The following is a 60,948-nucleotide window of genomic DNA, read 5'->3' as shown; positions in this document are numbered from 1 at the left end:
AAGAACTTAATATTATGTTACTGTACAATAAATAGGAATAATGACATATATCATTAAAATATGTTTAGTTCCAATAATGCTCCATGTGTCTGTTAGTGTAGTGTATATCTTGTGATATGTCCTGTTTTGTTTGTGTTTTTTCCTGGTGTTTGGCTGAGCAGTGGATATGTGCAATTTCCTCCGGGATTATTAAAGTAAGTATCTATCTATCTATCTATCTATCTATCTATCTATCTATCTATCTATCTATCTATCTATCTATCTATCTATCTATCTATCTATCTATCTATCTATCTATCTATCTATCTATCTATCTATCTATCTATCTATCTATCTATCTATCTATCTATCTATCTATCTATCTATCTATCTATCTATCTATCTATCTATCTATCTATCTAACCATCCATCCATCTACCATTAAACGTCATTAAACATGTACTACACAAGGCCTTCAAATTAACTAAAGTCAGCTGTGGTAGAGAATGCATTAGACACTTGACTCACTGGGAAAATAAACCAGATTTGCTGGGTTGGAGGATTTTCTGTGAACTCCTTAGGTAAACTTGGTCTTGACACTGAGGCTATTGTATGTAGTACAGTGTTACCATGGATTGTTGCCGTAGTAGTGGCTGATGTTGGCCACAGGGGGCGCCAACACGTTTTTAACGTTGTTGATAGTAAGCAACAGGACATTTGACAAAAAAATATTATAAAGTAGCATTTTTTTGTCATTTTTTTGAACGTGTCATTCAAATGGAGCATTGTGACAACTGATTTTTTTTTTTTTTTTAAATGATGCTGTTATGCCGTTTCTGTTGCTGGAATGTACGGCATATAATCGAAGGAAAGAGAATCACTGCCACCCCGTGCTGAAAACTGAGAAGTGTTGACGACCAGTGGAGGTGATGGGGAGGACGTCGGAATCCGAAACCAAATGAGGGAAGTCATAAGATTTTGTTGTGTTCATTTGTATTCCAACGGGGGAATGAAGTCTGGGGTAAAGAAGAGCTCCTCCTCATGTTCCTGCCGTTTCCAATACTTGTGATGGAATTCAAAATACCCAAGAAAAGGATTTCAAAACAGTATCTTAAAAAGCTTGATAGGTATATTAATGTTAACCACGATGTGGAAAGTCTCAGTTGTTTGGTAGTCTCAGTCTAATATAAACGAGATTCTTGTTCAAAGGCTGTCATGCTCCATGATATTGTTGACAGCGATTCGAGGATGCAAAAATAACGGTTTATTTAGGCGCAAATTCGTAATTATTATGAAAATATTATTATAATAAAAATACAGTACACGTTAAATCTGAATTGATCAGAATTGGGGACAAACCCAATTAAAAGGATCAAAAATGTGAATCATCACGTCGTCGGGTGTTTAATATTTAATGTTGGGGGGAAAGCAAGAATTAACAGCTTCATGCTGTAGTTTCTTGTTAAAATTCAATTTAATTTAAAAAAACAAACAACTTTATTAGTCCCAAAGGCGCAATTGAAGGCACATAAAGCAGGATTGGTGCACAAAAAAGAAAAGCTATTAAAACAGAAAGCCAACACTAACACTAAATTATACAGTACAGTACACCGAGCAGTGGATGACTTAGACCAACTCCACGTGTCGGTGACTGTGGACGTGCTCCCGGTGCTTTGACGGCGAGCGTCAGCAGACCGTCTCGCGGCGCCCGCTGGTCCCCTCTGACGGTGCCTGTGTGAGTAGCGCTCTACGCAGGAAGGCACCGGCTCATTTCTCGCGAGGAACGACGCCATTATCGGAATCTCTACAAACAACACGAGAATTCACCATTCACACGGTAATATAACCCAATCTTACACGGTACATGTGTCGTGTGGCAGCACTGGGAATGAAAAGCTGCATCGGAATCATGTTTAATTGTTATTTATTTCAACAATTTATGACTATTGCATTACATTTCAGAGGCCCTCGGGCCTGAGTAGCGTGCTAACGGACACGCTAGCTCAAACAACGATTCATTTGCAGTTGCTCGGCTTAAACGTTAGCAAAGCATGCTTGCAAAGCCGTTTTTGAATGTAGGCTAACATTAGCTCGCTTGTATTTTTCGGTATGCCAGTTAACTGACGTTAATGTAAATGTAAGATTTTTTTAAATACGGGTTTGATGACAGGTGAATTTTTTTTTTAAAAAACAGTCCATATACGTATGTGCTCGTTTGGCTGTTCTCTTTGTACTTCTCATTAGCAAGACGTTACCGTAGCTGTGCTGCAGAGATGCTGTTAACTAGCCATAGTAGGTAGCTCAGTTGGCAGTACTTTACCATTTTAAATTCAGTTTGTGTTTTCAATCGAAACGCAAATTTTTGCCATTTTTACCAACACAACCCGTTTCACAACACCACTTGACTTAATGTTGGAAAATTACTGGACGCTTTTATCGCTTTTTAGTCAGGTGTGTTCAAGATAGGTACTTTAATAATCCTGGAGGAAATTGCACATATCCACTGCTCAGGCATTACAAAGCGAATAAATGCCAGAAAAACACCAGGAAAAAAAGAAACACCGACATCACAGGACATACCACAACACAGACACTACACTAACAGACACATGCAGCATTAACAGGACTTGTATACTAAATATAAACAGTATAAAATTTAATTAAAATATAAACAGTATAAAATTAAATAAAATGTGTTCAACCATGTGCTGACCTCGCCGCCTCCCGTCAGCTCCTCCTGACTGAGTCATTGTACCCCCTGATGGCACAGGGCACGAAGGAGGACCTCAGCCTCTCTGTGGAGGCGCTGTGTGACAGCAGTCTGCCGCTGAAGGTGTTTCTCTGCTGGGAGAAGGTGGTGTGTAGGGGATGGCTGGTATTGTTCATGATAGCCTTAACTTTAGACATGGTGCTGCTCTCCAGAAGCGTCTCCAGGCGCAGCACGACCACTGAACCCGCTCTGCGGATGAGTCTGTTAACATGATCCATATCTCTTTTCCTGGCACCGCCACCCCAACACACAATGGCGTATGGCAGCACACTGGAAACTACGGACTGACAGAACATGAGAAGGAGCTTAGTACAAATGTTGAAGGAGGCCAGCCTCCTCAGGAAGTACATCCTGCTCTGCCCCTTCTTGTACACACAGTCCGAGTTGAGTGACCAGTGCAGTTTGCTGTCTAGCTCCAGTCCCAGGTACTTATAGTTTTCTACCACCTCCACCTCACTGCCCTCGATGATCACTGGCTGTGGAGACGGAGGTGCCAGCCGGAAATCCAGCCCCACCTCCTTCGTCTTGGAGACGTTGAGCTGGAATTGGTTCTGTTGGCACCACTCCACGAAGTCAGCCACCAATGCCCTGTACCCCCCCTCATCACCCTCCCGGATACATGCCACAATCACAGTGTCATCGGAGTGCTTCTGTATGTGGCATGTATCCGAGTTGTGCTTGAAGTCAGATGTGTAGAGGGTGAAGAGAATGGGGGAGAGAACGGTCCCTTGTGGCGCCCCCGTGCTGCTGGTAACCATAGAAGACAAAGTCCCCCATACGGACGTACTGGGGTCTGTCCGTTAGGTGGTCTGTGGTCCACTCACGAGTTAGGGGTCCACAGCCATGGAGATGAATTTATCCTGCAGGAGCCTTGGCTGGATGGTGTTGAAGGCGCTTGAAAAGTCAAAGTAGAGCACCCTGACGGCACAGCCCCCGGCGTCCAGGTGGGAGAGCACGTGGTGGAGGAGGTACAAGACAGCGTTGTCAACATAAACCTTGGCCTGATAGGCAAACTTGAGAGGGTCCATAGCACCCTGCACCTGTGGACGCATGAGCTCCAGGACCAGTCGCTCTAGGGTCTTCATTACGTGGGAGGTAAGAGCGACCGGTCGGTGGTCGTTGAGCTCAGTAGGGAGTCCTCTCTTGGGTACAGGGACGATGCAGGAGGTCTTCCACAGTGACAGGACCCTCCCCAGCCGCAGACTGAGGTTGAACAATCGCTGCAGGGGGTCCCCCAGTTTCGAAGCACAGGCTCGGAGGAGTCTTGGGGAGACCTTATCCGGTCCAGCCGCCTTATAGGGACGGAGCCTCCCCAGCGTTGTCGTCACCAGGTCTGCAGTGATAATGGTCTCGGTCGTGGTGGGAGCAGGAGGTCGCAGCGAAGTTGGAAGTCCAGTAGCTGAGGTGGGGCCGTTGAGCTTCGCAGTTCTTGGAGTGGGCTCGGGAGATTTCAGGATTTAATGTACAGTAATTTAATTTGTGCAGTGTTAATATAATGAAAGTAGTTTTTAGTCTCATTCGCTCCCCACAAAATACATGAAATGCAGAAAATTAAATTAGTAAGATAAAAAGTTGAAAGAGCAGTTGGTAATATTTTATACAAACGTGTACAGCCAATACTGTTGCAGGTAGTGACACGGTTTTCGGGATCACCTAGACTGGTCATATGCATGTTTAAAATTTTGACATTCACATAAAAGTGACTGGAATTACTGACCTAGGGGAAGACTGATTTAAGGCTACCATTCAGTGTTTGATTTTGTAAAAAAATAAATAAAAATCAAACCTGATTTCTAGTCTTGATCAGTCACAAACGATTGTGATCCTTATGTGACATCAGTGTGGACAGATCTGTACCAAAACCCAGCATTTGCAACAGGCATAATTACAATATGAAAGGTGACGCACCCATTTAAATCTAGCAGTTTTTTGCTGTAGTTGTAGCAGGGTAATGTCCCATCAACCTTTTAGGCTGAGGACAAGAGGGGCAGAACTAGATCTCCCCAATTATCTTTTAATTTCACAAATTTCCCCACTGTGGGACAATAAAGTTCTATTATTATTATTACTATTATTATTATTAAATTTGCAATCCTGTTTTCATTGCTGTCCCACATGTATGGCTTTGTCCAACATTCCTGAAAAAAATAGTGACAGATCAATTTAATTCAGTGGTGGAGTGCATGCTTCGCATGTGTACTGCTCTGGGTTCAGTCCCCTGCATCTGCAGCTTCTTTGATGTTAATTGTACGTCAGTCCCAAGCCCAGGTAATTACAGAAGGTTGAGGCAGGAAGGGAATCTGGTATAAAAAACAAAACAAAACTTTGCCAAGAAAATATTCACCTAAAGTGGAGAAAGGACGACATGCTGTGACGACCCCTAAAGGTACAAGCCAAAAGCAAGTTTCAGATCAGTGGAAGGAAAAAAAACAAGATTTCTGAAGGGACTCGTCACAGTTTTGACACATCAGTTAGGATTTTAGGAACATGTATTAGAATGGCTTATATTTGCTTGGCAAAGTTGTTGTTTTTTTTACTCCAGATCAACTGAATCTGTGCTGTGTGTGCTGTTCCCACTGTCTTGGAGAAAGAAAAGAAAAAAGAAAAAAAATGCCTACAGTGAATGTACGCATCATGTCTAAACACTTATGGTCGAATTTATTTACAATGTGATGCAAATATTATTTGCACATTTTTTTGTCAGTGTTAAATTCAAAACCATCCTTTCAGATTCAAACTGAAATTTGTAAAAAGTATAAAGAAATTGAACTGTATCTAATGGAATTTCACAGATAAATTACCGGTATCACTATAATGTTTGTTTTTCTTACTCTGTAGATATCCATACAAATTCAATATTTATTACTGTATTGTTTCAGTTGTAACAAAATCATCTTACAACATTAAGGCTCTTACTAAGCTCTTACTAATGTGGCCTTCTCACAAAAAAATATCCTTACAAAGTACGTAAAAAGCAAGATTCAGCAGGGGCAGAAAAGCAACAAAAAAGTTTGATACAATGAAAACAGCCATACAAAATTTAAAACATTGCTTAAAAAGATTTTGCATATTGTATCTCAAATATACTTTATATTGGTTTAAAGTATATTTGAGATAAACTTGACATTTTAAGTGCATTATCTTGAGTAATGCAGGTACAGTAATCCCTCGTTACTTGCGGTTAATGTATTCCAGAACCAACTGTAATGTATCGACAAACAATTATTTACTGTAAATTAAACGTTTATTGACCCTCCCCATACTGATATTAAACAACCTTCTATCTATTACCTTTTCTCACACTCTTATAGATTGTTTAATGTGTCTACCTACTAAAGATTTGCGATGTAGTGTATCCAGGCACCTTGAAGCACAAATACGCTAGGGATTACTGTACTGTACTGGGGATGGAAGCAAGAGTGTCAAACATATCAGTAAAGATTCTTCAATAATCTCACTTTTTCCTATTATGTAATTTCAGTGAAAAATGTCTGAAAAAGATCTGGATGAAATTGTGCAAATAACAGTGGAGGACTTTAATGAGGAAGAGCATCCAGGTATGATTTGTGTCAAAATAAGGAAAAACTCTTACGTTGCGTTTCCACACTGTGTGACACCTCTCTTATGTTGGATTCTGTACTGCCAGAGATGTTTGTTACTTCTCATTTCTGAAAGATGAGGTAGTGTTTTATACATTAGATTCAATACACAACAACCAAAAACGCAAACCTTTTACTATTTGAATGTAGATGTCATTTTTTCTGTTTCTACGAGATGGACCTTGGGTTCAGTTTTGTAGTTTTGTGCCCAGAGCACTAATATCATTTTCTAATCCACAAGGGAAATGTATTTTGAAATTTTTGCATTTAGTATTTTTTATGACTCACGTGATAGCTGTCATATGTAATTCTGATGATATCTATTTGCCAGACATGCTGGACAATCATGATGATGATGAAGAAAGGCCGCAGAAGAAAAGGAGAAAATTAAGCACCAGCCAGGAGAACAATAATAACCAAGACATATCTTTTATTAAGGTAACCACCCTATCATGGACACTGTCCTAATCCCATGTGTACTATATACCTCTAAAGAAATGCAACACTGTGTTGACTTGCTTGGTAGTTTCTGTTGAATGAAACTAGCTGTATATCGTTCCTCATTCATTGTTAATGAGAATCTTGTATTTATTTTTATTTTATTTTTATTTCATGCATCAACAAAAATATAAACTAAATTAAAAAACATCAAACATTTGGAGAATAAAAATCTCCCTTAGTGTGTCCACCTCTCAACATGGATTACTTCAGTAATCCTCTGCCTCATTGGCTGACATTATGTTTTAATGTCATCCTGTTGGGTGACCAGCCTCACAGTTTTTCAGTGGGATTGGCTTGTCAATGGCCGGCCAGTCCATAATTCCCAGACCCCAGTGGCACGCTAATTGCACGATCTCCACCATTTTGTGTCAGGCGAGGCTTTCTTAAAGATTTCATTTTCTTTCATGCTTTTTTATAAGGGTCAATTAGTTCAGCAAGGAAGTGTAAGAGGAGAGTAAAATGTGAATTGTCTGAGATCACATCTCAAAGATTTTTTAAACTACATGCAATCTGACTACATGGAGTATGTCACTCATATTGCAAAAGCACATTGTGTTGTAGTGTGCAACCTTTCAAAAGTTGTAATTAGTGAAAAAAAAAAATCCCAGAGAATACCGAGTTGACATTTCTTCGTCATTATATGTCCTTCATATAGTTTTAAAATGGAGAAAATGTTTTCTCAAAATGGACCAAAAATATGTGGTGCATTTTTAGTTTCCTTTGGTATGTCTTATACATTGTAATAAATTTTCCAATTTCACATAAACTATCTTGTAATTATGTGTCCAGAACCTGTTTGTCTCATTCACGGCATCAATCACCCAGAGACTTGAGGGAATTGAATCAAAACTGCATGCCCTGGACTCTACATGCAAAGCCCTTGGACACAAACTGGACAGTATGGTGCCCTGTGCGAAGAGCCCCATCCAAGTTCCTATGGTTGCAGGTTCCCCTCAGGGAGCCACCCAAGCCTGGAACAAAGTGCGATGGTAAGGCACCACTTTTTTCCCAATCACGTTACTTAAAGTCACTGTGCATACTTCCCCTGGAATTTTTTGTATTTTGAACTTCTCCTTCAGTTTTGTTCCACAAACAAATGTGATCGTGAGTAGTGAAAATCTAAAGGGTACAAGCCAAGAAGACACTCCTCTGGAGAACCTGCTTAGCAAGTGAGTAACTCGTACTATACACCTTGTGTGGATGTAAGAGAGGAACTTTCAAATTCTTTCCAACACAACACCTCAAAAACATGTTCTTTCCCTTTGTTTTTCAGCTCAAGTAACAATGAACTGTAAATAATTCTAATTTTCAATGTGTATATTGGACCCACTGTTTACAATTTTGCATTTACTTTAGCACGGCGGCTCGGAAGCGGCAGAACACAATCTTAGTAAAGATGCCAGGTCTTGAGGAGAGCCAGGAAGAACAAGAGAGTGGCTCGGAAGCCAGTGACTCTGTTTCTAATGGTGGCAATTCTACCAATGCGCAAAATGGCCAAAATGTCACACTCATCACACTCAATTCAGAAGGTATGTCTTCACACTATGTGCTGGTATCATTATTATCAGAATATCTTCAACAGTATTCTGCCAGTGTAGAATTGAACTATTTTTTCCTAAATCTTCACATACATAAACACACTCTTATATCTTTCAGTAATCTCTGACAACCCTGTGATAAATGTAAAATCTGCTTTCTCAGCTTTCACACAACCAGCTCAAAGTAATGCTTTTATTTTGCAATGATTAGACTTTCGGGCATCACAAAGGTGTGAAACACATGAATAGATAATCCCAATGATAAATTGAAGCAACCTTATTTTGAGGTGTTATGTCGTTGTTTTAGCTTAAGCAGTGTTGATACGTGTCTTTTTGACATTTTATTTTTTAGTAGCTTTGCTCATTGCTATTATTGAATTTCCCTCTTGATCAATAAAGTATCTATCTTTCTGTCTGTCATTGTTCACTCTAAGTTGGAGCGAATAAATCATTTGCAGTTGTAACCTAAATTAAAGCCATGGGTTTTTTTTGTTATAGTTGATCACTGTTTTGTTTTTTTCTCAGCTTGGGAAGTTTTTGTTATCTTCAAAGGGGTGCTATTATTGATTTATTTGTAGCTGTGGTTGCTATCATAGTCAGCATTAGTCAGCATTAGTTAGATGATGCCATGTGGTGTTTAGAACAGGGTGGCTCATTTTTTGTTTGTGTGTTTGTTTGCGTGGTGGACTTAAAAGCTAACATAAACACTATGAGTAATCACCACATATTCTGCTTTTTATACCTTTTTATTATATCACTGTTTAAATTACATTCTTCACCAAATTCCCCTTTACTGCCACAAGGGTATGCTATGGTGTTGCATGAAGTACATTGGCTGCAGATCATCAGCCTGTCCAGAGTTCTATCTTGTTTTTTTTTCTTCAGATGATTACCCAGGGGGCACCTGGTTGGGGGATGAGAACAACCCGGAGATGCGAGTTCGTTGTCCTGTGTCCCCAGCTGATATGCTCCATGTCACCACAAACTGCCGCACAGCAGAGAAAATGGCTTTAACACTGTTGGACTACTTGTTCCATCGAGAGATCCAGGCCATGTCCAACCTGTCTGGTCAGGGAAAACATGGCAAAAAGCAGCTGGACCCTCTCATGATCTATGGCATACGCTGTGAGTCCTCCTACGTTAACATGACATTAAGTGTACGAGTCTCATGTTTCATTGTGTGATAGGTTTTTAACAAGCCACTCCAGAAAATATATTTTTAGACATCAGCTGCTGGCACTAACAGACCCCAGCAAGGAACTGAAGTCTAGCAAAGGTTCTTTTCATGTTCTCTTGAGCTGTGTAATAACTTAATGGGCCGGGTTACCCACTTTTCTCAGTCAAAGCAGTATCTGGTTAGCACTGTTTATCTCATGGTTATTAAATGATTTCTGCAGTTTAATTTAAGCCAATAAATTTCACACAGCCTGGCTTTAAATGCAGCAATAAATGAACTCTCTGAGACCTTCCCACTTTTCATCTTTGTTCCATTACAAAGCGGCATCAAATTGAACACAGAAATAGACTGCAGTTTGTATTCCCAAGGCAGGTTACAACAACATGCATTCATCGTTGCACACACGCATAAATGTGCAACACATTTTATAACATACCAGACTCCAAATGACAAGCACATGTGTGGTGGAAGATTGTAGCGTCACCATCAACTCAGTCAATTCTTTGATTCCTAATGGAGCAAAGTCAGGGTTACGATGGTGGACAGACAGATATGTCAGAAAATCTTGTGGCTATATATATTTTTATATGGTAGCATATTGCACTAAAAGAGAGGGTTATGTCAGCTAATGCCTTTTCTTGTCAGTGCCCACTGTAGGAGTGTCTAGGGAAAAAATACTATATGTTGTTACCTGTATCACCGTTTGGTGTGGGTGTGTATGCTGTACCTTTGGAGTCATTCTATGAAAAGAGAAAATTGTAGAAAAGGATGAAACAGCATCTGGTCTCTCTTCTAACTCTAAACCAGTGGTTCTTAACCTGGGTTCAGTCGAACATTAGGGGATCGGTGAGTCGGTCTCAGGGGTTCGGCGGAGATGGATATCAAGACAGAACACCCGACACGATGCGTCGGATGTTTTTGCCGAACATACGCATATCATGTCATTTCGTGATGACACGCCCCCCTTAGCCATCACTGGCTGCAGGTGATCACGCTACATCGATTAGCCTACCTGTGCTACAGGGGATTTTGCGCACTCAGTAGACGATTTATGCTTGTCATGATGGTACGTTGTCTGATTGCTTAATATTTTAGTTCATAGTTATTATGTTGAGCAAAAATAGAAAGTGGTCGGTTGTGTGCAACGTGAATTTACATGTCAGGGCTCGAAATTAACTTTTTTTTCTTGGTAGCACTGGTGCTCCCAAATTTAGAAGTTAGTAGCACCAGCAAAGACTTTAGGAGCACCTACCCAAAAGCAAGGCAGTGACGGAGCGATAGAGACCGCTCCGTCCATCTCCGTTCCGCGCGCCTCTCTCCCTCGCCCAGGAGAGCAACCGCAGCTGCGCTCTCATTGTTTCCTGGCAGGACCGCAGGAGCGCTGTCTCACAAAAAAAAGGTGCACCAGAGTTTTTTCCCTAGTCGCACCGGTGCTCCCAAATTTACTTAATAGTCGCACTGATAAAAATTTGGGTCGCACTGATAAAATTTTTGGCGCATATGCGACCAAAATGGGCGCAATTTCAAGCCCTGCATGTACTGTATAACAGAACGTGATGGGAGTCAACGTTCTGCATGATTTGCAATGTCAAGTTGAGCAACTCTGGTCCCGCACTGGCAAAAATAAAGGAACACTTCCTTTGTTTTTGCCAGTGAAAAAACAAAATGGTTAACCCAGTGTCCTGGGTGAACCATTTTAACCCAGGATTCTGGGTTAAAATGGTTAAGGCTGCATGGACAACAACATAAACAGACTTTGCTATGAAAATGACATAAGAGTAGCACTTGCCAAGGTGAAGCCACGCATATCTGAACTGGTCTCTCAATAACAACAATAGAAGTCACACTGGTTTGCAGGTAGGTCATATCATGTGAGTCCATGCACTGTCTTGATTTTGTTCTTTGAAAAAGGAGACTTTAATGCACAATTCATTAAAAACACCAGTAAAACATATACTAATGTCTTAAATTTGAAAAAAAAGATTTTTATTTTTTTTTACTAAAGAAGGGTCGGTGAGTGAGCATATGAAACCGGCAGGGTTCGGTACCTCCAACAAGGTTAAGAACCACTGCTCTAAACCACCAGGTGTAGAAGTGTTGGGGCGCTACAGTCCCACCATACCACCACTTGGACCTCATTTTCTACCTTCAGGCTGTAGTTACATTGTTACTTTATGTAAAAATGATCTGTGAAGCACCTCACACCCTTTTAACAGTGCGTAACACTGAGGTCAAGAGCTACTAAATAACTGCATCCAGTCTAACCTTCACTCCCACTATGGGGAGGAATCAGTCACTGGTCTGTATTAACAGTGATTGCCAAAGGATGTTGAGCAATGGGAAGCAGAATCAAGACCGCTTCCTTTATGTTTTCATAAAGGTTCCATAAAAGATTATCATGAAACCTGTTGCTGACATTATATATACTGTACTTTATATATAAAGTACAGTATATATAAAATGTGTATTTTAAGTTGCATCTCTCAAATGTAATCATAAAACAATTTATCCCCTACAAAATGTGCAGCTGATTTTGCTAACGTATTGTTTTTGTGGATGTGAATCTTCCTGTCTAGTATTTCTTGCAGTACAGCTGTTGCTACTTTCAAGTTTAGGTGAGGGCAGACGTATGTGATAATATGAAAGAATGCGGTACTTTTTTCCACCACTAAAGCTCAAATGTTTGGGTCTACTTGTTTCCGTACAGAGAAGAGGAGGGATATTGAAGAAGGGAACATTTCTAGGGACAAACTTCATAACAAAAGATACCCGAGTAGTAGATTGGGAGATATTGTATTCCTTTCATATAATACTGTATGTGATTATTAATACATTATACATAATGCGATAACCTTTGATCTCTCTATATCCCAACAGGCCACTTGTTTCACAAATTCGACATCACCGAGTCTGACTGGTACCGCATAAAGCAAAGCATTGACTCCAAATGTCGCACTGCCTGGAGACGCAAGCAGCGTGGCCAAAGTCTGGCTGTTAAGAGCTTTTCCAAGCGCACACCTCGCGGCACTGCCACAGGTAAAGTACATATTATTCTGTTAATTTGGGGCTGTACTAACACCACATATACAGTACATTTGAGTGTGCACAGTCACAGCTCATTGCTGCTCTTTAGAGTGCAGCATGCATAGCATTAAAATTCGCAGGATGAAAGCACACATTAGAAATTAATAATGTTCTTGACACAACAAGAATAATAACATACATTTAACTCAATTTTTTGAAGATGAGAAAAAATCAGATATTGTGGCCTTACTTGTCGATATAACGCCACACCTCAATGGCCTTAATTTAAAATTACAAAGCAAAAAACAACTCTGTGTCTGGTAGCGGCAAAGCAGGTTTTTTCTTTGGTCTTTTTTTGAGAGGAAGTTAATTTTATCGGGGACTGTACATATTTTCCAGCAATAAAACAATTTAGGGGTGTGATAGATATTTCTTCTTATGTTGAGTTCATATAAAAGAATGATTGGAAACTTCTGTGATCATTTTGACAACCTCATCCTTCAAGAGCTGTTTTCTCTTTTCATTTTGAATCTCTATCTGATGAGAAATAACACCACCTTTTAACAAGTAACTAAACAAGATGGTAGTTTACCACCACCAAGTATGAATGAGGTGTGAATGAATAATGGATCCAATGTAAGCGACTTTGAGTGTCCAGGCAAGAAAGCACTATATAAATCTAATCCATTATTATTATTATTATTATTATTATTATTATCTTATTGATGTATACCAAATGTGGTATTGAGAGAGCAGTGTGTTTTCTCTTCGAAATTTGGAAAGCTCATAAATGAACATATGAATGTGGGTTGTCTTTTTATACGCCCACCAAATGACCATAAAAAATACCCTTGTCTGCCATATTACACACATTTGCAGGGGCATGCTCTCTCCAAATTACCTCAAATGCAGCTGGACAGACTCCAGTTACATTTCACACAGTCTTTGCAGGAGCCTTCAAGGTGTATGCTTCGCATTGGGTTTGGTCAAGTAGCTTATTTCCTTTTCTCTTTCAGTCATATTTGAGCTAGTGTTCATCTTTTGCCTTTTAGCTATTCTGATTCCGAGTGTGGTTTTTAGTTCCAGCTCTTTAAGGGATGAGGTCAAAACAGAGTCATGCTTGCTTCAAGGAACAGAAGTGTTTTTAAATACAGGTACTACTTTTTATATGCCATTCTGTCAAAGAATATACCATTTGCTGTGAATAAATCCTTTCATCACTGCCACTGGGTTAAGTTGGTATCACTTTTGAGAAAAAGACACATGTTGTGAAGTTTTCCTTTAAGTGATTGTGAGGAGGCTGTTGGCGAAGGGTCAGATGTGTTGCTGCTAATGACTTACATTGGTGAAGGTGTTTGTCTGAAAGCCTATTCGCTCAGTATGTACGAGATGCGCTTGAACGCCCCATCACGTGAACAGCGGATGAAATGCGCCGCTAATGTGTTCATGCTCAGAGATGATGAAAGCAGACACTGAGAACTCTTCTTGTTATGTTATTTGTGCATCCTCCTTTGTACAAAGTATGTTTGGCACTGGGAGTACACTGTGTCTACCTGTGCGAAAATGGAGTTCTGGAACCAGTTCCGGTTGGAACCAGTTCTCAGTGCCCAAGTCTAGTTTGAGCTGCAATAATGTTTGTGTTGGTTTTCTCACATTCACCAGTGGGTGGATGGATGGATGGATGGATGGATTGGTAGCTAAGTAGGCAGGTAGGTAGAGGGGTGGCAGGAACATCTGTGGCCTTAGACAAATTTTCATACCTACGATAAGGAATTTGTGCTTCCACCTTTAATTTGTTGTTCAGCACAAAAGAGTACAGTACTTATAACACTTTTGAGGGGTTTATGCTTATATACTGTAGATTGAAAGAAAGTATTCAATACACAGACATGTTCAAAAACACATACATTTTGTTAATGAGACGTTATGTCCACATTACATTGCTGCAAATCATGCTAAACTTTGCACAATAAAATGTAAACTGAAGCAATTTCGTCAGTCCAGCAAAGGGCACTAATCCATATTTGTTGGTACAGTATCAAACTATTGGACCTCTGAGGCTTGACCTTTTAAAATGCCTTTTCAAGTTCAGTAAGGTTTTTAAATGTAAAAATGTAAGAATAAATTTTCTAAATATATATAGAAATAAAAAACATAGCGGGAACCAAGACAACATAATTTAAGGAATGTGACAAAATCAAAGCATACAAAATAAGAAGTAAACTTGAGTGACATATTAATCCTACAAATATACAGTATCTGAACTCAAAACAATATATTACGATTGAAAATCACATCCATCTCTTCATTTAAGCTTCTTTAAAGAAACTCAACCTACCATTGAACCTTGTGGTGTCTTCCTGTGAAATACTTGGGGGAGTAAGCACATTACAAATGCCTACCTGGTACTGCTCTCATAAGTCTTTATTGGATGATAACGTTGCTCTTCTGCGGTTGTTTTCTACTCAGCAGTTTAGTGAGACACAAAGCTCATCTGGCCTTTCTTGTGATTACAAACTGTTAACACCCCCACTGCTCTCCAACTTGTACTGGTCTGGACAACAACTACACCACACACAGTGAACTCAGGCCGAACTTATTTCATGTCCTATATGAAAGCTATTTTAAGGCATGAACACAAATGCAGATACAGTGAGAATCAGTGCAGATGGCTGTAATCTGCACACAATGCCTCCTGTCCTTCCGTCCCTTTGAGATGTCGCCTCTCACCTCTGATCCGGGGATAGTAAGACTGCAGGGAAAATCCAAATATCCTGTGTGCACACACGAAGGGTGGGCCCTGTCTTGTCAGGCCATACACCCCAGAGTGTTCAACACAAATAAAGTTCAGATGGCCTATGTACAGAAATACAAATCTTCAATCAGATCACATGTTAAAATACAGGAACAAGGCAGTTCTGATTTAAAAATGTTATTTATCAGTGAACCAGGAGAAAGGGATCAGAACTGTAAAACGTCATACACCACCTGGCTCTTGTTTCCTCCTCTGACAAACAAAAGTATGGAGGATTATTTATATGATACATTACAAAGGAGTTCTAATGAAAGATGGGGATTGTCTTATTTTCAAAGCATCATGACACAAAACAGAACTTTTTATGTCTATGTGTGTATGTGATTTATGCTATTCCCTGATTTATTTGTGTTATTTGTTTTAGTTTCAGGGCATATATTCAAAGAGAAGATGCTATTTAGTTTATTTTGTGTACTAAAGTGTAGACTTGGTCAACATATGCTCCGTAGTCTTTGATTGCCAACATGATGCTTTTGGATTGGCTTGGGCCCACAGTGGGTGATGTGATAGGTTTGTGCAAGGGTTTCAGAATGCTGGTGTGATAGGGAGTGTTTAGACTTTGGCCTGAAGTTTGTGTTTGGCTTCTGGACCATGAGTGTGTTTGGATGGCTAGCAGAAGGATCTTCATTGTGTATTTAGAGTTGATAAAGTATAAACACACCATCATACAGCAGATGGCCTGGTTATTAGCCAGGGTTTTTACAAGAGGTTACAAAGGCCTCTTGGATCACCATATCTGCGTGTATGTCAGTTTGGGTTTGTGTCTTAGAGATGCAATTTTATTATTTTACATGTGTTGACATCACTCTGGACTGTATTCCTGACCTGCTTCCAGTGTACCCATTAACATGTCAATAACCGAACTGCTTGTCCTTAAAACCAGAGGGAGGCATGGCGGAAGAAGCTGCCCACATTGAGACCACCACCCCGCAGACCTTGCACTATACACTTGCTAATCAACAGGTCCAGTTTCACCGTATTGGCGAGGATGGACAAGTTCAAGTGGTGAGTGTCGGGCATGCTCTCCTTAAATGTTTTTGTAAATTCAAGCAGTACACTATTTTCTGACAGTAATCATTTTTCACATTAGTCAGCTCCACTTTCCTGATATGTGTTATTTTTTTCTCACTGCTGTCAAGTGCAGGTCCTGTAGAACAGGATTTCTAGTAAAGGGGGTCATGTCATGTCACCTAACACATTTTTTAACATTGAGCAGAAAGGTTGCCCATGTACAGGCACTGAATCACGAGTATAGCTGCTAAAGCCAAAGAGTCATGCCAACTACAGCGTCACGATAAAGACGACGTCACTGGATATGTCATATCCAGTTTTCCCTCTGCTCTGAACTGGGTCACCTGATTAAACTCTTGATTAAACTGTTAGGTATATTGAAGGTGTTAAAATGTGTGTGACAGGTTTAGTTCTATGGTTATTCCTGAGGTTACAGGAACTTGTTAACTGGGTGAGTTAACAAGTTACCAACTACAGTAACTACAATCACCGTCTCCCGAGAATCTTTGTGTGTGCCTTGTCATCATCACATGTCTATAACAACACCTCCACGTGGTAGCAATAATAAAGTTAACACCAATTAGATATCATGCAAGAAGGGAGTTTCGGATAATTTCCACTGCTATCACAGAACTACTACTTTTAATTTCTACTCTAAATTTCAAATTTCTTGTGTGTATTTATTTGTCTTGCGTCCAAAATCCTCCATATTGCTTGGTCAGGCTGCAGCCCGTGCACCTCCCTCTTTAGTTGACCCCTTAAGAACAGAATTTTTCCAGATGTTTTGACTGTGCAATTTGCAGAATGTTTTGAAAAGAAATGGCGGTAGGGACAGTTGATCCTTACTTCTGAACAATCTGTTCAGTTCACTTCTGAAATCGTGCTGAATCTAGCACAGTCTCAGTATATGTGGTTAAAGTACAATGTACAACGAAATGCTACACTTCGCAAACCATGTCATTTTGGTGAGAAAGGAATGGAAAATGACATTGACGTAGCTATAACGACTGGAGGCTCAAGCTTGTTCTATAAATGATGTCAGCAGAGCCATCGGATAGCTGTGGTACTTTAACTCAAGGGTTGTATTTGCATATTACTGCTTCAGCTGTTTACAATTTTTCACCTGTGCCACAGATCCCACAGGGTCAGCTGCACATTGCCCAGGTACCACAAGGAGAGGAGGTGCAGATCACACAGGACAGTGAGGTAAGTGTGCATGTGATCTTGTATTTTGGGAAGCTTTAGCAGTTGATATTCTTAATTCAACTGGCTATTCGAATAATCAGTTACGCTTCTATGATCATTGTGGTTCAGAAAATTCTGACATGAGGCGATTTCTACACAGCTAAAGATTTTAATTTCTGTCCAGGTTATTACTTCATCTAACAACAGTATGATTTGTTGAGGGTCTCTGTCATTTCGAAAGTGTTTGTTCGGGAGATTCAGGGTTGAACCTTTCGCAGCTGTGTGGAAGAAGAATTATTGTAATTTGAGCCACACCCACTTCTCAGTAATTGAGCAAATTTGTGATTGCACAACTCACGTTCTGGTGACTACAAACTTGTCTGCTTCTAAAAGAAAGAGAAGAGAGAGTCACAACTTTTCTCATGACAAGTAAGTCTGAAATGAAGGAAACACATCCCTTGAGACTCATACGTTATCGTTCCCTTGAAAAGTTGACGTGCCAGAGAAGCAGAATTCATCCAAGTTGTACAGACATTGTAATTTTGATATATCATTTTGTTTATGCACGTTTTTTCCTACATGATACACAGATGTCTTCTGTCCCACAAGACATGGACTCTTCGTGGACAAACATCACTGGCCTGTCAGTTTATATCAAAATTTAACTCCAAACCACACTGACACAGACAAAAAAAGTGATTTTTTTTTTTTTGTGTATGAGTATGTTGGAGAGAGATTGATTTCAGGTCTTCAGTTTTTATACACACATTCACACGTACGGTAATTACGTACCCTACGCGATACGTGTTGCAGATGCTTGACATTCGTGCAAAAGCGTTTGATACCTGTGTTTTTCTCATTTCCCATTCGTTCTTGCTAAAGGACAGAACACACGACTGAGTGAGACAGAGTGAATTGGAGTCAGAAAAGCTCTAAGGCTTTTCCTGCTCTTTGTGACTGAGCCCAGATTTTCTTTTACTCTCTCCTTCCTATTCCATGATATTGTTTGTTTTTTTGGAATTCAAAGCTTAGCAACAAAATCCCACTTCTCTCAACTGCCACTCATAGAATATGTTTTCATTAGGATTGGGCCGCTTTCATTAAAGACACCGGTTAACCGTGCTTTAATAGGAAATGAGCTGTTTGAGGGATTTCTGGCCATGTGGCTGCTGAGACTGTGCTATGCACCTTTTTTATATATAGAAATTAAATATAATTGATGCATATACAAAGACCGTATATCCACTTTCTTCTCTCATGTTATGCATGTTATATTTCATGCATGCTTGGAATCCTGTAATGAAAACATGCACTCACATATGTTATCGACAGTGTCATTTTGCATGTTGAAAGTTAACCATAAGAGTTCAGTTCAGCACTATTTATTATCATTGGCCTTATAACAATATAGAATCATGTAGTCTGTAATCCACACAGGTTATGGGTGAATGAGAGGTCAATGAAATGAGCAAGATTGTTCTTGTTCCTACAGCTTCATGTTTGGTTATAAAAAACTAAATGTGTGTTTTTTATATTAATTCATATGACATGATGTGCCACCTCTCTGTTTCAGGGGAATCTTCAGATCCACCAGGTACACGTTGGTCAGGATGGACAGGTAAAAACACAAACCAGGTTATCACAATGTGAATGGTCCTGCACTCAGTCTACATCTGAAATGCAACTATACCTTTGCATTAATCTCACCAACAACACACACACACACACACACACAGAAACACACACACACACACACACACACACACACACACACACACACACACACACACACACACACACACACACACAATATGAACCTTCGTTTATTTACCCCACGGAAAACAAAGTGGAGGCGGATGTAGGAATGAATTCCATCCATCTTTCACCATGTTGTTTCTAGGTTGTGATTTTCAGACTTCATGTACACATCTCTTGTCTCATGTACTGGAGAGGTGTCTATCTGAGCTTGAATCAATTCTAAATTGACAAGAATTTCTCCAGTAGCAGCTTATTGACTCTACATCACCAAGTCTTACAAAAGGAAAAAATCTTGTTTCATTTTATTATGACTAACTATAGTAGCTGAGAGAACTGTAATGAAGGGAGAAGGAATATCAGCCCGCACATTTTTGCTGGGGCATCAAAGACACGACAATGTATTTACCCTAAAATATTAAATTCTTGCATTTTTCTGGACCTTAAAATGCTAATTTTAAAACAGACTGTAATCTATTGAATGCTATTGTGCTATTTTTGTGGAAAGCAAAAACTTCAAATCTTCTAAAAAATGGTGACCTCACACCTGTTTCACAAACTATTATAGTTCAGCCTTGTTCCCACATGCTTCCAGAACAACAGAAAACAGTGTTGGACTGTCCAGTGTTATTCGTGTTGACGACACTGTTATTTAGCACTCATGAAATTGTGGATTTGTTGCAGCATCACTATTGTGGTTGTATTGATCACCAACCACTGCTCCGGCATGCTACTGATTCTTCAATGTTTTTTTTCTTCATGTGTAGGGGTATAGTGTAGAAAACTTTGAAGTAACCACAAAACTTTTTCAAAATGCAAATAATAATAATAATAATTTCAGCAAATATTACTGTCTAAAAAGGTTCTTTGTCTCAACACAACTGGAGTTTACTTTTCCTGAACTTACGAAACTTGAAAGATAGTTTGCGGCGAGCTCAGAGTTTACCGTAAGTGCAAAATGTGGGCCAGTGGGCTGGACATTAAAACATTCAGCACAGTACTTTCTGACTGTTTCAAGTCGAGTAACCTGGTGAAAGATGTACACAGAATGACTTTCAATTTGAGCTCATATTAGTAGCTTGGCTTGCAGCAAAAATTTCAAAACAGGTCATGACTGAGCACTGAATGCGAGAGACTTTTTGTGCTGCCAGCGTGCTAACCTTTACACCATTCCAGCAGGAGCTGCAGTATGATCATATCCCTCCGTTATCCAGCTTTGAACCGCAGTGTGTTTTTGAATTGAATGTTAATATCAATCAATTATTTGGCGTTGAAAACTAGAAAACCCTTATTGTTGTTTTAAGCATAGTTGTTAGCTCTCCACTGGCAAACCTGTGACACTTGGACCAGAGGCTGTGGTCCTGTGGCTGTTTTTTGGCATCTGAAAACTCATTGAATATTTACTCAAAGTTATTGAATGATATTTAATCATCTCAATAGTGGCTTGAGAATACGCCTTACTAATTCAACCCAGGTTTGTAGTATAATTGTTCAACATACAATCTTCTCAAAATTTTGGCATTGACAGAACTCCGGTTAAGACAAAGGACTTTTTTCTGTAATAACCATACCGAGATAGAGCCTTAGAGATGCCATGCCCATTTGTTTACTCAATGTCTATTACAGTGGTACCTCTTCTTACGAAATTAATTAGTTCCGGAAGAAATTAAGTAAGTAGAAAATTACGTAAGTAGAGACGCATTTTCCATGCAAATGCCCTAATCTGTTCAAAGCCCCCAAAAATTCAGACATAAATGTTTTATAAAGCATAAAAATGCATCAAAACATGTAACGAAATACATGTTACGATTAGATTATTACACAATAAATGAGAGTTGTGCATAATGTAAAAAACAAAGAATAGAGTAAAGAATAATAATGACGGTCATTTATCTTTTAACTGCTGTCCTCATTGTCCTTTGGTTCATGCGCTCCTATCTCATGATGCCCAACAACAGAGTGAATTCCAGCCCTCCTTTTGAACTTCTCCAACCACCCATGCAATGCCTTAAACTCCTTAAACTTCCTTTTGTTTTAATAACATGTCAATTGTAGATTTTTGGCCATATTCTTTGCCAAGATCAACCAAACACATCCCTTTCTCATGCTCGTCTATTATCTCTTGCTTTGTTTGTACGGACAAAAAAAACTCTTTTCTTCGTCTTTTCTTTTCCTCTTTTCTCTGTCCCTTTCTTGGGGTCCACAGCGAATACATACTCAAAAAGTTATTATATCTACGTAAAACTATCAGACCTCATGGGTCGAGTGCCGAATGCCGAGAAACTCCCTAAGCACCGTTCTAGCTCCACACAGAGGTGGAGTGGCATCCCTCTTAGCCAATGGGATGCCAGGAAGATACGTAATAGGTAATAGCCAATGGCAAATTAGCTATGAGAATGTTCCGTTCAGGAACCTGTGGGAGATTCAGTATCAGCCGATACTGTGTTTTTTATTTGAGTATCAGCCGATGCTGTGTTTTTACATTCCGTAAGTCGAAATTTCTTTCGTAAGTAGAGGTAATATTTTCCTGCTTAGAAATTTCGTAAGTAGAAAATTTTGTTAGTAGAGACATTCGTAAGTAGATGTATCATTGTACTTTGTTTCCCTGAAGGAAGGTGTAATGTGGTCACACTAACATTAATTTCTATATAATTATTGAACTACAAGTGGTGCACATCAAGACAAATCCAAACATCAGCTAACGTCACAGAGCAATTATGAGCCACCTACAATATGCCTTCTTGTACTTTTAAGATAGGCATCCAGTTCCTTGTCAGTATCTATAAAACAGATGTTTTAGATAACATCTGCTTTATATTGTGCTTTTTATTATTCTTATACATTTTTTAAAAAATTAATCAGCAAGTCAGATTTGTATTTGTTGACTTTGTTAGCGACCACACACCTAATCTCACACACACATCTAAAGATACTGTATATAGATACTTATGCACTTATGGAGCAAGTGAGAGAGGCTTATTCATTCATTCATTCATCTTCTAACACGCTTAATCCGCAAACGCAGGTCGCGGAGAGAGGCTATATTAAATATAATTTATAAATAGCAACTGATTAAATAACTGCACAAATTCTGCATTCCCTTAGCATTGTGTGAGACCCTAGTCCAATGAAAAGATTTTTTTCCCTTCTTTTTAGCTCATGCTTTGGTTGGATCTCTGAAATTTTGGGTGCATGGCCAAAACAAACACCGACTTATTCTTGAAACCTCATGTTGCAGGTCGAGCTTTTCACACACATGCATGGGTGCACTACAGTGGCAGAGTCTTCCCCCTTGATGTAGTCATATCCTCATGGAATGAAGGGAAGCGACTTACAGTATAGGTCAGCTCTTAAATATGATGAATCCCAGAAAGAACATTAGGACGCTCAAGGAAAACAGTGGCCCAGACAAGTGTGATATATGTGATGGCACTCACACAGGGAGATAATTCATGCTGACCCAATATGGTTGCGTATAAATGAATTTTTATGTCTCTATCGTGGCTGGTGTAATATAATGGCCCAGAAGAACCTCAGACAAAGATTACTCTGATTAGACTTACTCCTGCTGTGTGCTTTTTTTAAATTATTAATGACCAATTCTTGTGTTTACATTTACAGTTTTGCCGCATAAATCAAGCAGTTTATGATGTCACTGATATTGCAGGCTGGCTGAATAGCACTTAGACTACCTTGCCCATCATGCCCTAAACACTCTTGAACAGAAACTGCAATTTAAATTCCACCTGCTGCAACAAAACACAAGTTACATTTACAGTTTATTCTGAGGTCAATTTGTGGCCCCATAAATACACAATAACACCTTTATCTGTGTTCTGCTCTTAACAGGACCTCTTAATTTTCAGCATTTTTCCCAGAGTTTTCGCCATCTTGATTATTCTGATAGTTGTTCCATTCTATACAGCCAGTAATGCAAAAACATGTAAAGAAAATATGTGTAATTTTGCTTTAGGATCTTTGTTGATGACAGCTTTGTGTTCTTTTGTTTTATGAAGTGGTCCCCTGGAAGGGTTTCCAGTCTTACATAGCAGTGTGATCCCACTAAGCACAACTCAGATGGAATGGCATGTAACCAGGGAATGTGGTGCTGGTGATGCTGGCTAAGTGTGCCTTCAATTATGAATAAATCATCATCGGTATCACCAATAACACACTCACTCCTGCTCTACACTTCAGAGTGGATACCAATCTCTTCCCTTTGCACTTTGCTTTACGAAGACACGGCGCTTGGGACCAGAAATCGTAAATTTCCATGGATCCACTGTTCATTCCTTGTGTTTCTTGGATCAAGCAATTCTATTCTTTTATTGACCCTACTCAGAAGTTGTTTCTATGCAACAGTTGGACAGAGGAGGCCTGATTCAAACAGTCTCCCCTGAATAGTTCATTTCAAGGAGTGTCTTCTTTTTAACTCTTTGCAACATGCTTGTTGGCTCTAATTTGAGATTTTGATCACTGGCAATTCCTGACTCATAACTCCAGTGAACTTTTCCTGTGCAACAGTTACATCTTGGTCTTCATTAGAGGCAGTTTCTCATGTGTTTGATGATCTTTGCAACTACACCCAAAGATAAATGCAAAGGTCTTGCAGTTTTCCAAAACGATTACATTGCCTTTTTTCTAGTTCTGAGATTCTTGATATATGATGGATTCTGCAGTTGTTGATTAGTGTTAACTGTATACCAATATAACATCAAAAGACCTGATGCTCTCAAACTTACCAAGGAGGCTGACAAATTACGCCTGTTACACCCACAAAGCATTTCAGGTGATTTGAAGAAGACTTGAGCCATAGTTTGCTGAGAGCTACCAAAGCATCAGAGAGATCTAATTTTTCAAAGATATGTCAGGTAAAGGAAAAGTGGTCAGGGAGGCTGCCAAGGGGCCAACATTAACACTAAAGGAGCTGCAGGAATTCCTGGCAAGTACTGACTATGTAATACATGTGACAACAGTCTCCTGTCTTCCTCTTATGTCTGGGTGGCAAAACGGAAGTCTTATCTTACAAAGAAAAAAATCCAAGCCTGGGTTAATTTTGCAAAAAGATATCCGAAATCTCCCAAACAAGTGTGAAAATGTGTTATGGTCTGATGAAACCAAGATTGAACTAAAAGGTATATGTGGTGCAAAAAAACCCACTGCTCATCGCAAAAGAACACCATACCTACAGTGAAGCATGGTGGTGGCAGCATCCTGCTTTGGGGCTTCAGTTGAAACTGGGGCCTTATTCAGAGTAGAGGGAATAGGACTGACTGGTTTCAAATGCCACTCTGTACTTGAAGGGTAACTTCATCTTTCGGCATGACAGTGACCCAAAGCAAACATCTAAATCAACAAAAGATGAATAGAATGGCAGAATATAAATGTGTACAGTAGGAACTCTGCTAATAAGGTGGTCTATGTCTGTTTTCCATGTGTCTTTTCTAAAAATGAAGAAAAAAGAAGTAGTTGTTGACATGTGTTGTCATGCAGTTTCAACACAATTACTAATGAGACCAGACTGTATAAAGATTGCGAAAGTTCCAAACTAGATAACATCCTTATGTGATCAAGAAATCGATATATTTTGCACTAATTTAATGCAAAAATGATCTTCTTTGTTTTTCATTTGATCACCCATGCCAAACATGCTATGCATACTGCAAATAATGCTTCATAGAGAACTTAAGCAGGAGTTTTTAGCAGGAGATAAGTGAGAAGATATTGAGTGTTCTTGAAGGATGAGGGGTCAAACCTCTTCTGCAACATTACTTATGAAAAAAAATTTGACTTGTCTTTGTAGTTGAGACAGTCTGTGCGGATAAAAGGGATGCCTCTGTTTGCCTTCTGTCTACCCATCGTGCAGTATATCTTCAGTTGAGACAGACTTCATGTGATGACTAGTACAAAGTGCTACACACATCACACTTCACTTGTTTGTTTGTGTAATTTCATGCACACATCCGATCTGTGCAGTTTGTTTGCAGATGTTTGTGTCAGCTTCCATGTACGTCTGCGACAACTTGGATTGGCCCAATGCAATGGTGCCAGCTAAAAGTCCCAAAAACAGTCCCGAGATCTTTGCTGGCCCATAAAAATCCTCTCATGCAGACGGAAGAGAAAGCAAGTCTTCAAAACTATAAAATAACTTTTATTGCACTCCCTGTCTGTCACAGCCTCTTATCTAGTGCCCTCCTTTCTCTTTGCTGTGATCTTACCCTGTACTGATGCAGACCAAATGGAGGGTTGGAAGATGAAAGGAATGACTGATGAGGAGGAGGGGTGAAAATAAAAAGAAGGGGGAGAGGAAAGCAAGGAAAGGAGACCATCTGGAAAAGATGTTTTTCCCCATTCATGATTGAAAACTGAGGTTGCTGTGAAATGGAAACAAACACTCTGTCAAACAAATGCATGGTACTCGGTGCCATATTAGGAATTGGAAGGTACTGACCTCTTCCGCTAGCCCACATATGCCCGTCCTTGATGTCACTCGACTTTTGTCAATATTTAGAAGTAGATACACACATAATATAATGTCAAAATCTACAGGATAGCTGCAAATCCACTGTTGAGTGAATTTACATTTTTCACATTTGTCTGTCACACAGCTGAAAACCAATGATTAATCAGTATGAAAAACCCTGCACATCGAGAGACCTCCACAAAGCTTTAACAAATTTATTGATCTTCTGCATGTTGTTTACAGATTATAGAATGTCATCCATCGGATGACTGTGAAAAACACAGTCCCACCCACTCAAACCCACTGGTTGAACCCTTTCCTTCCCTTTCTTTAAGCACATGTTGGGTTGCATCTGTTGGACCCTCCCAAGCAGTCTTGGCCATGGCCAGTGTGGGAACTGGGTCACACATCTTGGTCCAGCTTGGCACTTGTTCCTCTGCTGGACCAATAGAGGAACAAGTGCCTGTCTGCTCTTGCTCTAAACCAGAGCAGACAGCACCTACTGTGTTATAATGCAGAGTTGGAGAGCCCAATGTGTGGAGGTATTGATTAAGGAGACTTGCAATATGGGACATGTGAGAGTGAAGCGAGGTAACAATAAATGAGAAATGAGAGTGGAACAGTGTAATTATTGTGTTTTGGCATAGTGCAAATGTTTGTACATTGTACAGTACAGCCCCTTCAATGCCTGTTGTCTGTTAGCTTCAGTGAGTGTCTCAACTTCTTGGACTGACTTGATTTGTCAGACCTGCACACAAAGCAGATGCTCGAGTATTCTGTAGCTAAAAACTTACTGAATCAGGGTGTGATTTGTGCAGGAATCAAACTACTGGCCTTTGGCCATACTTACTCATTTGTCCTTTTCCCCTCTCTGCTCAAGAATGCTGCATCTGGTGTGTAGGGAGTTGAGTTGAGATTCCTGTGATTAACAGTGTGATGGAAAGGTAAAAAAAAAATCAGATGAAAAGATACAAACAAGATGTTTTATCACCAATGTTTGATATAAGTGGGACGTACGTAAACTATCAAAGATGTAGATGTTTAGTGGTGTGTTCTGTTTCACAGGAATAATGGTTTAATTCGCCTCTTTGTGGCATGGTGACCTCGAAATACAGAACCACACACTGGGGTGAGTGTTTTTGAGTCAGCATTCTGTGCAATGCAGAGTAGGCCACCCCCAGTGTTGGTTGCATTTGTCTTTTTGGTGACAGTCAGTGTTGTCAACTCAAAGGGTGAGGGATCAGATGCTTTGGTTGTATTTTAGAGTTATACTTCTTTAGTATAGCCCTAGTACTACCCTGCCTCACCAGTCCCACAACTGCAACACTCATCTGTCATTTTTACGGTCATGAAAATACTCCTATCAATTTCAACAGGATGCTAGAGTGGACAACAAATCTTACAGCATTCACTAAAGTGTTTACAGAGGTTAACTGGAACCAGGCTATGCTAGTTTTTCATTCTTGTAACTAGATATAGCTTGCATAAAACTCAATTAGGGTATACAACACACTTTAAAACAATATACATTTCAGAGCTAGAAAATGAATAGTCTTGATTGCCTTTATTTGAGCTGCATAATGGATGCCATATAGCACATATGCCACTGACTAGTCAATTTTGTTGTGTAGCTCAGGAACAGATATCCAAATAAGTGATTCAGGATTTTGCACAGAAGATCCATCATCCAGGAGGGAAAGACAGACACACAAGACACACAAGATTTTTTAATAGAATACATTTAAAACTAGAACCAATACAGTCACAGACTGCAACATCCAACGACACCCCTGACCTGCTTGCATAGGTCAAAGATCAAAACTAGTGGTCTGACCTACTGTCACTGATCAAAGCAATAGCTTTGATTTATGGTCTTACTCACGCTGGCCTTCTCCCTCGTTTTTCTATCTTATCCGTTTCTTGAGTGTACAAAAGTTGAAATTTGACCTTGACTTATTTTTCTCATGGTCATCATCTCATTTTCATCCCCTTTCCCGCCCAAGTACTGTAATGTGCTTTTTGTTTCATCTATCTGCAGCGGTTGCAAAGATATTTGGTGGACTAACGAACGAACGGACGGACGAACTCATGAACACTGACAATTACAATACATCACCGCTTTGAAGCGGGATGTACAATTCTTAATAAATACATGCATAGGCACACCCCGCTTCGATTGTGTTTCTACTTGGACATCTGTCCTGGCTTGGCAGCTGCAGATGTTGTTGATGGCTGTGAACCTGAGAGGAAGTTCCAGCCACTCCAAAGTCCAAACGTTTCTTTTTTTCCCCCCATTTTCTTTTTTTGGTTAGGTTATTTATTTCAGATGTAAAAGAATGGGGTATTCAACTGGGAATGATGCGAACCATGTTTGTGTCTCTTTTTCTTAGTGAAAAGCGTGTTGTGTGTGTGTTTATTTTCATCTTCTGAAAGGAAGATCTTGTTTTATGACAGAAATCCTGTGAAGGTGAAGCAAGATTTTTCAAAAAACACACAGACATGGACACTCAGTAGGTGACTCACAACACAGTCCTGCTAGTCCTACTAGCCTGCACAAAGTGGATGTGTCATAGAAGCAGCATTTCTGCACAGATGTAAACTCAGAGGCATTGTTTTTTTTGTATGTGCAATCAGTTTGTTCTAAAATCACTACATCACATGAATTGAAATGAGCCTTTCTAAAACCATCTGACAAGCACAGATATGTCCTCTTGGTTGGTGCCCTTCAGTCTTGCAAACATGCATGTTTTTTGCACATGATGATGTTGATTTTTGTGTCTTCCCTCTGTCTTTGCTGCATTTTCTCAGTGTCTTGGATCCATTACTGAAAGTATTACAACATCAGAAAAAGATTCACTTTCTTTTCCCCTTTTTCTCAAGGTCCTGTCAGCTAGGGAAGCCTGCAGAGAATTTAAGATGCTCTTGATTGTTCTGTGCTTTTCTCTCCAGCACTGTGCAAGAACATCATAGCCTTGTCTGCTCTGCTCTTTCCACCACTAGAAGCCGAGGTGGTCAGCAAATGAGCACTGGGTCTAAATCTCTAAAAGTTTGAGGTCAACAGTAACCAACACTTGCCTGCTGTCAAGTCTAATGTACTGGGCTACATTTTAAGTAAGGCACAGCTCAGTTCTGTTACAGATAGACTATTAATATTAAAGATTTCCAAGCATTGATCTGCTTTATATAAGTCCTCCCCAAATTAATTTTTTTTATAGTTCTAGGAATTATTTACAACCATGGTTTGCTGGATGATGCTAATCTTGAAGTACAATGATATTCTACGTAATACAATTTCATAATTTTCTTTTGGTGTAAGCCAAACAGCTTGATGATAATTAAGATATCAAATTACTTTTATATGAGGTAATTATTGTCAACACTCACAGACTGACTGTATTAGTCTGGAAATTCAGTTTTCTGTGAACTTCAAATCTAGCAAAGATCATAAAAATTATTTCTGCTAACAGAATAAGAAACATCTTACCACAAGACTGGAATTTATCAACCTAGCACACTTTCTGGCCTTCACAGAGCTGAACTGCATCTCAGGAGCTGTGGATTGTTTTCAGCTGAGTTGTACATTAAAGCCAAGCATGACTGTGTTACTTAGAGAGTGGAAACAAGTTCCTCTGTCATGGGACAGGATGTGAATCCAACAAGTTCCTGTGTAATCGTGGCAGAGATGTACTGTTCCAAGCCTGTAAATGTTTTTTTGAGACTTCTGTGTGGGCTCCTCCCCTCAGCTGAGAATGCAATGGAGGCTGAGTATCGATTTGAATTAAACGGTGGTTTACGATCTCATGCCAATCATGCCATCTGTTCATTGCTAGTAATTATACTCTTAGATATAATGATTAGACAATAATACACATCATGCCCGACTTAACAACCACAGACTTGTGACTGCAGACAAATGAGAAGTTGGCAAAAGCTGCATGTGATTCCCAATAAGAGAACAGTTTGATGAAGTGTGGGGACATTGATAAATCTCTAGATGTCTGTCATGAACAAACACTCAGAAACAGCTGGCTGTGCATTTGGTTTCTCACTGTTCTCATGGAGCTGACTTACAACTGTTGGCATGGATCTTGTCTTAGTTGGATGATGCCTCATTCAAGTATGTATATTCATGTTCAAGCAACCGTAGAGAGAGAGAGTAATACATTGCTCGGGAAACATGCGGGTGATATGCTGCCTGGAGATGGTTATCTTATAACAGCCAAGCTTAGCTGTTTTCTGCCTGACCCCAGTCTTCATGCTGTTAAGCTGTGTCTGGCTTTGGTTCATGTATAGCACAGAGAGAGGACTAGTTGCAATCCTCTCTAAATTTCAGCAAGAAACTGAATCAGTGGAGCATATGGAACTGTTCCTGTGACTGTTTACACCAGCCCTTGAGACTGCTGTAATTGATCAGGAATTTTTATTGGGTCATCAAACACTATGATTCATTTGACCCAACCATAATGATGTTCTGCAAAGTAGGTTACTAGCCTGCTTAGATGCCACCCATGTCTATCTTAGTGTATCCTTTTCACAGAAAATGTTTTGTTTCATTAGGAAGGCAGACATTACTAACAGGTTTTTGTGTACTCTCAGTTAGAAGCTATGCCAGCCATACTGAATGTTCCATGCAGTGGCTGTTTCTGCCTTGAAACAGTTCAACCTCCAAACCAAACTACATTCATTATAAGGTTTTTTCATGAAATGTTTGAAATCAGATAAACGGGAGGTTTTTACTTTCACCCCTGTTTGATGACAGGAAAACAGGAAAACACCAAATTCAGTAAGTACATAAAGTCTATCAAATTTTTTAAGATCCATACAATAATTTATTATGTATTTATTTTTCACTGGCACACACGCACACAAAAACACGTACACACAGTCTACCTTTTCTTTAAATGGTTACAATCTATATAAGTATTACTCCAGTCTATATGACTACACAGCAATACTCCAACTACCTGTGCTGCTTTGTAATAGATGTGTTGAAAGTACAGATCTGTTGCTGTTGCTGACTGACTTCCAGGACTGTGAAGGATTGGAATCCTTCTGCAATGCCCCGCTCAGCTAGTGTGGCTGATTTCTTTGTCTAAATGTCAGTTTGAGAAATGAATTACAAATAAAAATTGTCCTAACCTACATATCATTTTATGCAGCCCAGGAAAACAAATATTGAATTGACTGTAGCATAAAGTTGCTGTGCAACTCCATATATAAACAGAAGAAGCAGTGAAAACAGCATGACTGAAATGTTTATTTACAACACTCAAATAGCACCACATGGCTCTTCCCTTGAAGCTTAGTTAGTGTGACACTGTTCATATAACTCTTATGGCTGTAATCAATAAAAGAACATAAACACATCAGATAGGACATAAATGAGGCTTTCTGCTATTTGTTTTTATTTGGTTCTTGTTTCCAGTGATGTTTTCTGCAAATCAACGCAGAGCAGGGGTTGCCAGATTGTTTCTGTTACAGTGAGTTGGATGAAGGTGAAATGTGCTTAATTCATACAACTGCTGTTAACGCTTTTCCTTTGAGTATTGACCAAAACATCAGTCCGGGTAGATCTCGAGATTTGAACATCAGACTTACAAACTTTTGTGGATATGAACAACCACATGCCATCATGTTTGACTGCTGTATTTCCTCTTTTTGCTGCAACCCTCGCTGAGCAGTGTAAAATTAACACTCCATAGATGGAGATTTCACACGTCATGTCTGAAAAACTCAAGCAAATATAAGACTAATTGAATAGAAGGGAATAGAAACTTTTGTACATACATTAGTAATGGCATATAAATGACTTCAAATTATGAACAATTCACTTAATGACAGCCTCTCGGAACCATTGTGTTAGTAGGCTGAGGACTACTTGTAATGGTTTACCATTCCTCTCTCCTGTCCATTTTCTTCTCTCTTAGGTGCTGCGTGGAGCCCAGCTAATAGCAGTGGCATCAGCTGATGGTGGTGCAACAGCAGTAGAGGGCTCCTCCCTTCCCCCAGACATCCAAGTGCAGTATGTCCAACTCGCCCCTGTTGCAGATCATGCAGCTGTACAGGTAAAACAACACACACACACACACACACACACACACACACACACACACACACACACACACACACACACACACACACACACACACACACACACACACACACACACACACACACACACACACACACACACACACACACACACACACACACACACACACACACACACAACTTGTAGCCACATAGAACAAGTGGTAGCGCTGTTGCCTCACTGCTAGAAGTTTCCTGGTTGCATGTTCTCCCCGTGTCTGCGTGGGTTCTCTCTGGGTTCTCCAGCTTCCTCCCACCTCCAAAAACATGCACTTCGGGTTAATTGATTGTTACAAATTGCACATAGGTGTGAGTGTGTGCGTAAGAGGTTGTTTGACTTTCGTGTGGTTCCGCAGAGCACCAGCATCGCACTCAGGGTGCCCTTCGCCTCTCACTGTAATTCAGCTGGGATAGACTCCAGCAACACACGTGACTCGCAAAAGCAGAAGAAGCAGAGAAGATGAGGTCATGAAAAATATAATAAAATATGTAGTGTAAAATAATGTGATATAATACACAAGCTGGCGTCTTATCCAGGCTCTACTCGGTCTTTCGCTCATAGCCGGCTCAAGAGGCCCCAGCAAACCTGTGACCCAAAATTAGGATAAGCGGCCATGAGTGAGACGATTATGATCGTCTCGTCAAAAAGAAAATGGATGGGTGCATGAATTTTGTACCTTCCTAAAAATAATGACCTACTGTAACTCTTTTTGACTTGTCCACTGTTTATTCATAAAACAGCAGAAGCACAGAAACCTATAAAAACAAGTTAATTTGCTCAGGCCGGACAATCTCCCAGTTGTATTGGGAACATCAACAGTCAACTGCAACTGCTGGAGTGAAGAAGAAGAAGAAGAAGAAGATACACTTTATTGATCCCCTAGGGGAAATTACATTTGTCACTCAGGTGTTTGTTACATTTTTTGTGTTAGTTTTTCACACTAGTGAGGCCACTGGCATAAGATATCTCACAGATATGTTCCATGACGAGAACTATTCAGTATTCATTCTGCGAAATGATCAGTGCAATGTTTGTATTTCATTCAAGCAAGGAAATATCTGTACGGCCGAATATGATGCACTTGTCATCCAGAAAAATTAAGCAAGGAAAGAAAAATCCTGTGTCAAGGGTTCTGTAAATAGTGAGAAGCCCTTTTTGGACAGTGGACTTGCAAGCTGTGCTGCTGTTTCCTAATACCCAAACTAGCAGTCTGTATTAGAAAAAGAAACTGCAGGTCCATAACTTTACCCTGCTTGATTAGAGATCAAAGGAATGGTGGTTCTAAATTTTGGATGAATCGGAGGCCAACTTGTGGTATTTGCGCACCTTTAATATCAACATTTTGAAGGCGTGATCAACTACCATCCAGAACTCAAAGAGATTATAGTGAGGAACAATGGTTTACAGTTATCGGAACTGCAGACTGCAAGCATCAGGCCATCAGCCTACCATGTGAAGGTGTTCAAGCATGATGACCTCCGAAAAGAAATGTTATCTAACTTTAGTAGCATCAGACCAGGCAAAAACACTGGCAACCCAACTGAGCATGACTTGCTTGCTTTTCAGTTTAGCAATGAAGGCAGAGTCCATTTCAAGCTGTCTTTCTCAGCGGGCTCCGCGTGGAAAGCACTGCGAGAAAAGATAGAGGTGCCAAAGTAGCCAATAGCATAGATAAGAATGTTTCCATGTGCTACCAATAAAGGAAAGTTCCAGGACCTCCAGTAAATGAAACATGTCCTGTCTGTTGAGTGTCATCACTTTTTTTTGACAATTTTCTACATTTTTTAAGTATTAGTCAGACATTATTATGAGTATGTTAATAGCCATCTATTGTTATAATCTTTCTAACGTAAATTAATAATAAATATATAGTCAATTTTTTTAATTTGTAAAGAAGAAATTGTTTTGAGAGTGTCAGTATAATGTAGTCTAATATTGTGCAATACAGTATAATGATTTTTGCCTATTGCCATCCCTTGGTTGCCATCTGTAAAGTATCCTTATTTAGAAAGAAAGTTCAAAGGGATTTTGTCTATATTTAGACTGTGTCATATATAACAGCAATAATCTCTAATGTTCCTGCTGAATATGACTTATAAGTACAGTATAGTATTTCAGTTTTCAACACATAATGAAAAAACTTAAACATGCTCTCTATTTTTTGGCTAAATTTAATATGAATTTTATTTACTGGAGAGGAGCCTTTCTGATTTGGGGAATTTTATTTCAAATATTTTTTATTAGTAATTTAAATATTGAAAATTTGACTTTTTAATTACAGTACTCATGCAATGAACGGAAATTGTAATTAAGTCTGCTTTTTCCCAGAGGCACAGAAAGCATTCTGGCCCTGTTTATAAAGACTAGAACATTGTAGTGGTCGGCACATTTTTGATGCCATTCATAGACATTTGCTGCAGCCCCCCCCCCTTCTTTCCAATATTTAGGGTCACCTCTTCAGCTGTCAAATAAAAATGACAAAAAAATAATTTTAACACACTGCAGACAGGGATGTTGTGTATTTCATTCATGCATTCCAGTGATGTGAATTACATCCTATTACAATTCATTCACAGTCACTGCCTGTTGAAATAGAACTGCATTATCAGCCACTTAGCTTTACTGCTAATAGTCTTCATGAATAGCCATCATTAGGCTTTTGGATCGAACAGCAATTGAGTGGAGGGAGTGAGTCACAAGGAAACAAGTGGTAATTTGTGAAAATACCTAAAATGTCATGTCGATATTTGAATTTGATGACAACCGCAACATATGGAATGAAGATGGTGCACATACACACGGTCTTTGAAGTTGCTAGCTTGACCTCTGCAAGGAATATAAAAGAACAGCATTCTTCCATTGATTTGTCCTTCCCAAATGTGTTGAATGTAACCTCATCTCATTAGTGCTTAGTTCCTTTAAATTCCATGTTAAATTGGGTACTGGCTAGTCCTGCAGATGTCAGTGAAGTCTCTGTTGTAGAGCTGGACAACTGCAAGTGATTTGTGGCCGTGTAAAATGCAGTTTATATCCTGATTTGGATATCCCTGCAGACTTTGTTGTGTGATTGATCATATTCATTTCCATGTGAACACATGTGGAGAACAAATGCGAAGACCAGAAAGCACACATCAGGGTTTGGGAATTCCTTGTTTAAACTTAGCTCTGTCAGTAAGCCCCAATCTTGTAATCCTTTTGTTTTCTGTAGTTGTTTTAGTAATTGGTTTGTTGCCCCCATGGGCATAAAGATTAATCACCATTTTGTGTGTGCATCATACACAAACTGAATCGCTCTGTGTATTCACAAATCAAACAAGTGATTGCCACTCCATGCAACATGTTCCAAGGCCTGTTTTTCATGTTTTGTGTCACAGTTAGCAATCAGTTATTTGTTTCCTCTACCTAATTGTTTATATGTATTTTTAGATCCAAGAAGAGACAATTTTCTATCCAGAAATATGACCATATGCAGATTGAGAAAAAAAATTGAGTTGGTCGAAAACTTTTCATTTCGTAGCTAAATGTTCTGTGGATTTTGGATTCAGTGTGATGTCATAGATAATATAATACAGCTTACCAATGTGACACCCATTGATTGAACTAAGGGCAAAGACACTTTGAGTACACATACTCATTGCTTTTCTTTTAATTTCACCATTTTTTTAAAGAATGTCTTAAAGGACCACACAGAGTAAGAACCCACCTGCATCTGTCTAACAAATAATCGATCACACGACAATCTACTGTATGTAATACATGTAATTATAACATGAAGGATGAACGAAAGCAAAAGATGTATAATGGCATTGCACTACAGGAAGCAACTAAATTATGTTTTAAAGACACACCACAAAGAAATACCGTGGGTAGGCTATGTGGGAGTTTGGACACTTGGCTTGGCCTGTCAGGGTGGTGCAGGCTGGTGTGCAGGTACGGTTTCGATGTCTCCAATTATAAACATTTCTGACTTCCAGTTCAAAGTTCAGAGGAAGGTTAGTACTTTTTCCGGCATTCAGAAAAGCTCTCATGTGTTTCCAGACATATGGTAGCTTTTACACAAGTTCTTGAAAAATTACTTAGACTATTGTGTTTATTTATCTCTGCATTTTCTTCCTCTTTTTGTACAATAGTTTCCATTACACAAACTAGATGAAAAGGGCGTAACACAATAATGCTATTTCACTCCAAAATGACATTTTTGTAAGTTGGTGATAATTTGTTGGGAAGTTAAAACGCACATGAGTTATTTCCAGCTGAGGTCTAAAGCTGCAAGTGCCAACAACCTGGTTGAAGCACATGTGCGAGAATTCCAGAACAAATTTATGTCAATGCAAAGTATCAGTTATCTCAAATGCTCCATGTATGGATCTGTATGAAGCTGTACTCTTCCTTGTTGTAACAGTGTCAGCCTCATGCATGACAGTGCAACATGCTGCAGTGTTACAGCTGTGCTCCATTCAGTACTGTTGACTGGTGACAGTGTGCTGGACGGGAGAGAGAATTGAATGCTGCAGGTGTCTTTGAGGGAACCTTTGACATCCATTCGGGGAAGTAGTGAGTCACTCCTCATGGTTGTCATCCAGGACTGAGTCACGAGCCTCATCCTTCCAGGGATTTTTACCCACACAAAACCTCACTGCATCTTATCACCAACCATAGAGACAGCCAGGGAGCATTGAAACTCAAACAGCTCACCTCTCTCCATTTGTCAATCCAATCCATTGCTTCTTTTGAGTCCTTTTTTTCTCTCTGGTATATCTCTTCTCTAATCTCTTGTCATTCCTGGGTTCCATCTGTCTTTGGTCTATTCATTGTGTTTATCTTCTGCAGTGAAGGCTGAGGCTGTGGCACAGCTTGGAATCCACTTGTTAGTTTAAGGGAAACACACTCCACCTTTTTAGAATTATACTGATTACTTGCATTTCACATGTATGAGCTTGCTGTTTTATACCGCTCATCACCTCCCCCCTCTCCTCTCTTTCATTCCAGGCTGCAGAGCTGGCCCCAACACTGCAGGGGGACATAGAGGTGAAGGAGGCCATCCAGGGTGCCATACAGGGAGAGAGCAATGAGGTCGTCCAGATTGTCACCTCTGTGGCCACTTGAGATCCCTGTCCAGTTCAGGAGGGCCCAGAACACAGCTTTACAGCATGGCCTGATGAATCTTGATGGAATAACAGAGGTCAATGAATAGCAGTCAAGTCAAGAAACCATTTAAACAATGGGAACAAGCATCTTTTTGTTTTTCTTTTCTCCTACAAACTGCTCATTCATTAACAACTAGATGTCACAAAGTCAAAATGTTCACATTGAACAAGAAAAGACTGATACTCACAAAGTTAAATGTAGGTTCTCAGTTATCCAGGTGTAATAGCTATCCAAAGCTGTTTAAATCAATCCATTGGACTACAAGAAAGTTTCTTGAAGATGTTCTGCCTCTCATCTAAGAGGCTTCTTCAGTTGAAGAAGAACTGAAGAAGATGAAGAACTGAACTGAAGATCTGAACTGAACTGAAGAAGCCTTCTTGAAATGTCTTCAAGAAACGTTCTTAAAGTCCAGTGGACTGATTTAAACAACTTTGGAGAACACAAAATCAACTGTTTTTTTTTTCTTTTCTGGAGGCTTTGATCATGAGAAGATTCTGACTGGCTGTAAAGTCCACAGAGAATATTGTGTATTCAGGGAGGATACTGCTTATGCAGAGCATCAGTCTGCCTATTCAACAGCACACATGCTTGTTTACAATAACTCTGGAAAACTGGAGTTATTCGGAGTTAATCTGCTTGGCTAACCCCCCCCAAAAATCACGAGGGTATGTAAAACTCCCAAATCCCACCTCAAATAGACAGTACCCTGCTCTTTTCTCATCATGTCTTGTCGTGGTTGATTGCAGTGGAAAGCAGATTTAGCTGAGGTCAGCTATTGTTGGTTGTGAATAACTAGGTTTTGTGTCATACTCTGATTCGGTCCACTTTGTCTCTGAGAGACCTCTCTTCCTTTACTTTTCTCTTTCATATTTCCTTTTTGCTTTGTCCAGAGAGTTCTATGTTGTTTTTGTGATTTATCTAAATGTAACTTGCCAAAATTTAGGGGAACCTTAATTCAGGATGTTAAAAACCATGAAAACGAAGATATGGTGCCAGTGGTAGACAGTACAAGTGGCTTGAATAGGAAGGAAAGCTTTTATTTCCCACAGTTTTTCTTTGTGAACGATGCATTCATGTGAATAAATCGCATTGGAGCTTGCCATGAAAGTGTTGTTTTTCCACTTTTTCATCTTTTAGTCTTTCATCTTTTGTGGTCGTCAAAGGATTGATTAGAAGAGCTGTGAGTTTGTTTTCTTTCATTATCTAACAACCAAGGAGGAAGTGAAGCTGTATTTTGGAGGCTTTGGTTCATGTGAAAACATTTAGCTTTTTTATTTTTTTGAAGCAAAACATTTTAACTGTTGCATTACCACTGTATTTACAGCAATCCTTGCGAATTGTATCAGTCTCTGAGCTGTATTGTTATCCCATGAAAATCCATTTTACTCCTACTACATGCTTAATATTTTCAAGATGCAACATTTGTTGTTGCGTTAGTGTGATGCTTTGCTAATGATGAATACCTCAGAAACCAGAGAAAAGAGATAGCTACGGAGTGGAGACTGTGTTGGTTTGGAGAGGTTTCCCATGCTTAACATGATGTAATAGTGTTTTTTTTTTTGGCGCACGGGAAAGAACCAGGTGACGAATTTAACAACATTGTTACTGTTGCTGACCTGATTACTACTGCCTGTTTTCTTGTCCGTTCCCCTCACTGGGTCTCTGGAGTATTCCCCTTCTCCCACTCAACTTGTGTTTTTCTCTTTCTTCTTTGGAAGGAGTGTTCAAGTCCATTTATTCATTTTTAAAAGGAGACACTTAGCTGGGCTAAAATTTATTGGGATAGACCAGTGGGGCCTTCCCTTCTCATCTTGAAGAAACCGAGTTAAATTGTTGGCTTTAACCCCCCCCCCCCCGCTCGGGTGAACAGTCCATTATGTCTTGGACTTGGAAGGAAACAGACCTTGCTTTGACCCTGTAACAGCCTTTTTCTCTCTACTTTAACAACCCTGGGTTGCATCCAGGAGCTGGGGTTACCATAGTGACGGGCCCTCTCTCAGGCTGCCCCCACGATAACCTGCTGAAAACAAATGAATGACAGATCGAGAGATGAGACTGTTTGGAAGCAAAAAGCATGTTTGGGGGAAAAGCAGTGGAGTGATGGACAAAGACCAGGCTCTGTGTGTTTCTCTTCCTTCTCTCAGCAGCTCAGCATTCTCCTGGAGTTAGGGCGGCTTGGCTCAGCTGGCATCTGCAAAAACAGTACCAACCTCTGCTCTGGCCTGGCTTTGGTGTGTGTGTACTCCCCTCCCCAATAAAAGGATGAGCAGAGAAAGCAGGAGTTATCCCAGCATGTTTAGAGATGAGTTAAAATATTCGTTGGAGAATAATTTCCAAACAAAATGGGCCTCCAGGATCATAAATCAGCAATTGATAATCTTGGGGAAACAGAACTCTCTATAACTGGGATTTATGTCACACGCCAATGGACAGATGACATTTCTGCAGTGAAGTGTTTTTCATATTGCTTTTATTTACCACAAGCTGTGAATTCTAAAAAGTCTCAAGCTAGGAATACAAATCTCCCCTATAGAAGCAACTATCCCTCGAGTTTCCTGTTTCATGTGAACACAGTGTCTGGTTTTAATATACACATTAAATTATGGATATTATTGATGTATGCTTGACTCTGTTCTTAAATTAGATGCAGCACACTCACTAACATTGCTGCCCTTTTAGTTGTCCAATAAAAGATGCACTTTTAAAGGGGAAATTCTTGATCATTTATTGTTTGTTCTGCTTTGCCCACATACAGACTAGATACATGACTCGGTTTAATTCCCTTGAACACAGCCGTAGAGAAAATAATTTGTACAAATGTCAGTAGTAGAAAACACAGAATGCATTTGGAAGTTAAATTAGGCAAACCAGCTAAAGTAACTATTTGTTCATGCCTTATCTGTATCGTTTTCAGGGTTTGGATCTGATTTTCTGCTTCTGGGTCAATAAGCAGCGTCCATCTTATAGTTCAGACATGAACATGTTGGCCTTAACAATAAAAAACATGACATTTAGTTCTAAATCAGGATTTACTCTCACTATAGTTGATATTATGCTACAGTTCTTCCAAAGCTAGAAATTACTACTTTTACTGTATGTTATTAAATTTTCTCTAAAGTTGGAGAATGTTTTATTAAATACGACAGATAGGAATAAGTGACTTTTAATAAATCATTTCTGTACCTGTGTAATAACTATGCATTCATCAGAAACCTCCCTGATTACCTATTACTTCGATGAAACGTGCATTGGTGCACGCCTGAAATAATGTGTTATGTAATGTTTTATCTTATCACGCTAGCATTTTTACTGCTGGGATCTTTTTGCTGGCATTTTAATGTTGAAATGTCTGCATCCTATCTGCTGCAATGACGTGTATTTATATAAATGTTGCATGTTATTTATCTCCGCATCAGTTCTCGTGACATTTTTATTAACCTCAACATGTACTCACTTGACCCGGCACAAGGCTTATATAAAGCTTCAACTCGCTGGTCATTAGTGATTACATCACCTTGGAAAGACAGGTTTGAATTGACAAATAACTGCATTCATTTAATTCCTTTTATCTCTAGCTTCAAATTTAAGAATCGTGATTCAACCAAAGCCAATGGGGAATTTGTCGACTTAAGAAAAGCAGTGCAAGTATTTGGAGTGGGAATGCATAGTGCAACTGAAACTGAGTGTAATGGAGGTACTCCTACAAATTAGGGAGCAGATGTGAGGGAGAGGAGGGTGGAAACTCATCCAGAAAAGGGCTCCAGGGTGCTTCCTGGTCAAAGAGTTTGTTGGAAACAAAGTACATCTCCGACCTTCAAGTGAATACTTCTTTGAGTGGACGGTAAGTTGTAAATTCCAATTTAGACTTTATAGACAATTGAAATATGTATTAATTAGATGATCTTAGGTTGTGACGTCGTGACTGGATGGGTGACTTTTGACAGTTCCACAGGTCCTCTCTTTATGTTGTTTGTCTGTTAATGTTAAAACAACTGTGGTAGATTTCTGAGAGTGCAGCTGACTCTGGTGCAGCTGGCAGGCCACCAACCGTCTGTGCTTAAAGGGCCCTGAACCATGTAATAAAAGATGCATGTGTAAAGATTAAAATAGTGATTTAGTCCATTTGACTGTACTATATCTTTAGCAAGGAAAGTTGGAAGTTGATCATCCATTGCTGTCTTTTTTTCCCCTCTGTGTCTGCAAGATATCTCTCAAACAGATTTTGATTAAATGTTGTGTAGCTGTCTTGAGTTCAGCACAAGACTTAATTAAAATCAGCAGCGTCTGAGTACAGATTCAGATTCTTTATCATTTTCAACATGGCAAGATGTGGCCTTTTTAAAAAAACCATTTGACAATACAGTATCATGAAAAATTATAAATAAATCAAATCACAAAAACCCTCAGAGAAAACAAAATAGTATTAACAAGACATGATCGACCAAATCTTATTCTTAGATCATATTCTTATGGAAGTTTGGGATAACTCAAAATCTGCATAATGTAGGTCAAGAATGACATTTTTCAGCACATTTTTGTTCACACTTTGCGTTATAACATGCCAGAATGGTTCTTTTTTCAGACACATCAGGGATCAGAAAGGTTGTCCAGTTTGGATTAAGGCCGAATCTAATTCCATGGGAGAACGCCTGTTTACTTGTAACACCAGAGAGATCTCACGTGATGAAAGGAAACTCAAATTTGTTTTTCACTCAGCTGAAGTCTAAATACTCTGGGGGAGGCTGTACTTAATTTTGCCATCTCCTATCTTGTTATGGTTATAAATACAATTGTGTCTGATGCAGTCCAAGTCTTTATCTGGAGCCATAAAAGGTTGAAATCTCAGAGCATATTTTCTGATAGACTGACTTCAACGAGAGGTCAGCCCAGAAAAACAGGGACTCAGAGGTTTCTGGATCTGTGAAGACCAGTGTCTGTTACTGCATCCCACCATATCTGGTTATTCTCAAACATTAAAAATGAATTGAGGTCTTAAAGAAGAGGACATCTTTTGTTTTCTCTAACAGTATTATTTGTGCTTTAGCAGACAGTTTTTTCTGTTTCTGTTTCTTGAGAATGTATGCTGATCCACAATCACTTAGTCTTAGGCCAGACCATTTGTAGGCTCGGCTCATCCAGTCCACACAACATAGCCTGCCCCTAATGACAGTAAATCCTTATTTACCCTCACAACATGCGTGCAGCTGGACTGGTTGAAGAAATAGAGAGATATTAAGTTCTCACATTCAGATGAAGCCAAGACAAGGAAGGGTCAACGGGATTGGACTCATTCTGCATGTATGACTCAAGCAAAATTTTATAAGGAGAGTTATGAAATTGCAGTGTGCTGAAAAGGGAATGAGTGGACCATTGGAATGAAAGATGGATTAAGATAGAATTTCATTGGTTGAAGGCATTGCGCAATAAAGACAGTTAAGATTAGGGAGACAGCTGAAGATCAACATGATTTCCAGTTTTGAATGAGCAGCACTGAGACTCGTCAAGCATCACAAAATCTACATCTATAATCTGGCAACCGTTACTTAACAGTAACAGATTTTTAGTCTGTACTGCTTTTTGCAATAACAAATCCACCATTATGAGTTACATCAGAAAGTCATTCTCAGTTCATAAATATTTCAAACACAAGTTGAAAAGTGAATTTCTCATCCATTGTAGGGCCTTTTTCTTCTCCTTAGGTTGACACTATCAATTAATGCATTTTTTTAAATATTTTTTTTTAAATCTTCACATGTCTGTTTTGGGCAGCTGTTCTCTCCTTTCTCCTTTCGTAAGCCTGTTCTTTAAGGTGTGATATGTCTTCATTCATCTAAACTGGTAGCAAGGTGACGCAGTAGGTAAGAAGGTACGGGGTTAGATTCCTTTCTGTGTGGAGTTGGTCTGCAAGGGTTCTCCCTGGATCCTCTACCATCCACCTCCAAAAACATTTGGATGAATCACTTCAAATTGTCCATAGGTTTGAGTGTGTATGGGAGTGGTTGTTTGTCTATGTGTTGCCCTGCAATGTACTTGCGATGAATCCGGGGTGTACCCTAACTCTCTCCAGTAGTTAGTGGTTGACACACAGAATATCCCAAAGATAAAATCTTAAAATTATGATACTGAGTGACAAACAGTACCAGGAACAGTTTGATGAAAAGATCTCAGTAGGGTGTGTGTTGTAGTTGAAGTAGTCTGTGAGACCTCAGAAAGACCCTCCTTATCTGTCTGGATGAAGTCTCCAATAAATCCAACTTAATCCGGTGCAATTATTTACTCACTTTGTTTAAGTTTACAGTGAAAATAAAATTGCAGCAACAGTTAAGTGTAAAGTAACTGTAAAACATTCTGTTTATCAAATAAAATAAGTGTGTTCCTGTTAAAACAGAGCACTAAGACAGTTCTTTTCTCTCTATAAACATATTCACCTGACTGATGTCAACTGCTGTACATTTGATGGTGACCTTGAGGTTTACTGAGGGGCTGGACTGATGGGGTGTCTGTGACTGACTGACACCCCATCAGTGCGGTCAACAGACTCAACAAAAGCATCACACCAGTGGATAAATGACATCAGTTTTTCAACACATAACATAGATGGATTATTTCAGTATTGGATTGATAACTATGGATTTATTTGACTTTTTAAAAAAAATACACAGCATTGCAGATGGATAGACAAACACCAGACAATGATTCGCTTCAGTGCTAGAAGTGTCTCTAGATAGATAGATAGATAGATACTTTAATAATCCCGGAGGAAATTGCATAGCATGCGAGATTACAGCAGTGAGTTGTATTTTAGTAATTACCTACACAAGATAGCTGACCCTGACGACCTCTATAATGTCCAGTACGTCAGATGTTTGCTATGAGTTGAGCTGCTCCTTATGTTGATTCAGCTTGTTTCTTGGAACTCAGCTTGATTACACGTTCATTGTTCATGAGGTTTTTGATGAGAACTCCCTCTCTCTCCAAAACAAACAAACTGGATAATTAGTGGGTACAGGTCATCGAAGGGTGGGGTTAACTTTGGCGTTTGCGAGCTGACATCCCATTAATGTCGGCTTGTTTCACTGATAATTAAGATGCATACTTTTAACCACTCTTTTGCTGAAGAACTATAACACTAGATAAAACACCCAGAAGCTTCACATAACTGTCATGGACATGTGGTGTGGGGATCAGGTTGTGTCACTGGCACAGACATCCTCAGCTGGCAGGAGTGTGAGAGATGATCTGCGTGCTTCCTTCACTTGTGACATGAATCAGAGCTTTCTCAGCTGGGGGAAACAGCTGGAGTCAGAGTAACACTCGGAAGTGGCAATGCCTGCATCGGTGATCTGATGAGGATTCCCTCTCTTCATGGACTCATTTGCACCTGTACAAACTTGTTGATACCCTCAAAACAGGAACTTTTTCAACAATCCTGACCCTGAAAGACAAGGGCTGTCTTTCTTGTCATATGCATGATCGCAGACATGACAGAACAGGCTCAGTGGTTTTCCTCATAACATGTAGACCTTCTAAAAAGACCACCTTAGCTAATAACTTAGATCTTTTTCAGGGTTTAACTTAACAAAAAAGTTGCCACTGTTCTGTGATTGTAACAACTCTATATGACCTTATTTTACTGGTATTTAATTCCCTCAGTTATAACCTCTTCACAAAAATCTGTCTTCAGCGACTAAATTCTCCAACAAAGACCAGCAGCACATGACACAGGATGAAATCATCAAGATTTGAGATCCATGTTGTTATGTGAACTTTGGTTTCACTTTTTATTATGTGGAAATATAGAGGTACTCCTATTCCCTAAAAAAAAACCTTTGACATTCTTAGAAGTGTAGCTTTCTTTAACTTATAGGCCATATCCTACACACATCTGTCTGTTTCTTTACACCTCATCACATTGCTCTGTTTTCCTCAATGAACTCCGGAAAGTATTCGACAAAACCAAGAGAACAGAAAACTAAAAGCAGATCCTCATTAAATCTTTAACAGTGAAAAAAAAAGTGCATTGTTTGGCTTGAAAACACAGGAAGCACATGGAGGAGTTTGGGATATGGACCTCTCAGCTCAGACTGTTTTGGGTCTAATTGAGGTCCAGTGTGAGAACATGGACAGTGTTTGAGTTGTGGTTGTTATAGAAGTAAAGAAAAGTGAGTGCAGGACAGAAGGCAGAGGGCTTCATTGTCTTCCAGCTTAACTACATTTGCAATTGGCACTGAAGATGAACCTTTTTTTTTTTAATTTCAGGGAAGGATTTACTCCACCTGCAGCACTCGGCTTAACACTTGTCAGGAAAATGAGGTGAATGTTGTTGCACACAGCTGCGTCTTGGCCCACCAATTATTTTGGAAGTTAAGAGAGTGAGAAACAAAATCAGTAAACACTCAAAGGCCTCATTGTCACTGCTTTGTAATATGATGAAGTGAGTGTGGCTGGCAGTGTCCCTCAGGAGGGATGGATCGAAGGATTTACCAAACTCAGCAAATTAGATTTAAAACTGAGTAAACCGAAACAACGTCAATAGTTGATGGTGTGAAGGCAGAAAGCAGTGTGGCACCAGTGCTATTGTTTTATATGACCTAACACAATTAGTGTGCATGTTGGCCAGACTCCTGCTATATACATAGGAAAACTATGTTGTGTGTCTGTGTGTGACAGATGCTGAAAATAGCATTTATTCATTCCATCTGGTTCAACTCTTTGATCATGTGATCAGTGGGTAGAAAAGTTAAAATGTTCCTGTTTGTGTGTGTTTTAGTTTATTGTTGAGTTAGATGAGCACATAGTACTTTGTCCTTGACGTGACAAAAATATCCCCTCGGTAAACTTCTAACTTCTTCTTTTTTTCATTTATTTGGAAGATGTTATTAATCTGCACAGCTAGATGGGAATTAATCACTGATACCCGAATCTCAGAGAAACACAATTATGCTGACTTTTTTGTCAATAGACATAATTGTTTTTGCAGGAGATGGAGTAAGTCTGCTACTTCACTTTCATTTATAATTTATAGTAGTGGTAATTCTCCACTCCACTTGGCTAAGCTTGGTATTGGATGCTTAAAACGGTGTAGAGGTCCTGAGGGTCGGTGGGTGCCAAGACCATCTCCTGTGGCCTAGTCTCCAACCTGACACACACCTCTGGCTAACCTCTCCTGATCTTTTCATCGACTATCAAAGACAGGAAAGTCTGTAATCAACGAATAACAATTGCTGAAGAAGCTTGGCTGTTTGAATGTGACAGCCATTGATTTGTGCTGTACATGATATTCCACATGTGGCGGGCATTGACCACTCTCGTAGTATGTCAGCTGGTTTAAACAGTTGCTGCTAAAAATGTAGTTTTGGGCACCAGGTATTATTTCTGCAATGAAAATGCAAAAGAGATCACTAAAGCTGAGTAGAGTACATCCAGTACTATGCAGTGGAAATGGGATTAGAAGCTTCATGGAGATTGATGTCTAAAGATGTCTGCCCTGAGTACCTTCCACGGACTCCACTGATGAGTGATGACTGGAGAAGCTGATGAAGTCATGCTGGTGATGAGGAAGTGGATATCACAAATAATTTTTGAATGAATGAACTATTAGTACAAAGAGAATCATATTTAAAAAGACTACAGAAAAATGATGGGCTTAAACTGAAAATCATGCCACTGTACTGTTGCACAGACCTGACCAACTGATGAGAAGAAATGACATCTAAATTTAGCGCTAAAACCTTTTGATCATGTGTCAGATTTACAGGCATGATGCTATGAGACTAAAACTATAGCCTGAGTAAGCAAAGGAGAAGTCTACCTGATGAAACTTGCGCAAGAACTTCATTGAACAACACTTATAACCACATTGGAGTAACTTAAGTCATAATACATTTGGGATCCTCACAATACGTTGTATAAATATCAGTTGGGAGAACGCTACTTTAGCTTTCTTGCTCTTTGTCATTTGACAGAAACATTCATGAAGAAGATGTGTGACAATAAATGTAAGTTTTGTGAGGTCTGTAAGTTGTTTGACGACATTCAATAAATTTTCAGCTGTAGTTCTTAGTACTTTGATTTCATTGGCCAGACCCAGTATGTGATTAGTGGAAACTGGGAATGACTGCTGAAGGCTGTGCCCATCTTTGGAGGAATGTCTTCTGCAAAAATGAGGATGTAGCATCTCAGTGTTTCATTACAGACTCAGTCTATTGCAGGCTATAGAGATGGACTTCCAATTGGCTTCAGAGTGGTTTTGGCAAGGAGTTTGGCAACTAAGAAAGGCAAAGCAGCGTTTGGCTCAAGACCTGGATAATGACTGAAAGAAAAAATTATGCATGCAAGCAGCTGAAATAAGTTTGGTACACAGAATACCTTAACTTAACCTTTCAGATAGCATGCATAGCTGAGACATGCATAGGGAGCTGCTGCACCTTTTTGTTAAGATGGTGCTTTAAGAGTTTTGATGAGACACTTTGCTTTTGGAAATTTTTCTGTGCACATCCAATGGAGTTGAAAGTGGCGGCTGAAAATGTTTTGTAGGAATTACCGTATTGTCCCGCATATAAAACGGTGTTTTTTTGCATTGAAATAAGACTGAAAAAGTGGGGGTCATCTTACATTTGGGGTCTAGACATTATACCCATTCAGAACGTTAGATGGCACCGAATATCTTTAAAGCGAATGCTGAACTTAACTCCCTAGGCCAAAGCGAACCCCTGTCACGAAGAAGAAAAATAAAAATAGCGGTAGCACGAAGAATAATAACAAAAAATGCTCACAGTCAGAGAAAAGCTTTCTGTGGTCCTCAGAGCGGCTGCTTCCAGGAGCTCGACAGGAGGGTGTGCGCGTACGTGGACGAGAAACGAAAGGACAGGATGCCCGTCAGCAGAGCTGTCATTCAGCTCAAGGCCGTGGAAGTAGCCAAAGGGCTAAACATACCCACCGCTTACTTCAAAGCAAGCCTCGGCTGGTGTAAAGGAATGATGCGGCGTAACGGACTAACGCTGCAACGCAGAACAAGTCTAGCCCAGCACCTGCCCTCTGACTTTGGAGAGAAGCTGTTGTCTTTTCAGCGCTATGTGATCAATTTAAGGAAAAAGCCCTCTTACCCACTGGATCAGATTGGCAATGCTGATCAGACACCTGTGTTTTTTGACATGCTAACACCTGTCACTGTACACAAGAAAGGTGAGAAATCTTTTACTATAAAATCCACTGAAAATGAGAAGAGCCGCGTTACCGTCATGTTAGCCTGCCTCACAGACGGAACCAAACTCCCTGTGGTGTTCAAAAAGTCTTTTTTCAAACTTGAGTCTTGAAAAGAAGGGGTCGTCTTATAATTAGGGTCGTCTTATATTCGGGCCAATATGGTACCTGTCTCACATGACCTTTAAACTCCCCCAGGAACCCCTGGGAGCCACTCATACTCTCTCTCTCTCTCTCTCTCTCTCTCTTTCTCTCCCTCTCTCTCTCTCTCTCTCTCTCTCTCTCTCTCTCTCTCTCTCTCTCTCTCTCTCTCTCTCTCTCTCTCTCTCTCTCTCTCTCTCTCTCTCTCTCTCTCTCTCTCTCTCTCTCTCTCTCTCTCTCTCTCTCTCTCTCTCTCTCTCTCTCTCTCTCTCTCTCTCTCTCTCTCTCTCTCTCTCTCTCTCTCTCTCTCTCTCACTTGTGTCAGAACTAAAGCCCCACTACCACTCAAATGTAACGAACCCTCTAGCCTTGTCCAAACTAAATAAAGCCCACCTTTTTCTGGATCTCATAAAATAACCTGTTTGTTTGCTTTATGTATTCAAAAAAAGTGTACTTTTACATGGTTCCTTTTTTGACCCAGTGGGCTTGTTTTTGTCGAGAAGTAATTTAAATTTTTTGTATGCAATTAAACTTCTTCTGTTTGACATTCATTTAGCACTCCTTCACAAGCACCTTCTTGATGAGCTGCAGTGGATTTTTGGTAATGGGAATAATGAGTGAAAAGGCTGTGTGGAAAAGCTGTGGTGATGTCGGGAGTTAACAGCTGAAACTTGCAACCATTCAGAATGTGCAATGCTGTGACGAGAAATTTCGTTGGGGTCAAACTGGCCAGTTCACACCTATGAAACTTTTCTCTGCAACACCATTTTTTTCTGCAATGTTCTGGACTGGACTTTGAATATACTTTAATGTGTGATAATTAGTAAACTTGGCTCCTAGGTGTATATGTTACAGTTCATTTCATGTTGCGTCAAAACCCATGGCAAATTCCTCATATGTGAAAACGTACCTGGCAATAAAACTTGATTCTGATTCTCTTTTTGGAAAAAGATCAACTAGCTGTTTGTAAGACACATACACACACACACACACACACACGCACGCACGCACGCACGCACGCACACACACACACACACACACACACACACACGTGTGAAAGATCAATCACCACGCAGAACTACATACTTTGCCTTAGGAGGATGCAGTCTTGAAGTCATGCCACATGTGAGATCAAATCCTGGTTCACACAGATCTGACAGTGGTTCAGGTTTGGAGGAATCCAGCTCTGTTGATTTCTGTGTGAACAGTAGCTTTGGCAAATAGTCATAATAGAGGCATTTGGATATATCTGATCTAAGTCATTAGTGATGAGGCCTTCTGCTCTCTGACATCACTGCTTGTGCTGATTAAATATAATTTGATTAGACATTAGATTTTGGTCATTATTGATCCATCTCTATATTAACTCTACATATCCTTTCATCTCCCTTTGCTATGATTGCTTCCACATGTCAGGCCCCAGGCTCCAGGGGCTCATGCAGGCCCGCAGTATTCATGCATCTGTGTGTGTATGTGTATGTTTGGGGGGTATTAAAAGTTTTGTAATGGGCTTGGACAGCCATGGGGTCGGCCTGGATACATCAAACAAGGGAACACAGGAGCCTGCTGATGGAGAGTGGGTGGGTAGGTAGTGGTATGAGGGTTGTTAAGGGCGGTTAGGGGATTGAGGAAAGAAGGGGATTTGGGAAGACACATCCTTGGCTTTGCTTAAATTGGTGAAAGAATTTTGGATAATTGGGATGCACAGAGCAGATACTTCCAGCTGGACCGCTGCTCACTGTACTTATGATAACATCTACTGCACACAGACTTTTTTAGGAATTTAGGAAAGGTTGATTACCCAGCATGTGCAGAACCCATCACCTGACCTGGTTTTACACAGAATATGTTTCATATGTCCATAACAAGCAGGGAAGCGTCAGTTGCCAGTTCTACCCCCGGTGGAGTGTACATTTGCCCAAATGATCTCTTGTAGAAAAAGCACGGGAGAGCTGGAGGAAACAGCTGCGGGCATTCATGAACACACAACAACAGTCTCATCACCATTTTCCCATTGGAAACAGCTCGCAAACGGTCAAATAAAAGACAAACTGTTCGCAATGTATTTGGCTTGACTTTCTGGCATGCTGTCCTGTTTTGAAGCGTTAATAGAGAAGGAGATCCCAAACTGTAGAAGACAAGGAGAAAAGAGGGAAATTAAGGGAATTTAATCTTTATCTGTATTATCTGATGGTTGCCACAACTTTTTTTTGAATAGGGATTACTGATTTTTCCACTTTGACATTTTCTTTTCATTATTATTCACATATAATTATCCTTTGGTTGATGTTGTATCACAAAGTATGATCCACAGTTAGCGGTTGTTGTTTCTTCTTATTGTATATTCTATTTGGGACATTTTTTGGTCTAAATGGTGTGTTTTCACCGTACTTTCTTTGTTTTGCCAGGTTATGTAATTAAACTCAAGATATCTCATGCATTTTAAATTGCAGTCCTGAACAAATTACTTTCCGCTTAGAGCAGCTGAGCTCCATTCTTAAATAATAATGCTCAGCAATTATGCAGCCAGCTGAGACAAGCGTGTGAACACCGTAACCAAATTGACTGAAGGAGGCTAAAGATATTTGGTTACATGAGTGTGAAAAAAACAACAACCCACAGACCTAAGGACTCTATCTTTCTCTGCCGTCCATGGTAACCTGAGAATTATGCTTGCAAAAATTTGATAAGAATCCGGTGTTGCACAATCGTTTGGCAGTCGTTTTGTTGTGTGTCACTATGATGTATTGGCACAGATCTAGAGAACAGCAATGCATCTTCTTGTGCAGCCAGTGTTTGTACTGAGCCCAATCTGTCCTGTCTGGTCTAGAGAGATACATATGCTTGGTTCGGGAAAAGTTACTTTATATAGTAAATGAAGCCTGAAAAGGAGGCCTGTGGGCCTATGAAAATAAGAGCTTTCCACTGCTCCACACTGAGCACAACAAATCCACCTTGATCCAAACCATGTGCATGAAACAAGATAAGGCTTTTGGTCAGAACAGCGTCTATAAAGAATAATGTTTGCACTGTGGTGTAAGCAGTTGTCTTGTCATTTTGAATTTAGATTTGATCAGTTTGGCTTGAGGATCTAACTAGAATATTTATTCAAAAGACCACAGTGGATCTAAACAAAGAGCATGTGCTTGTTTGATGACACAAGCATGTCGAAGACAATCAGACAAAGATTTATAAAGAAGACTGCACTTAAGAAGTGTTTAACCATTCACACCTGACACTCTGTATGCATTCTGTAAAACTCACCATCCATATGTAGAAACTTAACATTCATGTAGTCCTAAAATCTGTGCTGTGTCCTCACTTCCAGCTGAAAAGAATGATTTATGCGAAGCTGACTGACAAAATTCATTCAACCCTCGTCCAAAACGTACACTGTAGCTTTTCTCTTGTATATGTCAGTGTTTCTTTTTTCTGAGGATGCTCCATTAAGTCTGTCAGAAATAGGACCAAATGCCACACAGAGTTCTAATAGCAGACACATCTCTACATTAACTGTTTAGAGGGGACGGTGAAAATCAAGTGTTTATGGTCAAATGGCTGCTGAGAAACCACGACTAAAGAAAAGCAACAAACAGAAGAGATTTATTTGGGCCAAGACTGGTTTGCAGCCTAATTTACTTTACTGACCGGAACTCATTTCTCTGCATGATATTAACTGAATATACTGAGAGTAAAGGGAATATAACTGTCAGAGATAGTACCCTTGAGCTTATCATGGCATCTCCAGGGACCACAAGCCACATCAGATTTGCCAATTGATCTACTTCTAACACGGACATTTAGACTTGTCCTTTCAAAGTTTGAATTAAAATGTGGTTTCTTCTTTTTGTTTATGCCAAAAACATTGTCAATATCCAGGACTGAACTCAGCTGGAAATGAGATGGGTTGTCTAGATGTTCTTGTACTATGAGTCATTCTCAGCATTTCTACTACAATACATCACAGATGGCTGGAGGCTCGGAGGACAGCATGTTTTCCATGATCCTCAACACAAGTATGATTTAGAAGAACTCTCATGCTTTCACAAGCAACCCTACGCTTCTATGTGCGAGACAGCAGAGGCTTCATTTTTCTGTGAAGTGAAGCTTGTGGGGACAGCTGGATTGACGTGACAACGTGTTCTTTCCTTGCAACTCCCAGAAAACGGAATTCTACTATTTGAGAACATTGACTTTTACCATATAGTTATCTATATGTATAAACAGGTGATGAGGTGTGCATGAATCTTGGTTTGATTAACTGTTTGATGTTCGAGTGGCCCTGCAATAAACTGGTGAATATACCAATGAATGAATGAATTGGTCTACTGAATATCTTAATGTACTAAAGTAAATGTGTGAACAAATGAAAAAAGTGTTTTGAGGTCTTGAGAATGCAGATCACTCCTGCAGATGATGGAGCGGGCAAACATTTAGAGCTAACAGCGAGAGTCATCACCGTGTTTTTATTGGCTCTTCCAGACTTTGTGGAGCTCTTTGATTGACACAGCATGGTTGCCATCGCTTTATGGATCATTCCAAAAACATTCCAATATTTTGGTTTTATGTTGATGTTGAACATGGGGATTATGGGATTGGTTTTGTTATGATCCACTAAGTCAGTGGTTCAGCTATGTACCCCTTTGAGACACATCTGAATATAATGGTCTTGTGTTTGTAACTTTGCTGCATAAACAAGCAATAAATACACAAATATTTAGGTATATAGGTATATAGTATGCATCACTTCTGCCTTTTATTTGGATAAAAACGTGTCCCAATACTATTACTTTACCCATCTCTATACACAGAAACCACAGTTAGAAAAGGAGTTGATCGCAGAAGAAAGTGCATCAACGGTCGGAACTGAATATCACAATTTCCTAAAACTAAACTTACCACAAAAGCAGGTGATAGAAAGTGACAAATCAGACAGTGAGAGTGCAACGTGACAAAGTGAGTATATACTGTATTGCACCAAAATATCTTTATTCACATAAAATCTGTATCACTGATTATGAGCTGATGGTATTATACATATCTCAGATTAGTAAAAATAAGTATTATTTTTTACTTATCGCTGTTTGTTTCATTGTTCAGATGTCTGTTAATCCATGACCGATGGTTTGTTTCTTACCTACAGCATTTAGACCAATACTGGGTGAAAGTCCATTATGTCAGGAAAATCTAATTAATTTTACTTTCATTATCTTTTGCAGAAAAAAGTAATCTAAACTAAAAGTAAACTAAAATAAATCTGAGATGTTATCAAGGACTTTAGTTTCCTAGCGCAATCCACTTAAACTTCATGCAGTGTAATGCAGTAGAATGCAGCAGAAGGTGCAGTCAGTGGCATTGACCTCATTCTGCTTAGTAATATTAAGTCAAAACATGCTCTCAGTTTGACTGATTTGAAAGTTCGAAAAAGTCAGTCGCTCTAGATAAGTTATAAACCAAACTTTACAGTTTTTACTGGCAGCAGACATATTTTTCATCTCTGAAACCACAGAAAAGACATTCACTTGTTAAACTGTCCCCCCCTAATCCTAATTTCAAAACACAGCACACATGTTTGATCTTTGAGCATCAGGTTTACCGCTGTTTAACTTAAGTATTGAAAGTTAACATTGAAAAGTTAAAGTTAAAATATAAAGTGATAAATGTATGTTTTAAGGTTAAAAAGTAAGAACTTTAGTCACAAATTTAGTCACAAATATTTACTTGCCTTGTACTAGAAGTAATAGTATCATAAACCATCTTACTTTAAGATTGGTGGCATCTATCTAAAATTGCAGATCAGAGTTTGTCTGAACATCGTATGGCCTTCTCAACGGCTAAAGGAAGTGAATACATTGAAGCAGGAAAAGACAGCGTTGTTGTCCACTTGAATACCGGTACTCATAATTTAATTTAACATTGTTTCTCTGCTGGTGGGCTTTCCCCTTGCCAATCACTATCAAAGTCATCAGGTCTGTAATCTGGCTCCCTTTAGTGTTTCACACAGTAGAATATGGTAAACTGAGGACCCACAGTTGTGGGTAGCGCAGTATTTTCAGCTGTGGTGGTCTGTGTTCTCAGACCCTGCCACCAAGGGGCAGCAGAAAAGTGATGGTCGAGAAATTGTGTAGATAGAGTGATGGTAGTGTACCTACAGCATGTATTTTCTGTTTTCAGCTATTTAAACATTGATGACATATGATGCTGTATTGCTATAATCATCGTTTCACAGGGTAACTGATCCTTTGTTGAAATTCACCCTTAAATCCAATTTCATGCTTAGCTCTCAAGGAGCTGTTTGTATGCTTAATGATCTGAATCTTCAAATTGCTAACAGGTAAGACGGGCCCCTCTTCTCTTGAGAAACACAGAACGCCTCCAGATTGCAGGTAAATACATAATTGATGAAATTAACATGAAGGAAATCCACAAAATATGAACACCTGGTTTAAGATTCCAGTTTCGTGATCGACTTCTTTCAGGCCTCAAGGTCACACAATATTACAAACAGTGTCCAGTACACACGCACACGCACACGCACACACACACACACACACACACACACACACACACACACACACACACACACACACACACACACACACACACACACACACACACATACAGACACTAAGTACATACCCTAACTCTTGAGGAAATATTCTTCAATTGAAATTTTTTTCTGAATTGAAACACTTTGGACTTCCTGAGTCCACTGACAGTCATTCAGACTTCAAGATAAATAGATCTCCAGTTCCCTGGATAACCGGCCTCCTTTTTATGATTATCACACGGCCTTTCAAAACACGTCACAAACACCAGCATCACACCACTTTTATATTGGAGTACATTTATTCAGTGAATAATTGGACCTGTGGCAACTGCTTTGATGGGAATTAATGATGAAAAGGGTTTAGCCATTGGGCAAAGGGGTCTAATATGAAAATTTCACTAATAGTTATCAAGTACTTCAAACACTTCAGCACCAAAGATGTGTTGCTCTATAAAGGTCTTGCGCAGTGATATTGAATTAATTATCGCCCTGCCATGAAGAAGGCATTGCATTCTGTAGTCTGGTTTTTAAAAGGGAGCTTTATTCTCTTACTCAATGGATCCTTACCACCATCTGTGTGGTGGTTTATGACCTCTTTTTCTAAGTGTTCAGAGAAGTTCCTGTCTGTGGCAGACATCCACTCATTGATGGCTGCTATTTGTGCATGTGTATATGTGACTGTGCCTTACATATGTGCTGCATTAAGATAAAATGGGCTGTTTTGAAGACTTGTTAAACCAATACGAGCACATCTCTTGCAGTGAGTGAGGGTTTTGCTGTCTGCATGTGTGAGACCTGTATCCTTCCAGTTCTGCAGTTTCACACCTAAAAACTGGATGTCATGGATTGATGACCAAAACACCTAAAGAGTACTGTTTTTGTTTTACTTTTGTTTTTTTTGCACTAATATTCTGAACTACGTGTCTCTTGTGTGGAAATTGGCTCCTTACTATTTATCTTGGGTGAAAATCATATTGTTTGGAGAAGTTTGGGCTGAGGCCATGAAGAATCTATGCCAGTGATGGCTCATACCAGCCTCTAACAGACTACTGTGGAAAAGTCTGACTGATGCTTATTGCTTCATTTGCATGTTAGTATTTTGGTAAAATCAATCATTTCTGGATGTGAGATGCTTTTATTACCCTACCTTAACAAGAGTTTGAGGAGTTGATTTGGTGACGTATAAAAATATCTGATGTTTGTTTTCCGACAGGATAAATGGAAACAACCTTTAATAATTCATTTGGGGAAATTATTTTTTCCACTCTTAGACTATTCACACTCTTATAAATATATATATATATATATACAGGCCCTTAACACACACTCACTCACACACACACACACACACACACACACACACACACACACACACACACACACACACACACACACACACACACACACACACACACACACACACACACACACACACACACACACACACACACACACACCTGGGCCTGTAAGCATGCAATGATGAGAGGTAGAGCGGCGGGCAGTGCCATCATAGTGCACCCAACGAGCAACTTCTGAGGGACAGTACCTTGCTCAAGGGCACCTTGGCAGTGCTCAAAAGGTGAACTACCAGTTGACACTACAAAATTTTTGGTCAACCGGTCTCCAGCCCAAGACCTAGTGGACTGAGCTACTGCCACCCCCTGGATGAAATATTCTGAAAAGGTACAAGGTTAAATTTGTGGAGAGGTTGATCATGGACCAAGGAAGAACTGATTAGATTTTTAAGGTGGCTCCAAGTACAGATGCAGATTCTTTTTGAGATCTGAGCAAAGGGACTCCATCATGGCTACATCATATCATGTAAACTCTCCCAACTAAACAATTGATTAGAATGAGCTGCTTTGGAGTGTTTTGTAGTTTACAATTGTTTGCACTGGTTAAACAGAAAAATGCATTTCAGAGATTCCATCTGGATATCAAAGTTTGGTGAGGCGCGCTGCATTCCCTTATAGGTCAGCATAAACAGCTATTTGTGTGCTCATGCAGGAGATGGCAGGTGGTCAGAGAACTTTCGGTGTGTTTTGAATAGTAATATTTGCATGTGCCTGCTGTCTCTTGTTTCTCTTTGGCTCTTTGCCTTCATATGGTGTGTGTGTGTGTGTGTGTGTGTGTGTGTGTGTGTGTGTGTGTGTGTGTGTGTGTGTGTGTGTGTGTGTGTGTGTGTGTCTGAATGTGGACCACCCAAAGCCTTTGAGGTTTTAACAATAACAAATCTACTTCCTTCCAGTGATATGGCAGCGATTCCAGCTTACAAGCTGTAGATGTGATAGGCGCTATCGGTCTACATCACAGCAACAGCAGCCACAGTGTTTAGCAGCGTTGTCACAGTCGTACAGGAAGTTATTCCCACTCCCAATGCTCATATCTACACTTGCAGAATCACACATATACAGTCTCTGGTGTGTACTTAGTCTGGCGTTCACATGAAGCAACCACATTGCTAGTAGTGTTCTTCCCTCTCACAACAGATGTTCAAAATCTACGTTGCAAGTTGACATTTTTTCAAACTTCCCTTTCAAAATGTGTTGTTTTGAATGAAACTTCCCTCACTCTATTTTTTTTTTTGCATTAAAACTTGTGAATTAACAAGTTCCTGTGGTCAAACAGCCTTTTCCTTTTTGTAATTCATTATTGTGCAATTCGTTTTCCTCTTTGTGATCAACAACAAAACCGTGGTAATTAACCACGTGGTGTGGCGGCGTACCTGTAAGTTTTCCAGGAATCTCTGCAGGTCACATTGAATTGAATTCTGAGTGAGGTTTCAGCTGGAGACACTGAGGAAAATCACAGTACAGTGTGTCTCTGTCTGTGCTCGGCCAGTTAAGGGGGTAATATTTGTTTGCGGAGCTTTTTACCCACAGCAAGAACTATTCTTACTTTCCCAGATAGGTGTGTTAATATTTATCTATGCTCATCTCATTTCAACGTTTGCTGGTGTGGAACAGCACTGATCCAAAACAATTCTGCCTTGTCATATTTAATCCATGAAGATGGATAGTCAATCCAATATGCTATGGAATCAAAACAAACTATATTGCTGCTCCAGTTCAATGATTTATTGCTCTGTTTAGCCTCAGGAATCAAGGGATAATGTGCTTGATCAAAAGAAAATTCTATCGCCAACCTTCTTATGTGTTGAAACTTCCTTTAAATTACTCCTTACAACCCAACCTTTACAATCTGTTTATGTGCAAGGCTGGTTCATGGTCTTAAATGATAGTGGAGGTCTCATTTGCGGTTACACTTGGTGCGTTGCAATCCTTAGAAGTTCATGGATGCTTGTCCCTTATTCTGTCTAGACGGGGTAAACGCCAGGCTTTATAGACCTGCTGACTGAAAATCACTGATGATTTGGTTTTCCAGAAGCTGGGTCAAATAACTGACAGTCTCTTTGTGTTTGGTGGTGGAGGGGTCCAGGATCTTCATTCCTTTATGTCAGTGAGGAGAATAAACGGGCTTCACCTTCTCAGGTTGTTATTAAGTGATCAACACAATGCTTGTAAATGCTGGTGTCAGTGATACACTTTTATCTGACTACCACATACACATCAGAGTTATGAAAAGACGCTTTGACACAGCCAACAATAACATCTACAGCACATCTGATGCCACATTCTGGTTTAGGGCAGATAATTTAATACCCAGTGACATAGACAGGGTGTCTGGATTTGATTTGCTCCTAGATTTCAGGATGCCACATCACCCTCACATGTGTTTTGCATGGTTGTTGTGTGCATTATATTGTTATTATTATTACAGTATTATTATTATTATAATTTAAAAAAAAAAATTATTCAGCAGTATATTGACACAGTTGGTAGTGCTGTTGTCTCACAGCAAGACGGTTCTTGGTTCGATTAAACCTGGGTCTTTTCTGTGCGGAGTTTGTGTCTGCGTAGATTTTCTCCAGGTTGTCCGGCTTCCACGCACCTCCAAAAAAAATTTTTTTTTCTCAAGTATCCAAATACGTACTAATGATCGAGATGTGATATCCATGGTTCAGAAGCCATGCGACTATTACTATTATGGATGCAATGACATAATTGGACCAATAAAAGCTGCCTTGATGGAGGTTTGACAGAACACTCTCTTAGTTTTTGCGATGATCTGTGTTATTGCTACTGAAAAGTTGTCAGTTCAGCAGTAGGTGTCACAGTGCAGTATGAACAGATGCTCACATGCACATGGAGAGATATGAATCACTCTTCCAAAATAGGTTGCCAGCAGCTGATGTGAGCTGACATTAGATTAGATTCAGATGTCTTGATCCCAGGTACCTCCAAACATGATAAACTTTAGTTCAGCAGTACAGAGTTAATCAACATTTACATGGTCTGTTCTTTTAAACTTTGTTTTGACTATTGTACCATACTACTTCTTAGTCTTTAGCATAACATACTCTGCCATGATGCCTTTGTAATTAAGTATACACATACACAAACATACGTATACTGACAGTACATACTCACTGTGTTCGCAATACTTTAAAGGACAACATCAGAAAGAAGAAGACAGTCAACTTTACTTATCCCGAACGGGGAAATTATCTTTACACTCTATTGCCAAGAGCATTCAGACTTCTGTTGAACCTGCAGACGACATGAAGTCTGCACTAAGGCCCCGTCCACACGATGACGAATTTTTTAAAAACGAAACTTTTTTGTTGCGCATTCCGTCCACACGACAATGCAGATATCCGGAACGAAAATGCAACTTTTCGAAAATGCTGGCTGAGGTAGATTTTTAAAAAAACCCTGGGTCTGCGTTGTCATGTGGACGGTGTATCCGCAACTTTTAAAAAACGCTGACGTCTTGCCTGCGACGAAATATTTATGTGTGACGTCATATTTATGGGCCCATGTGTTGTGACAACAAAACACGGAGGATTCCTATTGGATAAAATTTGACTCAATACTGCCACCACATGGTTTGGCATGCTTATAGCCGTCTTCCAAAACTCACTGCTGCGTTTACGTGTGGACGGAGATTTTTTCGAAAACAATGTCGTGTGGACGCGAATCGTTTTCGATGCGTTTTTAAAAAGTTGCGTTTTTAAAAAAATCCGTTATCGTGTGGACGGGGCCTCAGCCTCCTGTATCTCTCTACAGCTGCCTCTTTGGGGTGCAATCTGCTTTTCTCCAGGATGCAAGAAAAACATTCTGAGTTTGCTCACATCATAGAATTAATGAAACAAATACAAAATCATTACATACCTCATACATTAAAAAAAATCTGACTCTGCATATCAGGCATCATAACAAATGACCCAGTACAGGACTCTGCATATGACTCGTCACATGACCCGTCAACACACATGGTCAGTGTATGACTGAGAAGAACCTCCTACAATGAGGTTAATTTATGCACCATGCATGATGTTCTTTCATGGAACAGGACAGGCTTGACAGGCTTCCCCTCTGCAGGAAACAATCAAAGAGCAAAAGATTTTCTGAACTTATCTCTTAGCATCTGTTTGCGTGTGTGTGTGTGTGTTTGTGTGTGTGTGTTTATGTGTGTATGTGTATATGTGTGTGTGTGTGTGTGTGTCTGTATGCATGTGTGTGCATGCTCGCATCTGTTGGCCATCACAGGAATGCAGTGTGTTTTTACATATAATATAGGTGAAGGAAGAAACGTGTGTGCGTGCGTTCGTGTGTGTGTGTGTGTGTGTGTGTGTGTGTGTGTGTGTGTGTGTGTGAGAGAGAGAGAGAGAGAGAGAGAGAGAGAGAGAGAGAGAGAGAGAGAGAGAGAGAGAAATAGGGTAAGGGCATGGCTGTATTTGAAGTTGTCTTAAATTAGCACATTGTGGTGTTGGAGATAGCTGCATCACATTTTTCTGCAGGCTCAACAGGTTCATTATTCCTGCAGCAGAGCCATCAGAGCTTGGGGCTGCAAGGCTTTACAGTTTTTTGGAAGAGCTCGGCAATAACAGTCAAACTACAGGTTTTTCTCAGGTTAATGGTGATTCATTCTGGTCC

The 60,948-nt window shown here is 39.7% G+C and overlaps 1 protein-coding gene across 3 annotated transcripts; it reads left to right on the top strand.

Annotated features, from left to right (window-relative positions):
* Positions 1–1,614: 1,614 nt before the first annotated feature.
* Positions 1,615–40,426, top strand: banp (BTG3 associated nuclear protein). Of its 3 annotated transcripts, none has more exons than XM_068313664.1 (13): positions 1,615–1,816; positions 6,231–6,306; positions 6,680–6,786; positions 7,639–7,838; positions 7,929–8,018; positions 8,206–8,378; positions 9,273–9,512; positions 12,442–12,600; positions 16,287–16,408; positions 17,549–17,620; positions 19,173–19,217; positions 31,745–31,882; positions 36,898–40,426. In XM_068313664.1, the coding sequence occupies exons 2-13, from the start codon at positions 6,237–6,239 to the stop codon at positions 37,012–37,014; spliced, it is 1,533 nt and encodes a 510-aa protein (XP_068169765.1). In that variant the 5' UTR covers positions 1,615–1,816; positions 6,231–6,236; the 3' UTR covers positions 37,015–40,426. The 3 variants fall into 3 exon arrangements, with proteins under 3 accessions (XP_068169765.1, XP_068169767.1, XP_068169766.1); XM_068313666.1 differs by lacking the exon at positions 1,615–1,816 and adding an exon at positions 2,131–2,149; XM_068313665.1 differs by lacking the exon at positions 1,615–1,816 and adding an exon at positions 3,854–4,153.
* Positions 40,427–60,948: the final 20,522 nt, after the last annotated feature.

Source organism: Antennarius striatus, chromosome 4 (genome assembly GCF_040054535.1).
Source record: "Antennarius striatus isolate MH-2024 chromosome 4, ASM4005453v1, whole genome shotgun sequence".
Classification (NCBI taxonomy): Eukaryota; Metazoa; Chordata; class Actinopteri; order Lophiiformes; family Antennariidae; genus Antennarius; species Antennarius striatus.
The sequence above is the reverse complement of the archived record's forward strand: the minus strand, read 5'-3'. Positions and strand labels throughout refer to the sequence as shown.

Bases quoted from the DNA above. Each gene is read 5' to 3' on its own strand.
- banp (XM_068313664.1), top strand. From the start codon at position 6,237: ATGTCTGAAAAAGATCTGGATGAAATTGTGCAAATAACAGTGGAGGAC. The intron at 6,787-7,638 runs GTAACCACCCTA...TTATGTGTCCAG, and splicing joins AAGACATATCTTTTATTAAG to AACCTGTTTGTCTCATTCAC. The intron at 7,839-7,928 runs GTAAGGCACCAC...CTTCTCCTTCAG, and splicing joins GCCTGGAACAAAGTGCGATG to TTTTGTTCCACAAACAAATG.